This window comes from Antrostomus carolinensis, unplaced genomic scaffold (genome assembly GCF_000700745.2).
Source record: "Antrostomus carolinensis isolate BGI_N321 unplaced genomic scaffold, ASM70074v2 scaffold3959, whole genome shotgun sequence".
Lineage (NCBI taxonomy): Eukaryota > Metazoa > Chordata > Aves > Caprimulgiformes > Caprimulgidae > Antrostomus > Antrostomus carolinensis.
In genome coordinates, this window is record NW_010337707.1 from 1,916 (window position 1) to 70,507 (window position 68,592).

Genomic DNA, 68,592 nt, shown 5'->3' on the forward strand with positions numbered 1-68,592 from the left:
ATATTGGTATGATCAAAAAACATGACTGATTTAAATAAAGTTTAGGAAGCAGCCTGTGCCTGCAGTTTTGTATGCCAATTGATATTTAATATTATGGTTGATTGATAAACTGTGAAAGAATGGATTTTAAATTCTAATATCAAAGATAATACTTTAATTAGAGTCCCACAAATTAAAGTGTACACAAGTTAAACAGAGGAAACTTAACATTTAAAACCACTTCAAAGAAGTGGGCAATAGTCCATATCACAATGCCAGCAGGTGAAAGGCTTTCACCCTGAAGCAAATGCATCTTCTGCGCAACAGGATTATCTCTTGTGTGTCTGATGGGTGTGGAACTTTAACTTGTGCTCTCCACCCAGCCACCCCTACCTGGGGCTAGAGAGTGTGCTGCTGCCATGCAGTCAGGGTGGCATAAAATTGACATGCACAGCACCTATACATTAAGCAAGAGAGCTGCAGTTTCATCCTTAATTCATATTGCCTAAAGCTAGAAGTCTGATTCAATCATACTGCTAATTAAAGGCCAGTACGTCACGAGTTCCAAAAGTCCCAAAATTTTCTTAACTACCATTTCTCCACAAAGATGCAAAAATCTAAGGAACCGCAAATGTTCTCAAGTCTAAAGTGAAAACTATTAAATGATCTGATACATCCTATGAATCGGAGTTAAACGACCAAACAAAATGGTCAGCATATTAAATGACAGCGTCATTTGGGAACCTGAAAAGAAGTTTGCAACCTATAAACAAGACAAGACTTTTTTGTATCTCCATTTTGAAATTTAAACATGAGAAAATTATCCTGCTCTTGTTTAGATTAATACATACAAAAGTACTTCTACTTAATTCAGTTCAGTAAGACCTGTACAAAAATCTGTGTACAAGAAGAGACACTAAGCTGGGAAATTTGAAGTTTTAGACTGAGGAAAAATGTCTGAGAGGCCACCGTTGAAGACCAGAAACTGAAACCAGTATGTATTCTGTGTCTTTTACCTTTTGAACAGACCAATCTGACTATTCAGTGCCCTGCTTACAATTACTTGGGGGAATAAGGATGGGTTTATTATCTCTGTTTCATTTATTATCAGAAACCCTGCTATTGCAAAAGAAAAACGCATCTAAAGTTTTTCATCCTTTCTATCAAAGACAGATGATCACCATAATGTTCACTATACAGGCAGAAACCTCAGCACCAGGGGACCTGCCCCTGTGAAAATCACAGTTTAGGTTGCAGGATCACTCCAAGGGTAAAGTCAGGTAAATTGCTCTTACATAGTGGTTTCACACTATAATTTTATTCACAGGTGAAAACGTCTAAACTGAACTTTGGCATGTATACACAGCTATAGGGAGATGCTATTATTCAGCTTATTATATTCTCTATATATTATATAGACTCTTCCATTCTCAACAGTAGAACTGTTCTTGTGAAATTTCATATCTATGCACTGAAAAGAAACATTAAGAAACAGATCTTGACTAACCTGCTTGTTTTCATTCTGATGAGCCTGAAGGAAGAGCTGCGTAAACACCTGTATTATAGTCATAACTTCTGGAGTTCCATCAGTTTCCAGCAGTGCATTCCTAAGCATTGAAAAGTTAGATTATGAAAGATCAGATAATTAGTCTGCCTGTCACACCACTGTTAATTGATATGAAGGAAAAAAAAAAAAAAGGTACATTCTTTGTATGCTGTAGATTCAAGCAGTGTCTGAGTTCATTATGCCAGTGAGAAAACTGATAGAAATACTAACTTTGGAGGCTTTTTAAATTTTAATTTTACTTAAAAAAAACCCCAAACATCTGCAACTCCTACAAATAAACTAGATCTAGTAAGTATACACAATATACATGCAGACACACATAATTTACCCTACCAATAGGGGAAAAAAGTGTAAAATTTAAAAAGAGACTGCCATAACTTTATTAGGCAAATCTGGCATCTGAACAGTTTTACTGGGTTCAGAGCAACTATTTCCATGCCTAGAGTTACGCATACTTTAGTGCTTTGTGGGACTGCATCCCATAGGCCATCTCAAGTTAGAAAGAAAGTACAATCTAGTACAATCTCCTGGGATATGGTAGCTGGAAAAAGGAAAAAAAAAAAAAAAAAGAAAGAAGAAAAAAGGTCTTTACTTAAACTGATGAATGTAACACTCCTAATGGAGCCAGGGGAACAAAAAGCAAAAGTTGCTGATCAAGTTTAAAAGTTACTTATTAAAAAAACTACACAAGGAGACTGAACTTAAATAATACAGCTGCTGTTCAGTCATTGTGACTCCTTAGTGATCGTTAAGTAATGAATCAGAAGCACAAATAGAAATGAGTATATACCAACGGTGTACTTTAGACCAGTAATTGCTACAGATTTAATTAGGGACCAATGCATTCCAAAGTGTTTTCGATAGTGAAATCATAAAATCCACTCTAGAGGTTCAGGAGGGTGAATTGTTTAACTGGTTTTCCATAGGGCATAATACAACCTTGAGCAAATGGAGCAGAAAAACATGTGGGCAGCAGAGTAATTTTCATTCTCTTATTTGAAAGATATGTAATAGTGAGGAGAAAAAAATGTTCAGAGTAAGCTGCCATTGAGATATGTTTTTTTTAATAGAGAATTTTTTCATTCTTTCTGTAATGATCTAAAAGATACGAACAGCTAACACATTACTGTTAACGGAGAAATTTCACAAAACTACAGCCAAATATAATCACAAGTATAATAGTAAGAAATAGTACACAGGAACTCAAGACAGCCTAGGTGTATGGACTTCCGTATAGCCACACATGGCAACTAAATAAGCTTCTACTTGGGAAATAAAAACACAAGTTAATATCCTGGAGATAAAACAATTTATCACAATCAACCTCAATAAAAAGCACACAAATAACAGGAAAAGTTATTCCTAAAAGAGACACAATGCTTAGATCTATGCTTCTATCAGATTAACCCCTAAAATAAAAGGATTTTTCTGCCAGGTGTAGAAACATAACACAGTTCCCAAGCAATGAAATGTAAGTTCTCTAAATTCTCACGTGTCTAATTTGGGAACAGTATCTTCACATCTTCATGCCACTTGATAATAGTTGGAAGCATGTCAGAGAAATAGCACAAAAATGAACACAAAGCTGCAGAAACCAACTGGTCTGCAAAAGCCAGCTAACAGTACAGTTTCACTTAGTACCAAGAGGAAATATAGTCTTTTAAAGATATATTAAAGGCTTAATACCAACAATGTAGAGGAACAAACATTCTAAGTAGACATAACGGAAAGCAAACAAGGGAGCATAAATGTAGGCTAAGCAACAGGAAAACATGATGAATTTATTTTTATTGGGAAATACTCTGCTGGACAAACTCCTGCATTATCTGAGAAACCGCATCTCATCCATTTCTACTGTCTACCAAATGGAAAGGGTGCAAAAGAGTTACGTACTCTCATGTTATTTTAAGAAAATATTTTATATACCATGATCCTAAGTAAACCAAGAAGCTTTAAGAAACGTTGTCGCCCTATACCATCATGATATACAGCCTCCAGCCTAAAACATGAGTACAGGTCTGTTGAAGTCACATTAATTTTCAAGTGCATTTTGCTTTGGGAAAGTGACTGACAGTTCTCAACTATTCAGAAAATGCTGTCTGTGCTCAGACACTGACCCACAGCAACAGCAAGGACTGCCACAGCAATAGCTGTGTAGTGGTTCCACTCATAAAGTGCAGCAGTCTACAGCTTCTACAGCAAAGACTCTTCTGCTAGTGCCTGCACAAACCTAAACATGCACACAGACACACAAATGGCCCCAAACACGCGCACCTGGGAGCCCTTTTTTCTTAAAAAGGAAAACACTTGATGAACAAAGAATGTTGGTCACTGATTACGCTATTGTATTGAAACTGTAATACTGATAACCCTGGCAGTAGATCTACTTTAAAAAAATGATAAAATAGTAAGGCAAGTGAAATGAAAAAGCTGCTGAAAACTGAGTAAAAAGGATCGGAAGCCCCCCTGTGGAAAACAGTATCTATTGCTTCAGAATAATTGTGCATTCAAAGCCAAACTCAACAGGCAAATCAATAGTTTAATGATACTAAGAGCATATCTTGATACCAATTCTCAAGGCTATTAGCATACTGTAAAAGAGGATACAGTGGTAAGTGCAAATGCTTCAGCTAAATTCCATCTTCATGCTGGCATGGGCCAAACCATTTCAGCATTTATAATTTTCACCTCAAAAATCATACTTCAACCACAAACCTCTACTGAAGTAAAAAATAAATTATAATTTTTCAAGGCTAAAATACAATGTAGTCAACTATATAAATGATTGTTATAATGTAACTTTAATGAAAAGTTCAAAAGGTTTTAACATTTTTCATTATTTGCAGTATATTACACAGAAGGGGACACTAAAGAATACAGCTAAAGAAAAAGACACTCTGAAATTACAATACATCCCAGATTATTATACTGCTTCTTCTCATGGAAAAAACTTCAATGTATAAACTCATCATTTGAAACGCTTCCCACTATAATTTCAAAACTTACTTGAAAATTTCATTAACAATTCTGAAAACAGCAGGATGGCTTGCTGCTTGTGGCTGTTGATAAACAAATGGAAGAAAATCAGTCATTAATAAGAAACAACCCAAACAACTGCCACTGTATAATTTACATCTTAACTCATGGATGCTATTACACTGTAATTATTAAATTGTAAATCTCAGATCAACTGTTACTAACTCCTCAGGTTTTCTCAGGATTAGGTTCTTCAAAATAGCGACACCAAAGTCACGGAAGGAGATCTGCAGCAATGCAAACATCTGGGATCCCAAGCTGTTTATGGCAACGATCACTAAAAATACTAAAGGTGGCAGACAGAAAGAACAGGTTGCTGCATGCAATTGCTAGAGGCAAGAGAGAGGGAGCAAATTTACAAAAAGCTTTTCTCTCCTCTTCACAGACAATCCCTTTTGGATGCGCTTTGAGATTCTTGCTACATCTTCAAAATTAAATTACTGAAATTTATTTTATCAACTTTTTCTTTAATACTACCACACACATACCAAAACATTTTTTCACAGTATTATTCTCTTCTGTGAATTTCAGAGTTGCTGGTACAAACTAAATATCTCAGAGCATCAAAATGTTTGGGTTTTTTAAACTAGTGCAGTTTTTTATCATGCTACCACATAAAACAGTGTTTTGAGAAAAAGTTGTTATATTAAACATACATTAGTAAACACACTACTTTCTAATCCCATATTCTTAAATTCCAAGATTTATTAGGCTTTTATAGTGAACCAGGAATAAATAACGAATTACATATTTCACAAATGCATATTTGTCTAAGTTAAAGAACAAACACACACTTTGTGTTTCTGAAGTTAGCACCTAAAGATTTGATGAGACTATATTTCTTGAACGCTCTAGTGTAATGCATGTTTAATAAAATCCCTTCTATAAACTTCACAATGCATGGAAGGAATAGCATTTATAAATGGCATTTACTGTAACAGCTTTAAGTGCCTGATGTGCAATTCCAAAGAGAATTTTTATCCACTTGCTTAAACGTACCAAGTAGAATAGATTTTTTTTTCTTTTTAATTGCACACAGGCAGAATACGGACTTTATATGATCCCTACATGATAATCTCTGAAAACAGAGAGACAACCTGTAATACAAACTGCCTAGAAAAGCTCTTTGTTTCTCCCAGTTGTCTTTGCCATACTGGAAATACTAGGTGGCACCTCATTCTCCCGTTTTACCACACTTTTTCTTTGTCACATGGCTGTAGGTAGGTTCCCCTATGGAAGGTGTGCCATCTAGTGTTTCAGAGCTTTCACGGCCGGTTGTGTGGACCTGTGAAGAACAGCATGTACCTTGCTGCAAGGCTGGTCTCCAAACTCCCACTGCTAAGAGGGAGAAAAAAACCTGTCTGGATGAGACAAAAAGGAGACACCTTCGTCTCTCTTTTTTAAAAGGAAAACTTTCTCTTTTTTAAAAGAAAAAAAGGCAGCAATCTACAGTACTTGATCCAAGAAACCACAGTTGATGGCTCCTAGCATTTTATCTGCACTAGTGAAATCAATATGAATTTCATTATTGATATGCCAATGGGAAAACAAAACTAACAACTAAACAAACAGAAAACTGCCAGAAAACCACCAACAACAACAAAAAAACCCCCCAAAAAACCCCTACTGTTACCTAATTCCACAAGGTTTTGATCAATGGAAGACACCAAATTGATTTGCATGCCCTCAGAGTAAGAATGCTATCATAGCACAAAAGTCTCCAAGGCAATTTGAAGATGTGCTTGTTGTGTAGCAGGGCTAGAGCAAGCAGCACAGTTCTGCTGTGGTCAGCAGCAGCTCTGGAGTTTGGGAGAGATTATCAATTGCAGAAAGGATTCTCCTAGAGTTTCCATGTTGTTGACATTATCTCCTTATTTTTTCAGAATAAAAAAAGCCTTTTTACATTTTAATAAACTTGTCTGTGAAGTGCAATATTTTTCACAGAAAGCTCAGAAATCCAAACATACTGCCTACCAGGAGCTTGTTCTATCACCTTTAAAACATGCACAGTACATGGGGCACAACACACACTAAACCAAACAGATCCAAACACAGGGAACTGGAGCTGCATGTGTCATACCATGCGAACATATTTTAAGAATGTGTGACTTTTCAGGAAAAAAGCCGCCACAAAACCACTGTGATTTTTCAAATAAATAAAACACAAAAAATATACTGCAACATAAAGTACTACATACACAAGTTCTATAGAACTCCATTATTTTTGTATCTGGATTATCAGAAAGAATCCTAAAGAACTAATTTATAATACAAAGCCACAGCAGAATAAAGAAATAAGAAAAATACATTATTATCTACAGAATAAGTAAACGGCACAAACAGGAACAGACTAATAATCATATACTGCATTTTATTCACATCATAGAATGCTCTGTAACTACTGCAAGTAAGAGTAAACATAGGGAAACAAATTGTGCCCAAGATCACACAGCAACAGATTTGAGGTGGTAACACTGCAAATACCAGTTCTCTTGACTTCCAGACTCACATGTAATTAACTGGACTCAACACTTCTACAGTTAAGCACATCTAGCTCTAAGAAACTACCACACTGCTGCATTTCAAATGTTGTCTGTATTTCCAAATTGTATATTTACCTGTATTCCTGAATTGTATATTTATCCATTAAAAATGAGAAATGTCACTTAATTTTTTTTCTTATACTGAGTGTTGAATGTATTTTTACTTTAAAGCATACACTTATTTTGAAAGCACAAATATATTTTTTCAGAGGTTTAAAAAGCTCATTAATTCATCAGCATTATGAATAGTGTGCACTATTTCAAAAATTTACAATAACAACACAGGTTCTGAAGACAGGCAGCAGTGAGGAACTAATTGTAACTTAGCTGGGCTGTACTAAAACAAGAAAAAAAAGCTTCTCATTTTTTTTATTTCCATCCTTCCTCCTTTCTCCCTCGTTAATGCCTATTTCATTGGCACAGCTCCCAGTGAAAGGTGAGTGTGGATCAGCTAGACTCAAAACTTGGGATAAGGCACAGCAAGAGGGCAATGCAAGGGCATGGGAACGAGAGCAGTCTCCAGCTTGGGATCCTGTCAGGCAATACCAGAGTCACTCTATCACCCACTAAAACTGTATTTGCTGTGCAATGCTGAAGCGAAAACAACAGCAAGGGAGACCCCAGAGCTAGAGCTTTAACTGTAGTGTGCAACATAATTTCAGTTCTGGGCTGGACTTGGGGAAAGTTGACAAGGTGGAAAACAAAATGCAGCAATAACAGATGGTTTATAAAGGAGAAGCTGACAAATGTTAAGCCCTCTCAACCTATTGCACTTTTCTTGCAACATAACTTTGAAAGAAATAAAACTACTTTGCAAAGCTGCTTAAGAACTGAACACAAACTATAACTGACACTAATTCATTCACATCTCTTTTTTAGGCTTTACATGATTCAAAAACCTGTTTATACACATATCTATGCACTTCTGGTAAAGCCTAAAATTCTAGTAAGTGTATTTATTTAAATTTTAGTTGTTAACACATACATACAACCTCAAGGTTACTTCAGAAAGGAAGACATCCATCCACTCCCCAAATCTGAAGAAGCTAAAAGACCATTTGTGATAGTCATTTCATATGTTTTTATTACTTCTGAATAACTACAGAATTTCCAGTATTAATTCCAGTTCAGCCCCAAAACCACAAACCTAACAGCATACCATGTAAGACACAAGTTAGCTGACCATCACACTACAATTACTCTTGGAATTAAAATATGAGTATTGCATATAAAGTTTCTTTCATAACAGAGTATGGTGGTTTACAAATATCTGGGTACCACAGACCTCTGTGAGGGTTATGTACAATTTGGTTGCTGTACCATGAGATTTTGTTTCGATAAATGACTCTGATAATGCAATTATGAAATTTCCTTCTTATCATATACTCTAATCAAATCACTAACATACTTCTCCCTACTTGCACTCTAGAGGTTTTCTTCCAAGCGGAAAAAATGTACAAAACAAGTTTTGTTTCATGATTCCCCTTTGTATTGCCATATCCATAAGGCAAACAGGGGTCACATCCTATAAATACCATAATCCAACTGCCAAAAAATGCATACCCACATTCCTAAATAAATCTTTAAATGTCCTTCAGGCGGCCTACATTAATCATACTGTTGGATTCAGAGTGTTGACTGATCTAATGTCACACAAGTCGTACAAAATATCATCAAGCGTTTTAGAACACAAATCTTGGATCAAATCTTTTCCTTCTATACTGCCTCTCTGAAGCTTCTCATCCTGTTGTTTTTAATTGGTCCATCTCCCATTTATGCACCCTCCCCCTTATCAATGCCTATCAATCAGCAGTATCCATCTTCCAACTGCTCTCTTCTTTATGCCTCCATCCATTCCGTCATTGTCCACAGGATGTCCTCTCTAAACCAACATTCAAAGCTGTTGCACTGGTCTTTCCACCCTGTGAGTATTTTATTTTGAGAGCACAAAGTCTTTGAAGCAGAGGCAAGTAAGGACAACCCAAGTGTGCTAGCACAGTAATGTTCTGTTCTTTTCAGGGATTAGGATGTGAAGACAAGGTAAATATGAACATTCCTAATACACAACAATAAACCAGTAATTTAAAGAAATATTTTACTTCTTTATATATATATAAAACCTAGATATTTTTATTTTTCCTCAGCCACATGTGGTACCATGGTACTGTATTCAACTCACAGTGTATCTAATACAGAAAAATTAGGCACAGGCCTTGTATAATAGCCTTGTCTTCTGGTATACCTAGATCCTCAGATGACATATGAAGTGTTGTTGACGCCAAGCACTTAAGAGATTTGCAAGTATTATAATGGATCTCTAAACAGAAATTTGCAGATTCAATTAAAAGGGAAGAATATTTAAAGGTATCATTCTTCTATCTCAAATACACACTCTGTAAGCAGTTTAATAGGCTACAATAAGACACCATGTGCCATTTTTTAGTTCTATCTATTTTATGAAATACATAATTTCAGTACATAGCACACATGCTATTTCACACTGTAACTAACAAACTTACATTTAGTGTTGCAGACTAGCTCATTATTTTGGAAAAGGTATTATGTCATGTTTTCTCACAGGAAAGATTTTTGGTGCACTGCATAACACAGCATTTGAAAACAAACTTTACTTGCAGTTTAGCAAATGTTTTGTATTAAGAATTTTGTTTAGGTTTGCAAACAAACCAAGTAACTAAGCAGTCCATAATAAAATAATCTATAAAGAATTTAAATTGTTTAAACTGCTAAACTTCCACGGGTGCAGAGACTTAAGTAAAAGCAGATTCAAATCCTTCCTGTTTGTAATTTTTTAAGACAGAGGCAGGTACACGGCACCCCCCACCTTCAGATTCTCATTACTTCATCCATGCTTCATCACTGGATGAAATCTTTTTTCTCTTCTTCAATTAAGTGTAAAAACTAAAAATTTAGTGACTTTTTAAGACTCAAGATTTGCCTTTGCATTAGCACATTACATGCCACATGACAGCCATTTCCCTCAAAGACGCTGATGTATTTGAAAACTCTCTGTCATTTGGAAAGCATGAAAGAGAAGTATCAAATGTACTATGTCTCACATACCAGTAACGAATCTTTTATGACACAAGCCACTTCTTCCAGTGAAATCAACTGAATGGAAACCAGCTGGTCTAAAAGATATAATGTAGCTTTTTCCAGGCTTGGCAAGTGACGAAGCCAGAGGTTGAAGATAGCCGATTCAGGGAGGGAGATCTTCTTCCTGGTTTAGAGAGAAATATAATTGTTTTTTTTTTTTCCTGAGAAACTGTAAGGAAGACAAAAATACTCTGTTCAATATCAAATAATAATGACAAAGAATAACAGGGAATCACCATCATCTACAAATGAAACCTTACCACATGTCTTTAAAACCTAAAAATTTGGTAATGATGGATCCCTGTAAATGGAAACTGAAGGTTTAACTCTGGAGTTCCCTTTCATTCTAGAGAAAGGTCCAGCCCTAGGCTTGCGCTTCTTTCAAACCCAGACTGCTTCCTGCAGACCAGTCTGCTCAGAAACTGTCAGCAGCTGGCAGATAAGCAGGAAGGTTCTGGATAATTTTACTGCTGGCTAAATCAAAGTATTACCTGTTCTTGCAGAGAAATAAGAAAAAACACCCCAAAACGGAAGTAGAGGTAGGTAAGTCTTCAGCCCACCAACACTGACTGAAGCCTTTTAAAAGATAAACGATGCACAGAAAAATAAAGACGGCTCTCAAAATGTCAAGTTAGGAATGTTGATACTTACATGAAAGGCAAATAACATTTCTGTGAAAAGTGATCATATCTTTCAAAAAATTCCTAAAATACATTGAAGACTTTAACCTCCATTTTAGAGAAAAGGTGGGACAAAATTCCAGTATGTTATGCCACAATTTGTACATTAGCATTTTAAAATTCTGCTTTGGGCTACAACCTGAGCTCTGCTATTCAATTGCAAGAGAAGTATTTTACTAGAATGCAGAACATGTACCGTGCATTCAGCATACAAACCCAGAAAAAGACATTTAATTGCATTAATAATCTTTATGAAGAGCATAAAAATCATACAGACCACGCTACTTACCTTAAAAAGGCATCATTCACAGCCTCCAGGAACTCTGAGCTGAGAATTTCTTTTGATGCACCTCCATGGTAAAGAAGGAGAGTTTCCAGCAACGGAGTTAGATCAGGCAAAGTAACAAGAGGGAGACAGAAAAGGGACACAGCATTCACACGACTGGCTGAAACTCTGAGGGAAAAATAAACACCGTTCATATTTCAGAAAAGTCAAAACTTTAATTTCTAAACTGATAAAGTAATTAAATTTTAATTTAAATTCTAAACTGATAAAGTAAAAGAAAATTAAATTAATTACAGAAGGTTAAACCTAAGAGATGCATACCTAACTGCATAAAAATTACTTATTGGAATGACTGTTGACATGTTGTTACATTGTCTGAAGAATCTTAAGGAGAAGTCAGATAAAATTTTGGTATTTTAGAACTCAAGGCAAACCACATGAGGGATATCAATCCAATTCTGAAGTGCAGCCAGTTGTGTTTGCTCAGTAATCACACCCTTCCAGCAGGTAATGTTTTGTCTTTCCCAGGATCAGAGAAGCACAGGTAAGGAGCACTACAGATTCACAGCTCCCATGTAGTTTGCTAAACCCTCACAAGAGACCACCTAGCTGTTCTAAGACCTCCTGTTGATTCCTTAACCTCTCTCCAGTCAGCAAAGACAACTTGTGTGAACCAAATGATAAGAATTCTGCTGTCTTCAGCTGCTCAGTTGCAAAATTTTTATCTTGCAGACCTATAGTGGAAGGAATATGTAACACTTTTGGATCTTAATACATGAAACACTCACTTGACCTGCTCACTAAAACTACATGCTTGGAAATAATTAAAGACAGTTGAATCTGGAACAAAAACAAAACACAGAACCTTTGGAACAAAAACAAAAAAGGAATATGGCACACAATAAAAGATAACATTTGCAAAAGGAAACCACAAGTTTCCTAGAGTATATATAGTTTCTAGCACATGAAACTGCAGAATATACTTTGACAGCAAGATATTTATGAAGACCAAGAACTCTGAAATACTGAATTCTAGCAAATTAAAAAGTGCTAGGTTGTTTGTGAAAGGCTTCCTTGTGTTGCTGCAAGTTTCTCCTGATTCCATTGTCCACTAAAAGGGGTGCATTCTTTCCAAGAACCCAAACCCGTTTTCTTTGGGGAGCCACCAATACAGTCTGTGAAGAGCTAAGACAGGAATTTCATCACAGGCTTCTCTGAATAAGAGCTAACTCCATTGCTCTGCATTTATTTAAGCTACTCCCAAACAGATGTTGCCTAACGGTCACTGGCATATGCTGTGACAGAAGTGCTACGATTTGTGGACATGGGGTACCATTGTGATTTCCACAATGAGAGGAATAAAACATGACACATTTGCAAAGACTCAAATTTCTGAGTAAGTACCTAACCAAATATGTGTTTAAGGTTTCTTACACTGAAATACTTTGAAATGCAGTTTTACAATGAGAGGGGTTTCTGTAGGAATGGTAAGTATTGGGCTGACATTTATTGTGCAGTAGTATTTTTCAGGATACACATGTAAACTTCACAGACCGGAGACTCTTTACATCAGTCCCCTTTAGAAAATTCTGTTCCTAATTCCTTATCCAGGATTAGCAAACTTTAGCAGTTTACTTTGTTCTTACTTAACTTTGGAAGAAAACCTCTGCAAAGGCCATTTTCTTCTTCTTCTGTACAATCTTCAACACATGTTCTTCAAGAACACTGCACAGTACATTCCACTGTATGCAATGAATGTACACAGACATTGTCATCTGTGTTGCTGCAAGCATCACTGAATGGAGAAATGAGACAATGTACTTGTACAATGAGACTAACTGCAAACTACATTTGTCTCTGCAACTTGAATAAACAGCCATATCATAATTTCTACGCTTAAAAATCCACATAAGTTCAAAGTTTTCCTTGTCTCCTGGTACAAATCAGGTACTTCTCTTCCCAACAGTCTCATTAGCTTTTCAGCTGAGTCTGTTTCACCCTACTTTAGAAAATGCAGGTGTTTGTTTTCTATATTGAACGAAACTTTGTGATGCTCCCCATTAACTGTGTCCATGATTTCGGTACTAAAGTCAGCCCTAAATGAATTCAGCTCATTTACTCTTCCTTACACAAACACCTAGGTGCAAGAAGGAAGGTAGAAAAATAGCCAAGCTGTTGGCTCATGATATAAGGAAGAAATTTCAATCAGAGTCCTCTTTCCTGTAACTTCACAGGCTATGTAGTGTTAAACAGCTCAGAAAATTCACTTTATCATATCGGCCACTTGACTCTGAAGAACAATAAAATATGCCCAGGAGAGTCATACACTTAAAACAGAAGATACAATTTGAGTATATAGTCTATATTAAAAATATCTATCCTTATTTTTGCCTTTGTTTTTTAGCTGAGATACACTTAATTTACATACAATCAAAAGGATCTACTGACATATTCAAATATGATCATTTTTAAAACTATGATCTGCATTTCAAGGTCAGTGGAAAGGGAAAAACTGCATAATGAAAAGGCATGATCATGTAAAAAAACATGACAACAGTAGTATTAGGCAAATGTATTCCCTTCTTTATGGTCACAGATTTTGGCTTAATTCACTGTATTTATGTAGTGTGGATGAAGAAGGTGATTATTCTCACTGACTACACCTAGACATGTAGAAGCACTCCACACAATGTTGCAAGGTGGTTATCAGCATCTGGCAATCTGTACTGGAAATCTGGCCAGAGCACATAAAAATTTCTTTCCCACCCACTATCTCAGACTTTCATCACTAGAAAACCAGGCCAAAGAAGCAGTTAAAGGGTAGAAGTACTATGTTCTTGGGTACATTCAAAAGAGTTGTATATGAAACATGTAGTATTGCCACAGTACTGTTTGGTACCAGATCAAGGAACTAATGGAAGGATAATGAGAGGCTCTTTAAATAAGCATGGACAAATTTTACCATTAATAACAAGTGCAAAATCACTACTCTTCTGTCACATTAAACTGTCACTCACACTACCACAGGAAAAAAATTTGGAAAACATTTTTTGCTTTTTCTTACAATAACTGCCAATTAACTTTGGTTATAAGGATGCATATAGCAGCCAACATTCTGATTATAAGGTTCATGAGACTCAACAAGGCCAAGTGCAAGGTCCTGCACCTGGGTCAGGGCAATCAATACAGAAGGCTGGGGGATGAAGGGATTGAGAGCAGCCTTGTGGAGGACTTGAGAGTACTGGTGGATGAAAAGCTGGGCACGAGCTGGCAATGTGTGCTCACAGCCCAGAAAGCCAACCATATCCTGGGATGCATCAAAAGCAGCATGGCCAGCAGGTTGAGGGAGGTCATTCTGTCCCTCTACTCGGCTCTGGCGAGACCCCACCTGGAGTACTGCGTCCAGATCTGGAGTCCTCAGCTCAGGAAAGATATGGACCTGTTGGAGCAGGTACAGAAGAGGGCCACAAAAATGATCAGAGGGCTGGAACACCTCTGCTGTGAGGGCAGGCTGAGAGAGTTGGGGTTGTTCAGCCTGGAAAAGAGAAGGCTCTGGGGAGGTCTTCTTGCCACCTTTCAATATTTAAAGGGGCTTATAAGAAAAATGGGGACATACTTTTTACCAGGGCCTGTAGCGACAGAACAAGGGGTAACAGTTCTAAACTGCAAGAGGGTAGATTTAGGTAAGGTATAAGAAAGAAATTGTTCACTGTGAGGGTGGTCAGACACTGGAACAGGTTGCCCAGAGAAGTTGTGGTTGCGCCCTCCTCGGAAGTGTTTAAGGCCAGGCTGGATGAGGCTTTGAGCAGCCTGATCTAGTGGAAGGTGTCTCTGCCAATGGCAGGGAGGTTGGATTAGATGATAGTTCAAGGTCCCTTCCAACCCAAATTGTTCTATGACTTTTAGGTTAAGTATAAACTCTTATGTGAAGCATAATGTTTTGTCCACACCTGAAATTACCTACATATATATCCAAAACTTTCCAGCTGAAGCCTAAGTTGTTTAAAACTGTAAAAAGGCCCTCACAGAACTGTAATGATCCAAACTAAGACACATAAAAATGAAGTTTAGATAACACCTACCTCTCTTGAATGTTAAGTCCATTGAACTGATTTCCTCTGAGTTCTGTTACTAATGAAAATACCATCTGTTAAAATAAAACAAAATAAAATACATACACTGAAAATAAGCAGACATCAGTTGCATGGTTCTCTGTGTGAAATACTGTGGAGGTTAATAACTTTCTCTGTTCACTCAGTTTGATTTTTTAAATTTTTTAATTATTGGTGCCAAATTGAAGTTATCCAGATCATGGAATAAACTATACTGCAAAACAACTTTGAACACATTTGAAAACTAAGAAGCTACTTATTTTAGCTCTGCTTCCCCAAGAGTTGAGGCAAAACTTTCAGAAGAGCACTACTAGTAATTTTTATATGCTTTATCTAATTTAAGTCAACATATTATGAAATATTATTCCCATTACTTTTATATATTAAATGTAAAAGACACTTTTCCTAAGATTTAGGGCTTATCTACCATTTTAAATGCAGTGCATACAGTCAAAGAAAACATTTCAAAAATTACATTCTAATACACAAATTAATATATATAATTTAAACTTCACAGGGAAAAAATTAATGATAGGGCAGACATTTTTTTGTTATAACACAACAGAATCAGGAAATTTTTTTTCATGAACATCTATTACAGTATAATCTAATAAAAAAATTTTCTCATTTGTCCAGAGATCTCCCACTTCATTTTTTCCCTTAAAAGGCTGTAAAAGTAACTGAGGTAAGAAAAGATAAACAAGGTTCAGTTCATGTTCCTTATAACAATGACAGCTCCATGTATGTGCTTATAAACTGGTGATTTATTATTAACAAAATCTCAATTGCACAAAATACTTACATTTTTAACTAAGTGACAATAATAATCTGCTGACGTGTAGCCAAGAGTTGATATGAATGTACTGGTTTCAGCTTCATTACTTTCCCACTTAGAAGAAGAAAGGAGATGGCACAGCAAATTCTGTGAGAAATCAACAGAAGGGCAACAGAAAAAGGTATTAGACTACAACATGCTGTGTAAAAAGAACTGACTGCTATTGAACTTCAACTATATCTGGGGTAAGATCTTTTGATATGTTATGGCCATTTTACACCATTAACAGAGGAGCAGGCAGTTCACATCAGCCACAAGGAGAAGACTGCAGCTGCTACAATCCAACATGGGTTCACACAACACAAAATTTCAGTAGTTGTGCAATAGCAATGGAGGCCATCTGTGTCAAAATCAGACAGACCTTAGGTAGGTTTTAGTTCTCTGGGAGCCACTTCAGTCTGATATCATCTGGATAGCAGTAGCCATGTTGCTAGACAGCAAAAAACGTGATCAATACCGTGATCAAGAAGAGAAAGCATGGAGTTAACATGTACTTTTCCATATTACTTCTTCAACAGGCCCCAGTATTTTTTATGGGATTCAGGGTCTGGCCTCAGAATTTAATTTGCTTAATTTCCTCATTAGCCTGAAAAGATAGTGATAACATTTTAGTTTGACATTTACTTCTCTACCAATTTCGCTATGGAATGCTTTAAATTTCATTTAATAAAATCTTTTTAATACATCATGTAAAAATCCATACGATCCTTTGATGACAGATTCAGAGTAAAGTCAGATTAACACACTTGATACACCGGTTCTGCAGGCGCATACAGAGGACTCAAGGTAGTAGTCTGGTTGCTCAGTTCTTCAGCACTGTATTACAGCTCTGCTTTCTTTTGGATGGATCTTACACCCCAGCATCTTCTCAACAACTCATTTGTGAAAACTGTTGTGTGAAATCTTGAGCAGGTTTTTGCATCCTGCTGTCATAACTGAGCAGAGGTCATGTTGTGTTGCTTATCAAATGATCTGCTCCAACTTGGTTACAGTTTTCTTTTTTTCCTGTCCTCTGTTGCTACATGCTCATAAAACAACAGCTACATTCCCTTTCCAGAAGTTCATTTCAATTTCAGGGATTTATAGATTGATATGTAGAGTATAAACTAAAGTACACTTAGTATGGCAGTAAGTATAAAACCCCTTGTAAAAAAGGGTCAGGATTAGAAAACACTGAAAAAAACCTTCAGTCTAAAAATATGTAATTAAAAGGAAAGTTCAGATGAAAGCTCTGTGACTTCCATGGTCTTAGAGGGCTTCATCCTACGTTTTCTTTTCAAAGAAGGGATCTGATGAAATATTCAAGATTAAAAAAATAAAAATCAGCTCATTTTCTGCTTTCAGAAATCCAAACCAAATCTTTATGCACGCTTTTGTTGAACATCCCTAAGCAAATGCTTCAGAAGTCCTGGAATTAGATGTATTCCATGTTTGATTAATGTGCGATAGAAGATACAATCAGCAGAAGTACACCAGAGGTCTAAGAAAATTAATTACTACCAAAATAAGTAACAAGCATTTGGGACACCTTTTTTACTGTACTTTTGGTTAGGATTGTTTTACTGCCTTGCAGATTTATGTTAAATCCCTAAATATCCTTGTCTTTCATTGTAAACCTTTTCCTAAATAGCCCTCAACAGGATAAACTGCTGGTTTACCGCCATCTAGTGACTTCCCCAAAATTAAGGAGGAAGGAAAATGCTGTGGCAAAACAGAGTTTCAAAGAAGTAATTTACATGCAACTTTTGCAATCTTAAGAAAAAGGCATAAAAATGTGGATTTTCAAAATGTAGAAGCATCTAAATATGTCGAAAGAGAAGGCTAAAGTCTATTAAACTGCACAATCTTCAACCATCCCTTAATCAATTTATTAATATGGAACTATATATATTTTTATCGTCCTTTGCTACTAATATTAAAGTTAAAATTTGCTTTCAGAACACTAGCAAAGGTTCAGACAGGTAGTTCCTAGAAAACAGGACAGTTTGCCAAGTAGAATAAGGGATCAGACTGCAAGTCGAAAAGAAAACAGAGGAGTTAGCAACAACAAACCAGGGATGCCACTTTTGCTAGCGGTAAGGAGGGGGGCTTGAAAAGTACAAAGTTTGTTGGATTGCAAAAACCTTCACCAGTGAGAAGAACAAACATAAAAAGCTCTGAAAAGGTTTTGACACATTGACATGGCAGCTAATGACACAACTGAATGAGGGAGTAGTTTAAACCCCCATATATTCACCTGTAGCACTACAAAATGTATCATCTAGCAGCCCCCTCTGAAACCAGAATTTTCCTAAGGATAAAACTAATGAAACACTTTTTATGTGAAGGGTAATTTCAAAATCACCTTCCCTCTACCCTTGTATAACAGTCATTGTTAACCAATCAAGAGGTGAAAAGACAAGCCAAAACTATTATGCATCATCAGAATCTGCACACTTTCCTGGGGTTTTTTTGTTCTTGTTCATTTGGTTAGTTGGGTTTTTTCGTTTATTTGGTTAGTTGTTTTTTTGTTTATTTTTCCTTTTCTGAGCTCTATACTACATCCATAACACTTCAGTTATTTTTTTGGAACACACAAAACCTCTGAACAGCTAGAAAGAGGCGAGGGAAACAGGGATAAGGAGATACTGTAGTCAAGATGAAAGGAGGTAACAGGTATATATAAAAGAAAAGTATGTATTAAAGGTGAAAAATATTTAGAATTCAGCTCTATGTCTTATATATTTCATTTTACAGATGTGATTGCCAGTGCAAAGCCTGAGACATGCAAGAAAGGCAAGAAATTTGGTAACAATTATTTAAAGCATTTCTCTTATAAGGTTTAAATGCTTCCTCTAGTCCAAAACATGTCCAGGAAGCTCTCATTCTCTCTAGAAAATGCAGTACATTTTCTGCACATAATTCTGGTTGTGATTTTTTTTTTACTATTTATGTGAAAGAAAAATAAATATTGACAATTGGACTGTTAGATGGATAAGGAATTCTTAGACGGCTGTGTCCAAAGAGTCCAGTCAATAACTCAATTTCTAAGTGGAAACCAGTAAAAAGTTGTATCCCTCAACAGTCCGTACTGGGACCAATACTATTTAATATTGTGGTGCATTGGCTTCACCCTTTTAGTTTGCAGCCAAAACCAGCCTGCTCTATCACCCTCCCCCGCCTCCAGGGAGCAGGGGAGAGGATTGGAAGGAAAAGGGCAAGGAGACCCACAGGTTGAGATAAAAACTATTTACTAATTAAAATAAAATGATAATGATAACAACAGTGATAACAGAATATACAAATGAGTGATGCACAGTGCAATTGCTCACCCCCCGCTGACCAATGCCCGGCCTGTCCCAGCCAGTGATCCCAGAGCAGAGACAGTCCCAAAACTGAAACCCCAGAAGAGCAAGAGCCCAAGTGATCCCTGAGAGAATCCCCCCGTCTTCTGCTCAGCCCTGGTTAATACACTGACATGACGGGATGTGATATGGAATATCTCATTGGCACATCCAAATGCCAGTTGGGGGTTTGCTATTCACTGCGCTTCTCCCTCCCAGTCCTAATGCAGCTGTGAACCAGCCAAACACGGTGGCCTTGAGCTCCAGCAGCAACTAAAAACACCAGCACTTTATCAACATTCTTCTCATAACTAATCCTACACTGAATCTAAAACACAGCTATTCTAGCTACTGAGAAGAAAATTAACTCTATCCCAGAAAAACCAGGACAAATATCTTCATCAATGATACGTGGTTGAGTGTGACAGTGGGACTGAGTGCACCCCCATTGAGTTTGCAGGTGACCAAGCTGTGTGGTGCAGCTGATTCACTTGAGGGAATGGACGCCATCCAGAGGGACCTTCACAGGCTTCAGGAGTGGGCCTGTGCAAAGCTTATGAAGTTCAACAAGGCCAAGTGCAAGGTCCTGCATCTGGGTCATGGCAATCTCCACTATCAGTGCAGACTCAGGGATGAATGGATTGAGAGCAGTCCAGCAGAGAAGGACTTGGGGATATTGGTGGATGAAAAATTGCACACTCAGAGCCCAGAATGCCAGAGACACTGCAGCAGGCTGTCCAGAGAAGTTGTGCATGCCCTGACTTTGGAGTGTTCAAGGTCAGGTTGGATAGGGCTTTAAGCAACTTGATCTAGTGAAAGATGACCCTGCCCATGGTAGGAGGGTAGGACTAGACAATAGTTGAAGGCCTCTTTCAACTCAAACCACTCCATGATTCTATGATTTGTGTAAGGTGAACTGTTTCTTGAAAACAAGATGCTTTCAGCTGTTCTACTGTATAATCCTCTTCTAACAGTACCCTTTGGTGTCAGTACAGAAATGATGTGGAAGGGGTAGTATAATGGCCAGAAATAAAGCTTATACCTAATAATCTCCAACTAATGACAACTATTTTTTCATACAATTTTTCCAGCCACTTAGCAGGTAAGCTGGATAAGACAAACTCAGCTGTAGTGAGAAACCCAATTTTCCAGTTAGAACATGGAAAGATAAAACAAACAAGCCATTCCAAGAGATAATCTCTAAAGAGACAAACTGAGGGAGAAAAAAAAAAGATCATCAGGTAATTATTATACTCTTTCACCCTATACACCATTAACTTGTTTATCAAAAGTACAGTGTAAGCCAGGAATGGCTAATTTTGAACTGGCAGTGAAAACTCTTGTTTTTACATCAAGCTTTGAAGTTCACAATGTTTAAATTCCAGTAATTCTCAGATCTAAAGGGACTGTATCAGTAGGTATTTCACATCATACTGCAGAACTTGGTTAGAACCAGTTGCAAGACTGAGTGTAAAGTAATGTTTTCTTATATATGTTTCTCCTTTCACTTTTCAAATCAACTTTTTCAGAAAATCTGTAGAGAAATCTAGAAGATTTCAGGAGATTTTCTCACAGAGGTTATTATAGAATGATACAGAAATATTCAAAACTAGTAATAGGTTCCATTATTGCATTATGAATGTCCCACAAAATGTTGCAGAAAATAAAAACCAGTAACATTTTCTGTAGCCATAGTGTGGATTCCTGGGGTCAGAGAGACCAGTTATTTGAGACTAATGACTTTTAAGGAATCATTTCAAACCCAGTAGAAGGTATTCAAGAACATAATGGGAACGTTGACAATAGTAAGTACACTTCTGTATTGATGAACTCAGTAACGAATCCTAGCCTACTCCAGCAAAGCAGACCGTTGGAGATCTACATAATTGTCAGTTATTTTTGTCAGTAAATCAATTACCACTCGCTGTCCAGTCCACTAATGCCACATTCTACAAGGCAGAAAAACTGGATAAGTCTGTGGCTAAAGTGCTGCGTTCAGAAAGAAATACAACAAAGTGTCACTATTCTGGAAAATGAACAGCAGTCAGGCATAATGTGATATCAGAACTTATTTCTTTCTTGATTTCCCTCACCATTGATTAAGCAAGAAGGAAACCACCTTGGTTCTAGTTGCAATAGAATGCATCCATGCCCATGGACTTGGATTAAAGTTCTGTGATATAATCTCTTTCAACCTGAAATTGAATAAGTGAATTTTCATAAAGCCCTCACAATGAACAACATTGACAGTGGTTTTATTTTATTGATGCAATTTGTACTGAGTGATATTCTATCTAACTCAATTTAACATCCACTGATGCACAGAGATTTCTAGTATCCTTCTAATAAGCAGATAATCCTAGGAGCACTTGCATGAAGACATAAAATAATTTACCAGTGCAAACATAGTGCTTCATATCTACTAGACTTCATAGTGCAGGAGGCCTGATTTAACATTTACCCCTCTGATTTACAGATTAGCTGTAAGGCTGTCCCTTACCCAGGGAAAGTGAAATGAATGAGAATAGACTTGAAACTAAAGACTTTCCGGAATATAAATGGAGAAAACAAGTCACTATGTTCCCTGGTTACCATTCTTCTGTACCTAAAGAGGACTAAGCAACTGAAAAACATTTCCTACTTTCAATTAAGCTAAGCCAAACCTTTTGATACTCCTCTTTAAGTAATGAAGGCTGATTTCCATGTGTGACAAGGGATTTGTTGAGTTACTCCATGAACTTTTTTATCAGAGACAACCATCTCTTGGAGCACATGTGCCTATGAAAGCCTGGAAATTATTTTCCTGGAGCAGAATTTGTCTCTGCATTGAGATAAGCAGCACTGGGCAGATAGCTACTCAGCTACTGTCCACAACTGCAGAAAGGGGGAGAAGGTGCTTTAGTCTTCTGATGCTGCCTTTCCTAAGCAGGGATCCAAAATTTCTGAAGTCTTTATCCTCTTCTTTCTGTAATAGTAAATATATTCCTGCTCATGTTGATGGGGAAAAGTACAGAAGCCTGAATAAAAGGCACAATTACCTCTGAAATTAGACATCGACACAGAAATAGCATTTGAATTTTATTACAGGAGCACATGAAAAGTTTTATGCTAGTATATGTGTAGCAACTGTCCTGGAATTTATGACACAGTTCCAAAGACATTCCAGGGGAACCAGATAAACCAATCTGCTTCTGGAAACTTCTCAACACACTCTCTCCAAAGTATTTATGATTCTGAATGTCCTCAGAAGCAGATGTGAAAATCAACAGAGGCAATATATTTTGGAGAGAGGAGACAGATGGTTTCACTGGGATGAGCCATTCAAACTTGATACTGATTAGGACTTCCCAGTGACACTATTGGTATCTTTTTTGCCAACTTGGATGAGTTGGTCAAAGTGGCAGATAGAGCAGGATGGAATAGAAGGATCTATCATACACCCTAAAGAACATTACTCTTTAGTATATTCTCCTTGAAAAACAAAGTGCCATTGTTTTTTAAAGAAGATATCATTAATGACATTTTTCTGAAAATTATGATCTATCTGAATATGTTGGAATTCATACAACACAGATACCCAAGGGTAAATTTCTGGAATCTGGTCAAGTAACAGGTTTATTTCTGACCTTTCTGTCTGCTTCAACGGGAATTGGATTTCCTCAGCTCTGCTAAGAAAAAGCAGGTATAATAAGAAAAACTAAATCTTATTCAGAGCAAGGATTAAAAGTAAGTGTTATTTCCGTTTTGCATTTTAGCAGATTTTGGAATGAGTATTTCTTGTATGGAAATGATTTAAAGAGTCTGTAAATCAATTTTGTTCTTAGGTGTTCCCTGTACAGTCGGATGGCCCATTGCCTTCTACACAGGTCTAGAAGACAAGAGATTAAATTATATTTCCAATTTTCTTTTTTAAAAAGTATTTCAAAATTGTGTAATGAATTATAACATTAAAGATAAACTAGATAATATGATTTCCAATCATTATTAAAAAAATAAAAATGTTATACAGTAGGTACTATTTCTTCCTTTAAATAGGTAGGATTCTAACATTTCAAATCACTTCCCATATATTTAAACAGAGTCCTCAGGAAGCAAGGTATACACATTGCTCTGATTTGTTTAAGTGTAAATTAATTTGTTTGTTTGCTAGCCGGTCCAAATCAAATTCCTGCACATATTTTTTAGTAATATTTTCTTAAAAGTCCTGCCTGAAGACTTAAGAGTTTCATTGTGTCCCATACCCTCTAGATCAAATGACTGACATTAAAACACAAACAAGTCTTGTATATTTAGAACTTTTTTACTATGAAATAAACAGTCAGTACTGGAGAATCATAGTGGCTAAGTCTATAAATGACAAGGCAGCATGCTCATTCAGACACTGGCTCAACAAAAACTGGGTCCAGATGGGATGCACCCGCGGGTGTTGAGGGAGCTGGCTGAAGTCATTGCTGGACCACTCTCCATCACCTTTGGTAAGTCGTGGGAAACAGGAGAGGTGCCTGAGGATTGGAGGAAAGCAAATGTCACTCCAATCTTCAAAAAGGGCAAGAACGAAGACCTGGGTAACTACAGACCAGTCAGCCTCACCTCCACCCCTGGGAAGGTGATGGAACGACTTATCCTTGGTGCCATCTCAAGGCATATCAAGGATAAAAGGGTCCTTAGGGGCAGTCAACATGGCTTCACCAAGGGGAAGTCGTGCTTGACCAACCTTGTAGACTTTTATGAAGACATAACCAGGTGGCCAGATGATGGCAAAGCAGTGGATGTGGTCTACCTAGATTTCAGTAAAGTATTTGACACAGTCTCCCACAGCATCCTCGCTGCCAAATTGAGGAAGTGTGGACTGGATGATCAGGTAGTGAGATGGACTGTTAACTGGCTGGTGGGAAGAAGCCAGAGAGTTGTGGTCAGTGGGGCAGAGTCTACGTGGAGGTCTGTATCTAGTGGGGTACCTCAAGGGTCAGTACTGGGACCAGTATTATCCAATATATTCATAAATGACCTGGATGAGGGAACAGAGTGCACTGTCAGCAAGTTTGCTGATGACACAAAGCTGGGAGGAGTGGCTGACACGCCAGAAGGCTGTGCTGCCATCCAGAGAGACCTGGACAGGTTGGAGAGCTGGGCAGAGAAAAATTTAATGAAATATAATAATGGCAAGTGCAGGGTGTTGCATCTGGGCAGGAACAACCCCAGGTTCCAGTACAGGCTGGGGACAGACCTGTTGGAGAGCAGTGTAGGGGAAAGGGATCTGGGAGTCCTGGTGGACAGCAGGATGAGTCTGGCCAATGGCCAACCATTGCCAAAAAGGCCAATGGCATCCTGGGATGTGGTTAGTAGGTCGAGAGAGGTTCTCCTCCCCCTCTACTCTGCCCTGGTGAGGCCACAGCTGGAATAGTGTGTCCAGTTCTGGGCCCCACAGTTCAAGAAGGACAGGGAACTGCTTGAGAGAGTCCAGCGCAGAGCCACCAAGATGACGAAGGGAGTGGAGCATCTCCCTGATGAGGAAAGGCTGAGGGAGCTGGGTCTCTTTAGCTTGGAGAAGAGGAGACTGAGGGGAGACCTCGTTACTGTTTATAAATATGTTAAGGATGAATGTCAGGAGAATGGACCTAGGCTCTCCTCAGTGATGCCCAGTGGTAGGACAAGAGGGAATGGGTGTAAGCTGGAACACAGGAGGTTCTGCTTAAACTTCAGAAGGAACTTCTTTACAGTGAGGGTGACAGAGCACTGGAACAGGCTGCCCAGGGAGGTTGTGGAGTCTCCTTCTCTGGAGACATTCAAAACCCGCCTGTACACCTTCCTGTGTGATCTCATTTAGGTTCCTGCTCCAGCAGGGGGATTGGACTAGATGATCTTTCAATGTCCCTTCCAGTCCCCAACATTCTGTGATTCTGTGATTCTGTGTTTATGAAACCAATTCTGTGAGTAGGATGCTGACATAACACAATTCATATTATTTCCACACACTTATCCAGTAATAACAAAGCCTGTGACTTTTAATTTTGCTTACAAGACCTCTTGCTCATTTGCTCCTTAGTGCCAGGAAAAGACAGAAAATTAAGTTTTCCACAAACCAACACCAAAATATAAAAGAATATAAGCTAGTAAAGCATCACACAGATTTAAACACAATGTACCTTTCAAAGTATTGTTTCACTCTAAACAATTTTTTTTGTCAATATTTTATAAAAATCTCAGTGTATAAATTAGGAGAAATTATATGGCATATATTTGTTAACAACTTTATTATTATCAGTATGTGACAGTGTATTTTATAAGCTAGTAAAATAAATTCTGTAACTACTTACCATCAATAACCTAATCAAAATTTCCAAATTCTGCTTTAAAATTAAAATTGATTAAAACATATTTAAAACAGATTAAATGTTATACTACACACACACACATATATTTCAATGATTAGCTAGTCAACATAATCTGACACTTTACAAAACTGAGTCTATTCCAGTAACCACTCAGAGGTTTTGCACAAAGAAATCACTTCGGTTTCAACTTAGCTTTGAGAAAGCTTAGAATATTCTTCAGTAATTTACTGGATTAAGCCCAAAGTGCCTAAGCATAGGGTAGGGATTGGTTTTCTTTCTACATTTCTTTCTGACATTTACTGTCAGGAAGTTTTTTTGTTTCAGCACAGTTTATGGATACATGCACTTATGGGATGGTTTTCATTAGCTAAATTATATACCAGCACACTAAATAAAATTGTTGGCCACGAGGATTTATTGGAGCTTCTCATTTTTCTCCTTAATCACTTGGAATGACAATCTGACATCTGCCCACATCTAAGTCTCCACTGATAACCATGAAAGACTAGTTGATCATAAACAAATTATTCTGCTAAACAATCCTACAGAGACAAGGGTCTTGCCATTTAAACATGTGATCAAGTTACAGAAAAATCTGTAGATATATGTCTAGACTGAATTAATATTACTTTAGATTTTTTTAAAAAATCCAGGAATAATACTATTCTTCCACAAAATTAATGTTGCCAGGTTCACAAACTTCATTGCTTTTAACATATTCCTAGACAGGAAAACATAGATTCTGTTAAGTTCTCTATACTGTACCAGATGCAACAACACCCTTCTCCCTGTTCTGTCTTTGAAGCATGTAAGCAGACTCACCTTCAGTCAGTGTTTGCAGTAAAAATGCCCAAGTGCCTTACATTAGGCTAGCTCCCTTAACTTTGCTTCAACAACCATAATTGTAATTTGCTTTTTAAAAAAAGTAATAACAACAAAAATATACAAAATGACCATGAAAACCTAATATAAAAACTTAACTGAAAAAACCTCCAAAACCCATTCAGACAGATATGCTTTTTCTTTAGAAATTAATGCATGCTATGAATTGTGTCAATCTTGCTGATACACATAGCTTATTAAAAATACTAGGCTCATGTTCCACCTCTGTTTCTTAAAATGGAAGAAAAAATGTTACATACTTCCACAAAATACAAAATGAACCTGATCCCAATTTCCAAACAATATGCAGGAAAGAAAAATATGGGAAGGGAGGGGAGGGGAAAGCTGCATTGTTCCCTCACCAATTCAAGTTCAGTTAACTTGTGTGAAACTAATATAGGAAAAACATGTTGCATTACTACTGTGGCTAAGACCACACAACTCTTTAATGGATGAGTTCCAAAGCCTAAGCTCCATCTGCAAATCACTAACAAAACCCTTGGAAATCATAAGAAAGAACCTAAAGAATTGTGGGGCTGGCAAGCTTTGAGCCTACTCTTGGCCTCAGACAGGAAAAGCAGTTTCAAATCTCCTTCTCTTTTCTTTCTCTTTAAGAAACACCCACTTAGAAAGTGCTATTACTCTTTGTATTAAAAAGGGGAGACTTTTGCTGCTGAAATAAAACACACATTTACACTAACTTACAAAAGGAAATTCAATAGCTTTACCAGAGTCAACCGTAAATCTTTTTTTTTTTTTTTAAAGCCCTCTGGTTTAACTAGCCAGAGATTTAGAAGTAATTTCCCTCTTCCCTCCACAATTTTCAAAAGCCAAAATGCAAGCTTCCCACAGAAGAATTCCTTAAATCCACAAAAAAAAAGATGTGGAAAAGATGGATTCATAAATTTCAGTTTTGAAAGAGTGGAAGCATCATAGAATTGTTTCACATTTAGTTTAAATCTGTGAGTTCAGTAGTTTCTATGAAAAAAATAATCCCAAACTTAAGATTTTTTCAATAAATGTATGTGCCCAATGTCAGATTTTTATACTTCCTATATGTAAACATCACAAATACCCAAAGTTCACCTAAGCTAGGATGATATTTAGGAGAAATTACTTTTAACCACTTGGGTTTGGACTTCATAAATATCAAGCTGCTAAAAGTTTAAGAGGATAAAAATGGTCACGGCACTTTTTGGCAAAAAAGAGAAAATATGCCTGTAATAGTGATGCAACAACTGCTTGTCAGTAACTGTATTAGGCTGAGCAAATACACCTAATACCAGTAGAGTTTCTTCAAATAGAGACCTCTTTTTGTTTGTCAGTAACAAATCATTACTCTTTACTAGAGCCACCTGGCACTAATAAAGTGCTCTGAGAAACGTCAGCTGGCTAGCAAATTGTGACACTTGCTGTTAAAGCTCAAGCAGCCTTGCAGGAAAGCAGAATCCTTAGTTTCTCTTTTTGTTTTTTGAGATACTTAGCTTTTGTTTATTTTGGTCCAGAAGTAAAAAAAATTATTTATATTCATGTTAGCTTGTTAAAGAATTATCCATTTGAAAAAAAGGAGGTCTCTTTTCCCCCAGACCATTCATATTATCATACTATTTTTAACCAGAAAAGTATGGTAACTCTTGCAAATTTGCAAACACTGCGAATTCTTTTACATCCTATCAATGGAATCATCTATAGGTGATGAGAGAAGGTCCTAATCAGCTTAGAATGCTGATTCACAAAGGGGTTACTGAGAAGGATAACTAGAAATTTAGATGTATAATCATCAATAGGTTAGAAATGACCAAGAATTGGATGGGTTAACTTTCCAAAAAACTGAAAGAACAGCAACAATAACAAAATACAGTCAATGAACTTTTGGACAAGAAGCATCAGAAGTTGATTATGTGCTGGGTATAAAAACCCATTTTAATTCTTAAATGTTCTCTCACTACATTAAAAAGAGCCAGCCCTGATCTCTTCTTGTTCGAATATCTCTTAACATAGTGAATCACTGTCCAGTCCTTTATGAACAAAATTGTTCTAGAACATATTCTATTAGAATTCTTGAATATATACTATCACTGTATTTACTAATCAACTACCTACTCAACTTTGATTCATCAGTCAATTCCAATTTTCACTTCAATCTTCCCCCTCCCACAGAAGCAACCTACTCGAACCATAACCAAGAATCTTGCTTTTTAACCTGCTAGAGGCAGAACCGTGTACTATCCAGTTTAAGAGTCAAGCATGTAAAATCTTAAGAAAGTATTGCTGGGAGAAGTGGGTTTCACTGGGTGTGTACCCAGCACAATCACACACAAGGTAACAGCTGGTGCAATGGTTCTGAAATCACTCCATCTCTGGCCCACATATGTGGTGTAGGCACGGGTCACACACACACACCAAGGACAGGAATAACGAGGCTCCGCAGCTCTGAGGAGCCCCTTTCTCTTTCCAGATTAGTACCCGGGACACAAACAAATCACTCAAAGGACTGAGAAAAGTGCCTTTACCCCTCATTACTCCCTTGGGACACATTACAAAGCAAGCAGACTTGGTTCTAAAAACTGAATTTTAACCAGTAATTTAAAAGTTACAAGGTCCCATATGACATTAGGAGTTCATTAAGTCACTGGGCTCTAATTAATACTGTCAGATCTAAAAGTGTGCATGTATCTCATTTAACTGTCTTTTGCTTTCTGTTTTGATTCAAAGCAAAATTGACTTTGAACTATCAGTTACACAGTAAAAGTTAAGCTGTTTCTTTCAAGCTCATTTACATACTTAGTTCCACATATAGTTAAATACAATGTAAAAACATATCTATCAAGATGTACCCTTTCATGCCCATACATTTATATAATAGAATTATAGTATCCATCCCCAACCACAGCTGATTTACATACTCCAAAAAGACTTGTAAATGCTGTGTGAGTATTTGCATGACAGCAAGTTTAGCTATTTCAATCTGCTTCATTAAACTCAAGACTCCAGATGAGTACATGTCAAACATTAAGGAGATGAAATCTGCTTCCAAAACAGTAAACTGACTGCCAGGTTGGGGGGAAAAAAAAAAAAAAAAGTTTATTCTCGTTTTGGTTGGAAGAAATGTTCTGTGTTAATGGAGAGAGTGACAGTAAAACATTTTAGAGAAACAGTAAAACAACACTGAGCATTGAAGCAAAAAAATTGGGAGAATTAAACCAATGAAGATGAAAGGCTTTTAAAAAAGGATTAAACATTATACTGCATTTACTATAAGTGCATAGGCTAGTTATTATTGACAAAAACCAACAAAACATTCAGGTTTTAAAGCAGCATATATTTTAATTAAAAAAAACAGCAAACAGACAAACAACTTTTTGAAGAGTCTATACATATATTTCATTATACACTATTTACTTCAAGCAGAACTAATTTGGTAGGAAGCATGCCCTGTATGGCTACAGCTGACAGAAGCAAGCAGCCAAAAGGAGAGGCGCAGGGAAGCTATACTTTCTCAAAATTAAAAACCTCTAAAAGTCTGTGGAATGCTGCTTACTTCAGCTCTGTTTTACAACCACTGCTGCACAGAGAAGGGATTGACTGAAACGTCTGCAGCCCGTGGCCACCCACACCATGGGAAGCACTATGATTAAAGAGAGAGCTACAGTCTTATATCTGCCAGCAAAGTCTGCTCCATGCTGTAATTATTATACTTGAAGTCTTCTTATAATCTATTGCATCTGTTGCAGCAAGTCCCCTTACATTGTCCAACCAGAAAACCATTGAACATGAACAGCAAGTTATTTTTAATGTGCACAAATGACTTGAAAACTGGATACTTTAAATACTTCTCTTTTAAGTTTGTGAAAACATTTTGCCTTATAGTATAGCCAGTGTCATAGTGAAAGGAGATCTACCACTGAAACATTCACTTTAACCTACTTACCAAGATATAGGCTGACACACCACCCTTTCCCCCCACATCTTTATAATGAGCTAAGTCATTGCTTTAAATCTTTAAAGCACAAAAACTATGTGAATTGTGGATTAGACATGTGTCTAAGAGAACACTAAAATATTACAATTCCATCTGACACTTTGTTAAGTGATTACACACATTGAACATTTCTGATGACCTGATGATTTAAAGGTATTACTTCTCCCTTTCTCTTTAAGAATGTTTAATATTTCATAGTAATAGTAACTTTGAAAACAATAAAATACACCCTAAATATCAAAATATGTAGCAGTTCTCTTAGTAGAAAATTTTATTTCAAATTCTATTCTCTGCAGTAAGCAGTAAAAAGATTCAAAATTTATATTCCCTGCACTTACCAATATTTTTTGGTGCTCTATCACACAAAATTAAGCAGTACAACACTGTTGTTGGAAGCACAACACACAGCTGTTATTGCACTCTTCCCTACCAAATTTATGAGCCAGCCTGTACCATTTCAATTATTTTGCCAAAAGGTGGCTGCACAGATGCTCCTATGAAAAGCACAGGTTGTCTACTGGCTATAAATACCAAGAGTTACATTAACCAGTGTGCCACCACCTAGTGAAGAAGGATGTACCAAAAGCAAGGTTGAATGAAAAAGTCAAGGACTGGGTAAAAGCCCAGTCCTCTCCACCTACTCTAGAACACTGAGGAAACATCTTTAGAACCTCTTTGATACAAACCTTTGATTAGAGGCAAGGATAAATTCCACAGATAGTGACTGAGGAAAAGTGCTACAAATACTCTGGAAGGACCAGAGAAAAAGACAGAAAAAATAATAGGAAAAGTATATAAGCAAGATACATACTTTAATCAATATCAGATGTCTTTCATCCGAAGGAATACACTGTGGTCTTTGCAGTGATCAACGTTCCTCATGATTATTTGCACAGGTTAAAGGAGGAATGGCAACTCCTCTTTTCCAAACATACCAAAAAAAACGTAAGATCCCTAAAACCACAAGAGTGAGTCTCAGAAAGTGATTAAGTAACTCTGAACTACTTTGGCCTCCAGGAAACTGAACATTTTCCATTTCTCTCTTGGACGCATGCCCCCTGGAACACAGACCTCTCTTCCCACAACTGCTAGGGAAAAAACAGATACCCTGGTCCACACCTCCCCTCCCCCTTAAACTAGTATTATCCTCTAATTATTTTGTCTTTTACCTATGGTAAAATAATATAGTGATACTGTTACAAAGATAAGAAATAGTTCAAAGCAACTAGTTATTTATTTTAGTCTGAATATTACTAAAATTAGTGTTTTCCCCCTAGAAGGGAGAAACAACGAAAATAAAGTTTTAAATATTGCATTTGTAATAAAACCATGGTAAAATCTATGCTCTATGACACAGATTCTTTCTCCTCTAACTTTCTCAATAATAAATAGCAGGCAAAGTTTGTTCATAATTTTAACTCAAATATCTCAGTTCAGTTCTTAATCCCTCTCTTTCAAAACTGTCTAGATAACAAGGAAAAAACGTGTGTATGACATCTAGTAATTCATAACCCTTTTAATAGACACATTACCCATATATGTCATTAACATAGTATTCTTATCTCGGATACATAATTTATTGTAAATCCATCATTATTTTAATATTTTTCTGCATCAAATGATCTTGAGGCTTATTTGCCTCTGTGGAATGATAAATTATTTAGGCTCTTCCCAACTCAGTAAGTAACAGATCTTGAGGTTCAGTACAATTTGTGCACTAAGAATCTTCTTCAGGTTACCTTAAATTCCCATCTCCTAGAAAAATGCGAGCATGTAGATTTGCTTTTGTAAAGATAAGAGGATACTTTAAAAAAGAAAAAGCTTTTTACATTATGTGTAATGTACATTTACATTTACATGATTCTTAACATATCATGTTTTTTCATAACAACATTTTATGATGTGTTCTTGCAAACAATTAGTCCTATAGATCTCCTCTTAAGGTCCACAGGCATTTTTTCAATCTTGGAAGTTTAGATTTGGCCTTAGAGTAACCATCTGACAAAACATGCATATAAGTAAATAGAGTATGTAGTCAGTTTTATTAAAAGACAAGTATATTGGCCACAAAATCCAATCAACACTCTTCCCCTAAGAACAGACTATCATCATTCCAATGTACAATCTACAATTTCATGTATAAATTAACACATCTGTATTAAAGCTGGTAATGTTAGAGAGAGACTTGAAGAGATGGAACATTGTCTCTTTAAATGACAATGATTTATATTAAACTAAGCTTATAAGCAACAGTGGTAAAAACAAGCCAAAAAATGTTCTTTTATGATGGTCACACTCTCCATTTATGTCATTCCTTTTCTTCCAAAAAACATAGAATACAGTGTAGTTGCATTTCTTTGAGATATGCTGGCGTGCAGACATCTATTCCATCAAAAGAGCGTTCAAGGAAAAGGAAATGTTTTGCAAAAAAAGCATATTGTAACCTGCCCTACCTTGTGTTAGATGTGTGACTTCAAAATGGTAGTATACACCCTAATGAATTAAATTCCTACTACAAAGAAGTTGGTAAGGAAGCTAGTAAACATCTAACAGATAAAAGCTCTTCAGGTTGTAAAGAGAAAATACTCTCTCACTTTTGAGTACTTACTTATATACAAATTCACACTGTGGGAAAATTCAGTCTAGCAGAGGATCTTGGAATTGCCTTAGAGAAAGACATTCTGCCAAGGAGACTGTTGTTTCAGGGAACCTCTAAGGTGACCTATCATTTGGTAAAGGTATGAACAGAACTTCCAAGTAATCACCCCACACATACTGGAATGAGGCCCAACTTCTGGTGGAGAGGGCCTAGATCCCTTGAATGCTTTTGCTCTCCTACAGAATATTCTAACATACCTCACCAGCTTTGCGGAAATTTTCTTCATGTAAGCACTATGCCACATTTATTTCAGTAACTAAAATAAAACAAATAGGTAAGAATAACAGAGGTGTTTCTTTTTAAAAAACCCTAAAAATGAGAAATAGTAAACATAAGTTTTGGAGAAGAAAACAGTCAAGTGAATCTAAGCCAAATATACAGACAGGAACTCACAGCTGGGCCCAAAGAGACCAAGATATGCAAACGCTAAACAACCACTGATCCTGGGGAAAAAAGAGGGGCAAGGGGGAGAAGGTATATCAGTCTCTGACCAGTAGATGAGGATGGGAACAGTAAAAAACCAAGACGTGAACAAGTTCTGGACAAATGGATCTCTTCTTCATTACTGAGGCAAAATCGTTCATCTCGGGAAACCCAGATCCTGAGCCTACAGCTCATTATCTTGTAACATAAAGATACCTCCACAAAATCAGTGAGAACTGACAAACAAGTGGGCTTGATGATTCACAGTATGAACTACTGCCCAGCTGAGAGACAATATGTTTTATTGTTCTTTTTAGTTAAAAACAGTACCCACTATCATCTGGTTAGGGTGATCAGCAGACAGGGATTACAAACAGCCTTGAACTCTCAAATGCTGATATGCAAACTTCTCTTGACAGGAGAAAAATGTTAAAACTATTCGCCGACTGTGAAACTGTCTCCCTGCCCAAAACTAGGCTCCTGTAAGAATCATCCAGACCAAAGAGGCAAAAAATGGAACCGGCTCCCTTGACAGACGTTAAAGGACTTGCCATCACAGGAGAAAGGATATTTGTGGATGCAGAAAATCTGACTGAGTGGATTAGATACTGAGAAACCACTGTTCATTTGAAGCTTAAAGCACCCCAGTGTGAAGTCTTGCATAAGAAGTAGAGGCATTTGACTCAAACTTTCAGGTGAGATTTTAGTCTGACAACACAGAGCTAAGTCCTTCCTAGTGGGAAAGTAGTAATGAAAGAACTATGAAGAGACCAAGTCAATCCTGAAGTCCTCTTATTACTTCAACCAAGTGTATCAAAAAAGAACCTATTTTTCATTGTTTACCTGAAGAACCATGATGATCAAAATGTACGACCTGTATGAGACCCTGAGCTGCTGAGGCACTTTTGCACAGTAAGAGGTCTTCAAGGAAGAGAATAAGCCTCCTAAGATACCCACTGATAGAAGGAAGACTCACAAAAACCACCCATGCTAAGGAAAGCCAAACATATGATCACAAGCATGAGCTATTATGAAGTACTGGTACTTACAGCAAGAGAGTGTTCATACGGGAATTTGAGAATAGACTTTGAAATTCTGTCTATGTGGCAGAAAAAAACTGTTCCATTACAAAATACCAACCTATCTCTTACTTTATTGTAGCAGACTGTAATGGCTACAAATTACCCCACTAACCAGATGCATCTAGAGTCCCTGTGTGCACCTCTTAATGACCAATTAGACCAAGTAGAGAATGCATGGATAGAGAATGTTCTCTGGTGTTTCACCTTTGAGAGATTTGGAAAATATCTGGAGAACACTGTCACACACCTTCCATACCACAAGATGCTCCTTTCATCTACCAGAATACTTCCAGTACCACCAAGCTTTTATTAGATCACAACAACTCAGCATCAGTTTTTTCTTGATCTCTAATGAATGCACTCTCTTTGTGTTTCAAACATGAAATCAACAAACTTTGCTCTGGCCACCTGGGAGAAACACACTCTGACCCTTGGGCAGGAAAAATGCACACATAATCACCTGTCCCACTAGAAGTCCTTCCTATCATCATCTCTAGAGCTGTTCTCAGTGCACAGGTGGTTGGGCCAGTGACCTCTCATATGTAAGCAGCAATTGAAAGATACAGGGAAAACTACCTTAGCTGCCTAAGCCTTCCTAGGACTCTTCGTGCAAATTACAAATTGTATTCCTATGTCCTCTAATTAACATCTGCAGAAACCTCACATTGTACCACTTAAAAATAATTCAAGGTACAAGTAAGACTGAAAGAAACCTCAATGAGAAAACAAAGGGGAAAAAATCACTAGCATACCTCAAAAACAGCCTACTTATTGTAGCCTACTACTATGCTACATAGGAGAGTAATTGAAGTGCTATACATACACTGAATAAGCTATAGCTATTAAAAAAAAGCCAATAGGAGAAAAAAACACTTTATTAAATATAGTATCTTATAGGGAGTTTGTCTCTGGAAAGTAGAGCAATAATCAAATTAATTTTATTTTTCTAAAAAGCAAGTAAACCTATACCTATACAGCTTCAGTTGAGCCTCACTTGACAGCCTGTAATTTCAACTTCTGAAATAAGACTTAACAGGTTTCTTTGTATTATGTATCATTAATTTGAGACCAGTCTAAAACATCTCTGTCAAAATCAGGAATTCTTAAATCTGTGAATAAGCTTTATTTTTCTCCTTTAATATATTTTTTCCAGTGTCTTAAAGGAACCACCATGACAAGTCTAAAAGAAACCACCAGAGTATTGCAACACCCTTCCTCTGCCCTCTCAAAATGACAGCAATAGCCAGAACTATGTTGTTGTGACCCTCTGAACCAGTACTCTTAAATTACATTCTTCTACTCTTAAATTACATGCCCTAATGCTACCTCTAACAATTACTACACATGGTATGTCTGAAACAAGACAAGTTTAATTACACAGGAACAGAAATATCATAAAACCAGGTTTTTATCTAGCTAGCATCCTATCTCTGACAACAGTCAAATGAAGAAGCCATAGGAAAAGCTGCACAAGCAGAGTGGGCATCTAGTTATATTTTCCTTATCCTTCCTTCCTAGGGGTTTGGCTGCCTGTGCTCAAGGCCAGCTGTCATACAGTGCTGAGTAAGCAAGAGTTGTAAGAAGCTGGGTCCTTCTGGCTTCACTTGGGATTTAAGCACAGGCAAGGCAAATAAGGCTTTTGTTCCTTGCCTGAGCTATGTTGCAGCAGTGCCTGTGGCTGGTCATGCACCTAGGTGCTCTGGAGCCTGACACATAGCTGTCACTTCTGGCTTGACCTTGGATCTGCCTCATTGCTGTGAACCTGGTCTGGCAGTCACTGGACTCGTGGCTGACCCTGGTGATTGTCATTGGACTTGCTCTGCTCTTGCGCAACCGCGTCGTTTCTGCATAAAGCAATAGTTGCACCCGCCTTCTAGTCACCTGTGGATGCTGACTCCCCTTTCCCGTGGAAGCAGCCCACCCTTCTGGGGTAGGAGCAGCACTCCCTCACACCAAGTGTGTCAGTATCCACTGATCTACACTCAACTTCCTCTGTCATGGACTGGCCCCCTATACTCAACTTCACACAGTGCCACTCACAAGTCTTTTCCATCAGCTCGTGTCTTTAACACTCTAAATATACTTGGCCTATACCCAAGTTTTGCCTCACTGAGGTTTTTCCAAACCCTTACTGGATTTTCCAGTAAGCAGCAATTCTGTCCAAGATCTGAATTTACCTTTGCAAATGCTACATTTAGAGATGAAAAGTGTTTATTTATCCTCAGACATTTTTCCTGAATGGTCACAATTGTTATATTAGCATTGCACTGAAGCTTGACTTCCACCAAAAAAAACCCCAAAACCCCAAACATTTTACGTCCGGAACTGAAGCCAGTGAAAGAGTAGGAGTTCTCACTCTTGCTTTTGTTAGGCTTCGTATATGAATAGCAGCATTTTCCTATTTTAACTGACACGACTGCAATGATACTGATACCTTTTTTTTTTTTTTTTTGCAGAGATGGTCACAAGAATTGAGGATTTTTCTCTTAAACGAATCCCTTCTGTTTCTCTTTTCACAAACTGCACAGAATGCTTATTAAATAGTTTTGCGCAATGCTACACTTGTAAGGATGGTTCAGGCAGCTTGATGAAGTGCATAAACTCCATACTGAAGACTTTATAGAGTCCATCGACGTACACGATACTCTTCCTTGGGCCAAGCATACTGAAGACTTTATCGACGTACACGATACTCTTCCTTGGGCCAATCTGTCTTGCTATGCACTACTCCACAGGTATGTCACATCTATGCAAAGGTATTTTTGCTTGTTTCAGGTACCTTATTAAGAAACTCAGATCTGTTTCTTTCAAGAACGGCTTGGAGCTTCTGAACATAGTCTTTTTTTGTTGGATTTGGGTATTATTATTATTTTCTTCCAGATTCATAGAACTTCTTGATTTTTAAAAACACGTTGCTGTATTCTGGTGAGAGAAATGGACTGCTGTATCCAACCCAAATGACAGCCAAGGAAACAAAAGGAATTTTCCCTATGGAGAGGGGGACTATGAACTTCAAAAGGCTTGCTGTGTTTTTCTAAGAGCAACTACTAAATCACAATAGCCAGCAAGCTTAATATCTGTCACCAATCAGAAATAACTCTCCTTGTGTGTCATTATCAGATATTATCTTCTAAAATATTTAATTCAGTAATCCTTCAATGGTTTTGGTTTGGTTTTGTATACAGCCAACAAATGAACCACTCTGGTCTTCTTCAGAACAGAGAGCCTTCAGGAAAGAGTCACAGAATACTTAAGCCTCTTCAGCTTTATTCTGCACTTTGAGTATTACTCTTCTGAATGGGAAGATTTTTATTTTTTTCTTTTCCACTGCTGCAGTTCTTGATAAAAATTATGAAGCTCCACCAAGTATTTTTAGATCTGTATGCCCTTTCAGCTCATCTTTTTTTTTTTTTAACCCCGACAGATTGGATTTGCTAATTGGCTCTCACAAAAGGAGCATTCCATCTCCCCATGCTTTAGCTTTGACTGACACAAGCTTGTTTGTTTTTGACAAAATTCTGATTGACAAATTTCTGCTTAACAAATGCAAGGCATCAGAAGTCAGGTCTACACCTGCTAAGATGCGTCCTACCATTTGTTCCAAATCCTGATCACACTGTGATCTCTCACCTGTGAGTCAGCCGTTACATCTGTAAGACTGGGGTTTTTTTAGTCTTTTTACAAACTGTTTTACGGAATTTATTGTTTTCATTTTCCTTATGTATTCTCTAAAACATTTCATGTTTATTTTTTATTTTACACAGTATATGTGTGCATAGCTTTTGCATACATGGCTGAAATAACAATTCACTCAGCTTCCACTGGTTAAATTAACTGAAAATTCCTTTAAAACATCAACTAATTTATCTCCGATAATTACAAAAAGGAAAGCTGTCTTTTGACTTTTCTGGGCTTGAATACCATTGCCTTTGACAAAATGGCACACTTGAATATTTTGTATGCCCTTTCAGCTATACAGGGGGTGGAGTGTTGGCATTTAACCTGTTCTACCTACAGTAAGAATATTTTTTTTTACTTTTGCTACTATACGTAACTGAAAACCACTCTAGAATAAAGTGTCCTTCAGACACCTGTTTCATTCTGCTCCTGAGATTTAGTCTAAGAGTGTGCATATGCACTGTGTATCAGGAGAGGAGGACTAGGTGGATAAAACATAATTTTATAGTCACTGCCATTATTACGTATTTAAACTTCCTTGTGTAATACGGTGGACTGAGAACTACCCTGAAGCTAGGGTGGAGCAAATGCTTCTGATCCTTTATTGCTTAAAAAAAAAAAAAAGGAAAAAATGTCAGTTTAACTGTTGCGGAAATTACATTCACTCAGGTACGTTTGCTGTTCTTCAGTCAGTTTCATTATTAAATCGATAGATCAAGTTTAAAACAAAAAACCCCTGTATATTTAGTTTCACACATAAAAAAATAAAACTATGTAAACAAAATTTTGAACGTATAATTGAGAAGCAGTATCTTTTATGTTCTCCCTTTCTATCCAGGAAACATTTTAAAATTAGCTTTTCCTATTCAGAAAGCTAATATGCTTCCTCATTATTAATTGGCTCACAAGTCAAATACAACATTCAGGTTTCTTGGATGTAACTTTGATGGCTTGCCAACTTACAAATGCCATCAAAATCTGCATTTCCCATGCTGTCCACAGGATACAAACCTATGTAGGATTTAAAATTTCTAAAACTACATTGAGTTCCAAGAGCTTCAATGCTCTGACCAATCATGCATTGTAAGAATAATCTAAAAATCTCCAGTCATAAACAAAACAATATCATAAAAGGGATCACTTGCCTGTAATTGTCCAGAATCTCTTGTGTTTCCACAAAAGCCTCCAGAACGGGCAACCATTAGCAGCAAGATACCTGGTAGACTGGTCCTGTTTGTTTCCATTTTTATGAGACATATTTATTTAATAATTGCTTAGTTTTAACTAAGAATGGAAAATTTGTAACATAGAACAGTTTAAGTGAAATTCCCAGTTTTTACTTCTTGTTTCCAACTCCAGTGAATATCCTATTCATGCTTACTCTGTAACAGCATTATTTTATACCCATTAATTTGGTTGCAGAAGTCAAGTTCAATTTGGTCTTTCCTTAGAGGAAGCACTCATCTTTATTCATCATCCTCACGACAAGTTTGACAAATTAAAGACAAACTACCACATAATACTGGCTTTCTAATAAAACACAACCAGACGGAACCAAAGAAAGGCCACAATGTTACTACCATTAGTTTAATCCCTAAATACAACTAAATTACTCTGCTCTTTAAAAACAGTTGTGCGGGAGCACGTGTTTCTGTGCACATGCATGTTTGCGTGATGTACATACGGGCAACCGCTTCATACGGAGAGTGCCATCTCCTGGGATTTCCTGGTATAATTTTTCGCAGCTTGCTACACTCTGCAACTTTTATTAGAGTTGCTGTGCTAGTTCACTGCAAAAGGCTTACTCTAAACAAGTTACCTGAAAGAAAAGAATGGATGCCTTGCTGTACTAGATATTATGGGGAGAGCCTCATGCCTACAGAAAATAAACTTATGAAACTGGCAGCTGTGAAAAAAGTGACAGAATAAATTAAAACATGGGAGCAGCAAACCAAGTAATTTGACAACAGACACACTAAAAAAATTCTGGGATAGGTAGATGACTTGTCCCTAAAAATACAGTGTATGACAATACATAAATGGGTCACGATGAAACTGCATGTGTTGGATTTCTGGAGGCGGGGAAGAAGTTGAACCTGAGGGCAAGTGTGACTGAAATTGAGACCCCACAGTTGCTTGATGCCAGAGCGGGGGTGGACCCCCAGAGTGGGGGGTGAGTCTGCAGCCTGTCAATGTCCCCATGCTGGAACCAGGAGCTGAGCCCAAAGAGGTCTGTGACTCCATGGGAAGCTTTGGAACATCTTGTTCCTGGACTTTCATGCCGGGAAGAGCAGCAGAGGTGAACTGACTGAACCCCCATTCCCTGTCCCCTGTGCTGCTGTGGGGTGGAAGGTAGAGAAATCGGGAGCAAAATGATTGGAGCCCAGGAAGAAGGGAGGGGTGGGGGAAGGTATTGTAAGATGTGGTTGTTATGTCTACTTAGATGAATGGCAATGAATTAAATTGATTTTTCTTATAAATTTGAGTTTGTTTTGCCCGTGACCATAACTGGTGAGTGAGCCATCCCTGTCCTTCATTCCTAATCCCGTGCCCCCTTTGTTGTGTCTCCCATCCCATCTCACCAGGTTGGGGGAGTGAATGCAGGACCACATGGTCCCTCTGTGGGTCAAGCCACCACATCACATAATAAAGTTTGCCTGGGGGAAAACAGAGGAGGAGAAATAGAAAAAACCTGCACTGTGTAGAATACTATTTGTAATTTTATAACAGTGAGGAAGGCAGAAGCTGGAAGAAAGGAACGGCTCTTTCATTTTGATTCTTTTTTCTAAATCTATTTGCATGATGAGTCTTTAATTGTAACCACTTCAGAACCAAGAACGTTTTCTAAACTGTTTGTGTATAGTGTTTAATACAACAGATCCTCAGATACAAAGCCCTTAAGTACTAAAAAATATATAAATATGAAGAATTAGTCATCACCATAACAAGAAGTGGAAACATGGGTAGAATTCTTCCACATCTCTGGAATAATTACAGGCAAGAAAAGACAAAAGTCAGTTCAACTGCATGCACTGTGCACATAGAAAATAGGAAGATCATTAAATTAATTTTCACATTAGTGAGTACCTGAACTGTTGCCAAAAATTTCATTAATTTCAACACAGACCTCTCACTAGTGCAAGCAGCATTAGACAGTTAAAACTCAAAACAATGCTGTACAACCTGGGCAGTAATGAAGCTGGCTTCTAATCAGGAGAGTATTTTTAAAAAATAACGTTCTTCTTCCCCTAGAAGAGTATGTAATAAAATGCTGTGAAATGGAAAGCTGTGTACATATTAATATAAACCAAACATATGTTTACCTGTATAAAATATGAAGAATGTAATCTACAGCTATGTAAGAATATACATCACTGTTCATAATTTAGTAAAGAGCTATCTTAATAAGCAGTAAGTTGTCATTACTATGTGCCATGAACAACTATGCCCAGTTCCAAACTCTTCCTCACACACTTGGCATTACTGCATTTTAACATAATAGCCATATATCCTGCAAAATAAGCTTCTTCCCATAAAACAGGCATGGGAAGAAAATGTATAATATTTTACATAAATGATACATATTTTATATGACATATATTATACACATATATGATAAGGAAAAATATCCCTTTTTCATCTTCCATTTAACATAAAAGCTAATTTGGGCACTTTATAAAGATTTTATAAGAATCCCTGCATTTGTCAAAGATAATCTAGTCCCCCTTAGTTCCTTAATGTTTTATGAGATGCCTTACTATTCTTGTGATACAAATATTGAAAATGCTTTGGTAACTCATTCCAAATAGAAGCCAAAATACATGAAAGCATGCAAACACACAGGTTTCACAATCCCTGAGCTTTTCTTGACGTGTCTTCTTTCCAGTTTTTTCCATCTATGTCTACTCTCTAACTTTTCTCTTGTAATCCTTCTATTACAGTTTGTATGAGACTTCCTCAGAAGTCACTAAATAATCTTGAAAAGTCCCCGTAAATCAATGAGCAACTCTTCCCTGAGAGACAAAACAGCAAGTCCACTTAAATCCTAAAATTTTAAGAAATTTCATTTTGCTGAATTCCTGGTCTTATAACAGTGTTGCTTTCCTTCTACTCCTGAATACTGTTGCCTAACCAAAATATATGTTAATAAATTAAACTATTAAGAATGACAATTATGGTAACATCTGATCAGACAGCTGGATGAACCAAAATATGGGCAAAGAAGCACTTGGCATCCAACTCTTACAAAGAACACCTATTACTTTTTCAGCCATTAATATAAAGTGGCCTTGCATGTAGTATAGATACTCATATTTCCAGAAATGAAAATTTGGCCAAGCCCAAAAACCATGTCTAAAAACTCAAGCTAAGGCTGATAAGCTTTCCACTCCTATGTTTAAGCTATTACGTATACACAGTCTTGTTCCTTTGCATTCCACTGAGGGAAAGCAGAGCACTGAAAAAATGTATCTAATATTTAAAAAACAAAACAAAACAAAACGAGGGATATTAACTGTTCCTGTTTTACCCAGTTTGAAAAGGGGGCTGTAACACTCTCACAAGTATGTGTGGCCTTCCAAAACAGTGCAACAAAAACAGTATCTGAAGCAAATTCCAAAGCCATAAACTATTCATAAACATGGTTTATAAACTGAGAGCAGAGAAGGAGGTGTGACCAAGTTAATAAAATGGAAATGTACTTCAGAAAAGCTATTTGCTGCAATGTGCTTGCAAGAGTAATCTGCAGTGAAAGGAAGCTGTTCTAGCCCCACCAGACAGAAGCCAATGTCAGAACCACACTTACTGCACAGCTTCAAAATTCTGCTCAGAGAAGGCCAGCTGGAGAAACTAAATCACTTTCTTTCTTAGAGACTAATGTCACCAGGTCATAATTGATTTCATCAGTAGAAATCTGTGTCAGCATGTATCTTGGCTTCATACACTGCATCTGGCTGTACAGAAGACCTATGGAACCTAGGTTCCAGCACCAAAATTCAGAATCATTATTAAAAAAAAAAAAATTCTACCATTTTAAACAGCACCTGATTCTAATAACACGGCAGTCTACATTGCCCATTTTAATTAACTTCCAAGTAATTTCTTTGCTCATTTTCTTCTTCCAGAGGATTTACAGACCTGCACGGTCTTGGTTTCTGAAACTTAGTAATAATAATGCAGCTCAAGTGAGTAGTTACCCTTCTTGTCATTAAAAACAACATGACAATGTTCTATGACAATGGTAGGAAAGTTAACAATTACACAAGCATCAAATACATTTTTTGCTACTTTGAAAATGAAATTTAGTAGCTGAAAACAAAAGACCTGAGATCAGCCTTCCTGTCAATGACCTTAGCCAAAGACACACTGAAAGGCCACAAAGTACTCTTTAGGAACCTGCACTTGCCATGACAAAAAGCAAGGTATAATTTAATAGTCAGTGTACCTAGCTATAAAAACAAAGGAAAGAATAATATTGACCACTAACTTGCCTGAATAATATAATTTTCTAATCAGATATAGCTTTGCATTTTGGGAGGAAAATTTTCACGTAAGCCACATTTAAAACCCATAAAACCAGGAAGCAACCTTAAAAAGGAGGGCTTTGTTATTGTTGTTAAAATCAAACAGTTAATAGCAAGCAAGTAAAGTTGTCTGTCCCATTACACACTTCTCACTTTTTAGTTGTTTGGGTGGGGGGTTTTGGTTGGTTGGTTGGTTTGGTTTGCCTTTATACATTTTCTATTTTCTACTGTCAACTAAATGTACACCCAAAGATCCCAATTTATTTGATGCATGCTGACTTACACAGTGAACTACTTTACCTTTTTAAAACTGAGTATTCCTCCACAGTGTATGCCAAAATATTAAGTCAAGGAGATAAAATTAACTACCAGCTGCAGGGCCAAAGGACAAGGTTACTGTGAATGTTACTCCTACAGAAGCTGAACAGCAGGTCCTATATGTAAACCCCGTTTCCATGGCTCCTGTGTCAGTGTGCATGAACCCGACACAGAGCCCCATTCTGTGTGGTCATGGATGGCTTTCCATCCGCTTCATCTATGGAGAGCTTAAATACCTTAGATAATCTATCATCTCATTCCAAGTACAGGCAAGTTTTCCATAATTCTAAAAACGTTTTAAGTAGCATTCAAATTTCAAAGCTGTATTTAGAATTAATTTCTGGATTTCAATTCCCTTTACATCATGTAGCCACAAAACTACCTTCCTCCCCACTCCTAAGAATTTGTTTCAACTATATATTTTAGAGTTTTGACTATTTTTTCCATAGTGTACCACAGTATATTTGGCATCTTAGTACCAGAGAGTGAATATGACTGCTGTAAAGAGCTCCCACCATGTTACAAACAAGGCTGAGGTTAGATAAAACCTCTGCAGAGGCTGGTCGTCCAGTCAATATGAAGACAGCTGATGCAAACCTCAAATTACAGCTCTCATAGCTAATGTGTCTTGATTCCTTTCTGAGACAATGTTTTGAGACACATCTAATAGGAAAAATAAAGGCATTCAGAAAGAAGCCATTTAAGTACATTCTAGGTGGGTCAACAGACTTACTGTACATTGAGGTTTCTTTGAAAATAGAAATCATTATCATGCATGGAAAAAAAAACCCCCTTCAAGAGTGGCAAAATACTTAACTTAGGTTCTGTAAAAGAAGCATGACAGTCTTTATTATATCACAGTTGCTGGTGACAAGAATTACAATGCCAATTAGGAAAAGGAGATAAAACCACTTTCTTCAAAAAGCTCTGTGATGATGCAGACTTGACAGTAAGAAACAGAGAAGAAATTCTAATGACTATAGAAAAGAATTTAATAATACCTTTCCTTTTAATCTCAACTTTTGTATCCTTATTCTATATCCCTCACCTATCCTTTTTTTTTCTAATTAGCTGTTTCTTTCCCTTCAATCAAAATATGAATGTATTACATTTCAGATTATATTATGCTACACCCACTTTAGGCAACTAGGGAAGTGCTGAATGATAAAAATAGCCAGTCAGATATGTTTGTGCTTTGAAATTCTCTGTGTCCTCTTCCCTATCACTTTTAGGTTAACTCTTGACTCGTCGAGTCACAATGACTATTAAAGTTGATTCAAACACACAGAATGGGTGGGAAAATTCCTCCAGACTACAGTGAGGTTTGAATCAAATGCTTACATGTTAGTCCCCATCTAAGACAGCTTCAGGTAGCAGTGCTGCCAAAAGCAGCAATCCCACCTTCATTCATCCCCGGCTGTTCTTGTTTACTTGATACTTTTTCTTATATTAGCAACACCATCAGTTTTGTTACATCAATCAGGTAAGGCAACTGATCTAGATTAACAACTGCTTTTTTCCCCTCACAGAAATCAAAGCTATCCGTAGAAGACTGGCTGGGTACAACTCTTCCTCATGACCTAACAGCCTTAATTCATATGCCAAATTTTGCTCTGTTTGATAAGTAAGTGCATGCTATTGTGCACCTCCTATGTCATTATGAAGAATATATCCAACAAGAAAGACTAAATTAGAAAAGGCAGAAATTTTTTTTGCATCACTTTACTTTGGCATTCAAGCATTGCTGCACTGTGAATTCCAAGTATACTGACCTTAGGAAAAGCCTTTTGAAAAAGGTTAAAGGCAGGAAGAAAATAAGGGTGATTTTACTTAGCATTAAGTTGCTCAGAATTTCATGGTGTGTGGTACAGCCCACCAAATAGGTACATACAAGCACCCAAGGGCATCTGCAAGTTTGTGAGAACTAGCTGCTGAGAATTACTGCACCTAAATCAACAATACTACACAGTTAAATACACCTTTTTACCAACATAAACATCTGCAATGTCATTACCTATTTTAAAATAATTTGTGCATCCTAGCATTACATGCATATCTAGATAAACTGTCATGTACAAAGTCAACTTGTAAGTATGAAACAAACTACTCAGAGAAGCTTTAGTGACTTGTATATAAATAATGACCAGGCTGCTACATTCTCACCAGTTGAGAGGACTATCAGATATAAAAAAATACATTAACAACTCCATTAGTATTTTTTAACCATATTTTGATACGGACCCATGGAGAATGCAAGGACATAAAATCAACAACACTGCACCCTCAAATTGTTATTCAGCAACGTAAAGCATTAAGCATTAATGTGCTGCAAGTTATTGACATGCTGATGTGCTTTGCTAGTTTAGTGTGGAAATATATAAAACATGAACAGATGTGCCATGCAAAACCCTAAGCTTGGGATTAAAGTTAGGGATCCACTATTCCTTAAGTCACTAAACATAAATTCACACACAAGCACTATTCCTCCCCTCTCTGATGGCCTTTGAAGAATGTTTGGATACAATTAAATTCTTCATAGGCAGGAGATTAAACAAAAGCAAAAAAGAATAAAATTAAAGAGCAAATATAAGCTGTTTTCAAAACAAACTATGGCATTTCTCCAGATTATTTATTTTATCCTCATTGAAAGGTTTTTTTTTTTTTAAATAACATTTGCTTCTCTTTTGATTTATAGTTTTTCCTCACTATTCACAGTTACTTGATTTGGTGCACCTACTAGTTTAAAAGCTATAAAAAATACTCACTTTAAAACGCCATACCTTTTCAATATTTAAAATGACAGACTAGCACTAAATGTGTTATAATTAGAGAGATATATACTTCAACACAATATGTATGCAAATCATGTTTGGAGCAGTTTCTTGAACGACAGTGTCTCTATGCTATAGATGTAGCACCTTTAAATAATCAATTTAATTCAAAGCAGTTCTGGGAAAGATTCATTCACTTACCCGTATCCAGCTGTTGGCCTTCAATTCCACGGGGCTCTGTGGTTCACTGCTGTATAGACAACATAAGCACCACATCAGAGTCTTCTGGCTTTCATCTGCAGAAAAAAAAGCAAATGAGAGAAAAAAAAAAAAAAAAGAAGAAAAATCAAAACACAGACAGAATTACACACAACAATCCCTACCCATCCACAAAACTAAAGCCCTAAATATCAATCTAAACTCATAATGCTTCTATTCTACCATATTCACACCACACATGTAATATTATTCATGTAGTTCTTGTGTAATTCTTTCCTTCAACAGCAATTTAAAAGGTATCAGAGTTCAAAATCTATACAATATTTAGATGGTCTTAAGAAACATGCATGACCTAGTGATTAATTTACATCAATAATACTTGAAGGAACAATACATCAAGGAACTTTCAATTCAGTATCTAAATAATATCATTAATAATAAACAATAATCAACAGTAGTAAAATAATTATATTTTGTCCAAAGCTTGCACAACTAAAGAATATTCACTTGTGAAAAACTTGTTTGTGAAGTATGAAATCATCCATAACATGAATGTAAAACATCAAGTTTTCTGTAATAATAAAGATTCTCCACGTTTCAGGAAAATTACGCTTCTGCAGACAACAGAATAGCTAAATGCTGATGGAAAAAAAAATCCTACTGTGATTTTCTATTGAAGATCAGATCAGGTTTTTAATTCTAACCCACTGTTGGAAATTAGTTGCCTTCTCTAAAAACCTACTATACTGAGCAATACTGTCACTGCTCAGATGCACTGATATTATTGTAGAGGAGCTGATATTTTGGAATAAGCAGTAGAAGAGACATTTAACTCCTGATTATTTCCCACAATTTTGTTTTCAATAGGCTTTTCTTTTTATAATGTTCTTTGGTAGATACCAAATGCCTCTACACTGAATTTCATCACAGAATAAAACTGCATGATCATAATAAAAGTTATGAAAACTGTATGCAGTATTGTAGTTCTAATATAAAATTCACTTAGTAAGCGATATTATCCTTGTTAAAAATAACACAAATGAGTAATGCCACATGAGTTTTAGAAATTATATTAGAAGACAATTTGCTTATCAAGCTCAACAAGTGAATTCTTTTGTTGTCTGTGTATTTGTTATCCAGGATGTAATAAACAGTATTATTTAGAAGTGCTTTGTTGGCAAAGCCTGAAGAAAAAATAAAAGCTCCATTAAGTAATGTCTGTATTTTCACCAGGTGATCAGGGATGTTAATATTGATGTAAGTGAGTATTCCTCCATAAATGTCTAACGAGCCTGTAGGCCATTACTGGCCTCCTACTGACTAGTATCTCTGCACAGAAATGATTTCTCAAACATACACATTTAACTGACTACATTTTGGGGTATTTTGCCATTGTGTGTTTGGGGATTTTTTTTTAATACAGATTTTTACAAGGCTAATTATTTCTTAGGTTGTTTAAGATTGACATTAAAGGTGTCATCATGCATACTCCTTTTTCAGAAATTCAAAGTATCCTTACACTTTGATTGTAACTATATCCAACTAGTATTCAGACATCAGCACTAACAGGCAAATCTAACTCCTTAAAAAACCATTTCACCTAAACTCTGATATGAAATTATATGGGAGGAAAAATAAAACAAATACTGTTTTATTTGTTTAAATGACTAAATGATAGTCATTCGCTTCTTGGAAAATGAAGATTTTAAACATTGCTAATTACTAGTACTAAAATACTGTCTCTTTATGACATCTGTCTTTTGAGATCATTTTCTATCATATGAATTATGTTTAAAAAAAAAAAAGTCAAACTATACCAACAGAGATGGGGGAAGGCAGGGGAGGAGGTGTAGAGTCAAATGGCCTATACCAAACAAAGTATACTTAGTTCTGGTGTTCCTTCTTTTAACTCATTCTGTTTATACTGTATATCTACAGTACGCCATTAAGTCATTTTATTTAAGTTATCGTTTTCTTCTGACCAGAAAAAGTAAAGGAAAGAGGTGAAAAAAAAGGCAGGTAATTGCTTAATTAGACTTCTGTATGAGAAGACTTTTTGCTACACATGATGACTTGCTGCATACTATAAAGAAAATTGCATATATTGTTGCCTGGCAGAAATGTAAATCAGTACAATGAAAGCTCAAACAATGAAAACAAAGCTTAGATAACTGACACACTGGCACACTTTGCCAGCATAGTGGGTTTACACAGATTTAGCTAGATACATTCAAGCAACAGCCTAAGTGAAACTAACTTTTATTTGTGTCATAGCTATGCCAACAGTTCCCAGAAAGTAAGAGACTTGTACAGCAAATTACTTTTCAGCTACAACCAAAACAGAAGCAGCTTTCCATAGATCTGTGAAAAGCAGGAAAAGGGACCGTGCCATCCTCTTACTGAAGTACCCAATGACACTCTGAGGGGCACTCTCAGGTTCACTGTTTTCTTTTCACAAGTGCTTTGGAACTGGGGATGAAAGATGGGAAGATTAAAAATAAGGGGAGATAGATCTTAAAATAATTATGGCTGCTGCAAAAGAAAATCACATCAAAATACCAAACACAGAGAGGCACAGAAAACTTAGTGGTGGGCTTTTTCCTCCTGTTTTTCTAGTAATTGTGATCCCCATGGAAAACACACCATCATGGTATGCACTGAAAACCATTATCAGGATATGAACAAAGGCATTTGTTCTTATTATGGCATGAAAGAATGCTCACAACCCAAAAAAATACCCAATTAAGACATCCAGCAGAACAAAATCACTAACTCAAAAGGTGGAAATTATATCCCCAAAAATGTCACCAACTATCTACTGGACTTCTAGAGCAGATTAATGTTGTAACTCCAACTAAAGGAATGAAAATTATCTGTAGGAAATTTAAGACAACTTGGAAGCAGTTTTGTAAAAAATAAAAAAATAACAACAAAAATCAAACAGACAAACAAAAGCCCAACCCTTTATGATGAATTAGACTGTATTTCTTCCCTGCCAGTCTCGCATCAAAAATTATAATTTTTTTTAAAAAAAGAAAAAGAAAAAATAAGGCAATATTTTTCTCATAACACAGTGTGGTCTCAATCATTCCATGATACAGGCAGTTTATAAATACCCTGTCATGATGGGGCCAGATGCAAGGAACTAGTAAGAAAAACCTAATCTTACAGCCAGAAATAATCCTTTTACAGATGATGTAAAATTTTATTTAAATATATCAGAAAATGTTGATTAGTTAAAACAGAATTTTCTGTGGAAATTAATGCATACATAAGCATGCATGCTTACACACATACACTAACATATAGAGCCACCAGGAAATTCCCCAGCATTTATAGTATTAGTTTGGGATTCAAGACATTTGGGCTCAAACCTCAGACCAGGAGGGTCCTACTGAGAAGATAATCCCCCAGCCCACAGAAAAAAACATTGAAATTCCTTACCAAGACTGAATTCCTCATGTATCCCTTGTGGTTTAGGACCACAGGTATAGCCATGAGATTTTCTTCGGCCGTGCTTCCTTCACATTAGCGTTCTAAATAAGGCTAACTTGGTCACCTCCTGCTCAGGAGTGTTTATGAGGAGATTATTTTCCCTTGGAGACCACACTTCCTGCACTGAGTGGTCAGCCAGGTCAGCTTCCAGCACCAACAGACATTCATCTAAGGTGATAGGTATTGTGGTTTGGACATGAAGCAGAAGTATAATGTTTTTCCTCCTCCATTTATTAGTATGAAAGACTGAACTGAATAAAATTAATTCCATCTACTGCAAGGGTGGCCTGGTCTCAGACACATGCCTGAATGAACTATTTATCCAAATGAGAAACTGCATAAAACCCACTTGAGAGTCAGCATCTGCTATAGCCAGCACTATCTTAAACAATATCTTCAGAAGTAGTGCCAAACAAAATGAAAATCTGCTGAATCTAAAATGCCAGCAGTCGAAAGAGCTCTAAAAAAAGGAAGTGGTGGGAATGTACAAGCAGACATCTTCAGGTCTACTGATGTCAGAAAATCTCTTTGACTCATCTTTAAGCATTAAAGTGAAGGATTCCATTTTGAGCAAGTGAAGTTCTCTGAACTGGTCTGCTTAAAACTTTGAGACCAAAAAAAAAAAACCTATAGCAGAACTCTATTCTCTTGCAATCTTCAGAGGTAACTATAAAGTTGCAGAAAAAGTGTGTTCCTTGCTTTAGAAAATGCTGAGGGATACCAAAGAAGGGGAAAGAAGAAGAGGAAACCAAGAACATATTGCTGAGATTGTTGTGAAAAGGAGTCAAAAGCAGATATGGATGGCTTTCAACTCTAATGAAAAATACAGATGAAGCTACTTTCTATACCACAATATATTGTCAGCTCAGAAAAACTGATGGTCTGAAGATTTGTATATTCCAAACAAAAACTGAGATTAAAAGCATATGTGTAACTGTAAACATCAACATTCATCAACATTTGCAAAAACTGGAACTATGATTCAAAAGGAAACCATTGTAAAAATAAGTCTATAAAGTATGAAAAGGCTTTTCTCAACAGGTGACACAAAAGTGCACATTTGCTGCTCTGCAAAAATGATCTATGTTTCAATCTATGGTTCCTTCCTAAATTTTCCTTTCAGAGGGGGTCTGGTGGTTTCAGCTTCAGTTAAGACCACACAGTCCTTCACTCACCCCCCTCAACCTGGTAACATGGAGACAGAAACACAACAAAGGGTTCAAAGCATTGAGATAATGACAGACCTGACCAGAGTGTGTTGAAACAAATTTGTTATACACATTTAATATAGTAGTTAAATAGTAACTGGTCACAATGCTGTTTTATTTGTTCACATGGTTGTGCTATGTAAATCCTTACATGCAATATATATTCTCTGTGGTGCCGTTTATGAATGCTGAGAGAGGGATCAGGGTTATGATTTTGCAGTACTGTATAGTGTCGGCTTATGATATGGTCACATCACTGGCCACATTGTTGGGTTGGTTTTTGTTCATGGCATTGAGCACCTGTTTGGGCACCAAAACCTGGTGGTTTCAGCCTCAGTTAAGACCATGTGGTCCTTCACTCACTCTCCCTGCTACCCAGTGAGAAGGGAGAGAAACACAACAAAGGGGCTCGTGGGCTGAAATGAGGACAGGGAGGGAGGGGTGGCTCACTCACTAGTTATGGTCACGGGCAAAACAGACTCAATTTGGGGAAGAAAAATCAATTTAATCTGTTAACAATCAATCTGAATAGGATGGTGAGACATGATAACCACATCCTAAGACACTTTCCCCCCACCCCTCCCTTCTTCCTGGGCTCAAATTACTTTCTTTCTATTTTCTCTACCTTCTCTCCCCTAGCAGCATAGAAGACAGGGAATAGGGGTTGCAGTCAGTTCACCTCTCGCGCTCTTCCCGGCATGAGGTCCCTCCCATGGGCTAAAAGAGTCCAGGAACAAAGTGTTCTCATAGACTCACAGACCTCTAAGGGCACAGCTCCTGGCTCTGGCATGGGGACCTCCAAGGGCTGCAGATGGTTTTCCACTCTGGCACACTTCCTCATCCCCCAGTTTTGATACGAGCATCTCTGGGGTCTTCTTGCTCATCACAAGCTCTCAATGTCATCACAACTGCCCTCAGGTATAGCTTCCTGCTTTGGCGTGGAGTCCTCCATGGCCTACACGTGGGTATCTGCTCTGCCATTGAACCAGGGGACTCCATTTGCCTCTCCTACTCTTCTTCTTGCTGATCTGGGTGTCTGCAGTTCTCTGTCTCCTCCCCTCCTCCTCTTTGCTCATGTCATTGATGGTCTTTTTTGCTCCAAGTCAATGGTCTCCTGATGGCTTTCTCCCTCCTTGCCAAACTGGTTCTTCCCCTCATAAATATGGATTCAAAGAGGCATTTCCCTATTGCTGATTGGCTCAGCCTGGGCTGGAGGTAGGTATGCCTTGGAGCCAGGGGAGCTTCATGAAGCTTCTCACAGGGGCCATCACTATAGCCATTTATCAACATATTAACATCTCAGTTTCTGAAAAATGTACTGGAGCTGCTGGTGAGGCAGCATAAGTAGTGTCTTTTCCTTCCCAACCGTTCTTCTGTCCCCAATGTCTTTTCTTTATTTTCACCTACACACATAAACACTACCAGTATGAGGCTTCAAGTTTTCAGAAGTTTTTTTCCTATGTTACCATTTAACTGTTCTGCTTTTGATTCTATGTACATTTTCACTAGTTTGCAAGATTGGGAAAACACACATTCAGAATAAACTCAACAAAACCAAACATAATAATAACTTAATACAGCATTACACTAATAAAAATTACTTTTTCTATATTAGCATATGTAATAGAATATTCTGACGTATAACTGGAGGAAACTTCTGTTGAAAGTAATCTGAAACAGTAGATTTTGTACATTTGGAAAACTTAACAAAAATGTAATAATACAACAAGAAAATATGGAAAACTGAAATCATAACACACATAAACACTCACGGGATTTAAAACCTACTGCTCCCAAGTCAAGTTTATGTAACTAATCCATGAAATTAATTAACTCCTAAAGTAAATTTAAGATTTCTCAATGCCACATATTTTAAAATAACTTGGCTAACCTTTTAATCTCAAAATTTTACTTAAGTCAAAAAGAATGCTGTGTTTTATGGAAAAAAAATCAAAATATATAACAAGTTGTATTTTCCTAATTCCTATAGAAGAAAGTTTATGGAACTGCTGCAGAAATATCATTACACATTCTTACCGTATCCTATAACAAAAGGATTCCAACAAAGCCTTCCTAGAAGTTGGCCAATTAAAGGGAACTGCTGGATTGCTACAATTGAATCCTGTTAAAACATAAAAACAAACAAAAAGATAATAAACACACAGCACACAAAGAGTAGGTTAGAAGAACTGTTAATGATACAGATTGTTGTAAATTATAATCCCAATGGTTTTGCTGTGAAATGCTCTGGAAGCAAAACACCTGAAAGTATGTAATAAAAGCTGAACTTCCTGATATTTGCTATAACATCATAATACAAATAAGTTACAAGGTTAAGCAAGTAATTTCGTCACTTAATACTTAATTACATTAGAAAATTTGTTAATTTGCCTCACACCCAGTAATCAGAAAACAATATTAGTAACCAAGATTTCATAATACTAAAAGCACAATCAAACTAATTTTTGTTGATCCTGATTGCTTTAATAAACTTCTACAGAGTTTCCGATTAAATTAATACCTACTATAGCACAAAGCTAAGCAACTTCCTGTTACTTTTGCTTGCTTCCTTTAAATTAACTTACATGGCTAGCCAGTAACAAACTGCAATTCACTTTTAAGCAAATAGAAAGCAGCTTCACTACAAAAGTAGCAGACAATGAAGTTTATATACAATCCTATGTGATCAATCTTATTTTTCCATTTTTGTAGCTTTACTATCTCATAAATGAAGGCTTTTAAAAATGGTGCTGTGCTGAGATAACATGCAAGTAGCAGGAACGATAACCATCTCCTGCTGCTGCAATAAATTCCTTACATTTGTCTCACGTTTGGGGCTAGCCCTAGACTTTCTGGGGCCATATTCACAAGGTCCATTTCAGGCCAAGCCTCAGATTACTTGAAATAGCAACATTAAAAATAGATTATTTTTTTTCTTTCCCTCTTAAGACATACATAAATACAGAAAGAAACAGAACTCCCCAGAAATCTTAAAATAAAAGTTAAATTCAGTTCAGAAAAAAACCCCAAACAATTCTGTAGTCTTCAGACAAGAAAAATATTTTAAAATAAATTATACCAAATACACATACTGAAAAAGGCATGTTCACATACACAAGTAAACATACGAGCAACTACACTTACTCTCAAAAAAAAGCATTCTAATGAGTGGAGACATTAAATTACTAAACAGAACAGCCAGCAGCACATGCCAGCAATCTGACCATGCTGCTAGAATTCACTACGTGTGCCACAACACTGGGGTTAACGTGTCAACAGACTCTCCAAGATTTAAAGGATCAGTTACAGTTTTGCATGTTAAGGCCTTTAAATAATCCAATTTATGACCTGACAACTAGAATCAAATTCTTGTTTGTTTTAAAGAGGCTGGAGCATTGGCTGGGAAATCTCACGTGACAACAACCAATCAAGAAGAAAAAGCTCCTTTCACAATAAATCAGGGAAACAGGAAGCACGTTCCTGTTTGCATTACCTCTGAGTGTTTCCCCAATTTGCCTCTCTGATCCAGCAATACATTAGGTCAATAACACAAACGTCTTTGCTACTGTTAGCTTCTGGTTTTGTCAAAACATGGTGCAGATTGTTTCGGAGGGCATCTTCAAAACAGGTCTCTCTTCCTTTCAAAGTCACTTACCAGATGTTTTAAAGTTTCATAAATCTGATGCAGAAACTCCTGGAGCTGGGGCAAGTGAAGGCACACATCCTTCTGGGATTCCAATGTGGTCGCTTGACCCCACTGAATAGCTTTATCCAACCAATATTCAAAGTTCAGATGGGGAACTGCAGTGTCCTGGGCCATTCCGCAATCCTGAAAAGAAGGATTATAACTCCTCATCAGGTAGCGCTGAACACTGGCTTCAAACCAAGAATGAAAATGGGAAGAAGGATTTCTGCTAACTTTTTTTGTGTTCACACGTGAATGGGGGCACGGGACTGCCTTTGTATTTGCATCTCATAAGGTACCAACTTTATATTAGTTAAAGGGTTAAATAATAACCTTATTGTGGCAAAGTAGCAAAGGGGGCACAGTACTCAATAAATTACCTTAGAATGTACCACCTACATGCATCTCAGGCTTCGATTATCTGAATTTGTTGTCACCAATATTACACCCAAAGAATATTAGAATAATGTGAGTGTGCATTTATTTAGAATGCTTTACCTGATGAAAAACTGAAAATGCCTGTTTTGAGAGAAATTAAAGCATTAAAATAAGGCTCCATTAAAACAAAAGGGGCAAGGGGGCCTTTGCTTGTTGTAAGTTCTACATTTGTAACTGATCATTAGAACAACTGCAAAAAGAGTATTCTTCTTAAAGGAAACTAATACATTTAGTATTTCAGCTCTGTTTTTCCTTTTATTATTATAGAAAGGAGAGGGAAAAAACATGACCACATGCAGCTTTACATATAACTCAGTTCTGAATAAAAGCTGTACCATTTATAATCTACATCCAATGGCTTACTTTGCTGTAAAAACTGGGTCTTTGAGAGATGTGCATTACTGCCAAGGCAGAATGTTAAAATCTAACTAAATTGTCCCAATAAAAGTCACAAAAAACCCCCACATTTTTTTCTGCTTTCTGCTGCATTTTTTGTTGGCAGAAGGACAGAGAATAGCACAGCAAGCACTACACCAACCTTTAAATCTCTCTGAAAAAACCACCTCAGAGGCTGAAAGAGCGAACAAGCTCCTGCAGCCATTCAATCATTGTTCTTCCTGTCGAGACTGTAAAGACAACTGTCAATTAACACAAATGTGGTGGCAGTTTTCAGAAATGAACTTTTTCCCACTTGGAGACAAATTCAGACACTCATAGAAGCAACACAAATGAGTGAATATTTACCTTTGTAAGCTATAGACATAGAGCTACAGACCAAAAAAATAAACCTGAACCTGAGCAGTAGCCCTAAAAATCAAGCTTGTTTTATACAGTCAACCCTTAGAATCACACCACTTACACAGCATGCTAATCTGAGCCAAATAAAAATCTGTGGATCATTAATAACATCAGTAATAAATAAATAAATACCTCACAGTGAGTGACAACTATTATTTGACCTCAGATCCTGTTCAGCAAAAAAAGAAAGGTAAAGCTGTTGGCTTGACAGAGTTCAATGCCTATTTGCCTTAAATGTGGTCAAAGTAACCTAAGCAAAGCCAATGCTTTTGTGTCCTGTATTACACTCCCATTTCTACTTGCAACTGTTGCTGTCAGCAGAACTCTTCAGGGACTGTGTGGCGCCAAGATCTTACTCATCTTCTATGAGTATCAAAAACAGGCTATGAGACTTCATCACCACAGTGACATAGGTCAAACGTCCAGCTGCAATTAGCTACCACACACTTTACCATCACAGGGACGTAATAAAGACTTCAAGAACAAATTAAAGCCAGGAACTGAATCTGAGTAAATTAATGAGCCTTTTTGATGTTCCCAGGTAAGATTAATTATCCTGAATAACACAAAACAAAAACAAAACAAAAAAAGAGAACATCAGCACAAATCATAAGAGAAAGGAAATCTTAAAAGTATATCTATTCTATATGCTGCTAACTGCAAGTGTGCATTTTTTACAGTTTCTGATAGTTAATTCCCTTAATATATCTGTCCTGAGTATCTTGGATATGAGCAAAGTATTGTCCCATTAAGAAACTTGTACTAGTCACATAAATAAACCTGTCTTTCCTTCACCAAGAAAACGAAGTACTACTGTGTTCAGTGCTCTTCAAAATCCCCACCTGAAATGCAGTATATTTTCCACAGTTGTCTTGTTGTATGAAAGCATAAGCAAAGGACTTGCACCAAGAAAACTCGCTATACATTCTAGAGTTCAGAGCCTATCTTCAGAAAGATCCCTCCTGAATTTGCTCCTTTTGCATCATTTTCTGATGAAAGAAACAGAGTTCTGATTCTAAAACAAAGGTCGGAAATTTTAGCTGCAGTCTAATGCTCATTCATGGACAAGTTTATGGACAAAAATGGAGGAGTCAGTTTTCCATCCCACTTCTGAAGTGGATTAAGGGACAAATAAATGTATTTTTCTGTGCAATGAATTTTCTGAAACTGCTCAAAATATATAATGTCAGAAATAAGTAGCAAGTGATCTATATGACTAAGAGAACAGGCAATCCACAGTGTGTATCTGTAATAAACTGTGGTATATACATGAAAAAAATGGGAAATAAACCATTAAGACTGACACGAATAACAATCTTCGTTTGCACTCCTTTTTGGAGGAGAAGGCAAGGTTGCATACTTCTGTAAAGCTTTGTACAACAACCACTCTCGCAAATTCAACGGTAGCAGAATCCCTTACAGCAACTGTCAGGAACCAAAGGTAAATTTTCAAAATTTATCATCATAAAAATTCTCTAACTGCTAAAAATATTGTTATTACCTGTTTTGGCATACAATCATTAAACATTCTTATGAAAATTACCCTGAGATCTACAGAAGAGTATAATAAAGTAACATTTACAAGAATTGCTGCATTGGTCATATAGGCCATTGGCCCTTGTTTAGCATTTAATATGTGCTCCAATTCATCCTTTATCAAGAACATGCTTAATTTAATATGCACTAATATTCTGCTGCATCACCACACTAAAAGAAAACCAGAAAAAAAAAACCCCTATCCCAAGCACCTGTTCTATTTGCAACAGTATGATTTTTAAGCTGTACTTATGTGTTCACTTTCTTTAGAAGCCTCCAATGAAATAGTTATTTTACTGATTGTTTATTTTATTTATAGTATCTATTCCTGAAAAGAGCAATGTTATTAATATAGCTCACTCTCATCTTCACCTTAACATTACTGGAAAGCATACAGTAAAATTACTGAATGTATAAACAACACAATTAAACAGAAAACATAACATACCACACCTGACACATAGATTTCTTCTCAAAAACTCTCACAGGATATAGAGTTTATCAACTAGAAAACTATTAGTTAATTAAATGTCATTTAAATATACAGATCCCTGTAAGATACAGAACATACTAAAAGACCTATAGATACTGCAGATAATAAAGGCTTGATTAATAATTTGACTTGTCATACTGCCAAGTATATTCCTAAAGTCTCTTTCAGTTTCATTTCCACTCTCTTCAGTCAGTCAGGACTTCTTCTATTTCAGCTGCCAAAAATCAGAAACTGCTTCTTATAAGTTTAGGACTATTTACTCCACAATATGAGAAATTCAGAAGCCGGAATTACTGTGAATCACCTTAAAATACACTTTACTTCTAGAAAGAAGGGGGAGAAATAGTCTTTAGTCCTCTGCTCTCAGAACCCCCAGTCAAACCCTCCTGGTCTTGTACTTTCAAGCACATGGAACCCTGTGGAGCTCAGGCCTGAGGGTAACTTGTTACATCTTTCAGCAGCCGAAGGCAACATTTCTAACAAGGAATGGATTAGCTTTATCCTGTCAAGTGAGCTATCTGGATTACTGTCTGAAACGTAACACTTCAGTCAGTAACTTTTGTTACCAGATCTTGAGGCAAAGCCCTACAGTACAGCAGGGCTACAGCCTCCAGAACACACCACACCGTCAGTGTCTCCCACGTTAAAACAGACCCGAATACTGCTCACCTGTGGACTATTTGCAACGGTAGAAGAGACACCAACAAAGTTTTCAGAAAACTTCTCACAACTATGTCCCTATGTATAGCCTGCAAACGAAATATCTGTGCATTCAGCATGTAACGCAGGAAAAGAATTAAGATACTGTCCTCTAGAACTGTAGAAATAAAATCATTTTAAGTAAAAAAACATAAAAAGAGAAAATCAAGTGAAAGCAAAGTAACTTCTTTACTATTACAAATTCTGAAACTCAGGACCCAGCTATTACAATTTATTACAATAGGCAGTTGCTAAAACATTACAGCTCCTCAGAAAGAACTTTTGTCCATCATAGAAAATTCAGTAATAATCTTTCACAGCTTTCAACATCTCCAAATCTGGCTTTAATAGATTGCCAAAAATTACCACTAAACTCTTACTAATTGGTCTTTAATCTTGTCAATTCAGCTGTTATTTTTAAATAAATAAAAGCACTTCAAGTTGAAGGGTATTTGAGATACCATTAAGGTACAATATTGCCTTATGTCACAGCATTCCAAAAAAAAAGTGACAAAAATTTGCATTCCAGGTATAAAGCTCTCATTTGTGTACTTTTCCTTAAAGCAGTGATAAGTAGCTCCACACTCCAAATGTCGAGCTCTACTTCACTCTACATTACTCCATCTCCTCTCTTAAATCTTGCCCATCAGTAACCTCAGTTCACGAGGAAAAAAAAAACCAAAAGAAAACAGTTAAAATACTTACATGACAACATGGTCCAAAGGCTGCAAGCAGAACAGGTCACCCTTGAGCTAATAGAACACATAAACATACATTACAAATTCCAAATTATTTTTAGAGTTGTTAACGGCAGTAGAACAGTGCTTTTGTGCATGTTTATTACTCTAACAGATATTAGGAGACTAACAGGAGGAATTAGGAGACTAGATATTAGGTAAGCACTTCAGTATATTATGTAATCAAAAGATGGCATGATTTTGACTCCTTAGTTAATCAACCTTACTTCATTTCTAATACAGCACGGTTGATACACTATCAAAGCAGAAGACCATTAACTTGCTGTTGCCTTGTTTCCAAGATGATGACAATAGTCATGTCACAAATTTACTATCTAACGGATGATATTTTGAGGTTATGCCAAAAGAAAAAAAAAAGGTAGCCGTTATCCAGAACACAGATGCTATTTTCTCATTTATTATTTCTGTACATAGAATGTCTATTAGGTTCTTTCACCTTGTTCCCACAAGTATATTTTTCATCTTCACCTTGACAATTCTCCTTTTACTTGCCAAGGACAAAAAAGAAAACATAATACATACTTAGGCAGTAAGATCAAACATGATTTATTTCTTACCTTAAAGAAAACTTATTACTAGCTCCTAAAAATAAATTCAGAAAAAGTTTATAAGGAAAAAAAAAACCAAAACAACAAGAAATTTTTTTGAAACTTCAGAAAGGCCCAAGAGTAGTAAAGCCTGTGTGAAAATTAAAAATCTATATTATTTATTCCCATCGTCTTATTTTTCAGTGTCCCTTGTTGAGAAACTAGGTTCACAGGCTGGTTTATAGGTTGGTAGTAAGTCTAATCTACACTTACTGGCAGTTCAGCAGTCGAGAACAAGATAGAGAACAATTTCCATCTTGATTCTGGACAGAGTGCTTATATCCAGTGTTGATTACTGTTGATTTTTTAATAACTTTTTTGATAAGAGCAAGTTTGCCTATCCCTCTTTGTGCCTACATCCACAGCTATTTTACAGCAAGAACAAACCACCTTTATAGAAAACTGCCTGTCTATATACAGCCTTCTCGAAGTAAAACAAATTGCATGCAAGTATGCCTCCCTCTGGAAATTAAACCAAAGAACAGAGTTTTAAAAAATAAAGGAACCAACATTGGCTAAGCAGTGTGCAAAATCGGTTAAACTAAGTAGCAGTCAAGCAGATGGGTGGCACTATCACTCGACATTTAGACTAACAATTCTCCTAGAGAAAGTAATTCACTCCACTATTTTGCTCCTCTGTATTTGTTTCCTCTCTTTACTCCAATAATCAGTACCTTCATAGTTGTCAGATCTGTGTTCTGGATTACGTTATCAGGTCCCACTGAAAAAAAGAGTCAAATTTTCAACTCTAAGAGACTGTGGCCACTAATGGGACTCCTTTCATGAGCAGCACAGAGGTTTAATGTGCGTAACATTGCAAACAGCAAAATGAAGTTCCCAGTTGCATTCTGTTGCCCTGCAGGACTGGTTGCTCTGAGGAAGCATGCCTTGCTGGATTCACACAAGATCTCCCTTTCTAGAACACTCGGAAAACATTACATCTCCCTCTCCACACAAAAGGACTATACAGTCATAATAAAGCCCTCTCCTTCCCATTCTTCAGGCTGTAAGTTTCACAACCAAAAAAATATTCACACAAAAATTAATTTTAAAACTTTAAGGTTCTAATGGTAGGCTTGTCTTCCAGCAGCAGATCTTCCTTCTGACCTATCCCATTTCAAGAGGCTAAGAACAAAATCTTCTTTAATGAGGAAGGCAGAAACAATATTTAAGCACATCCACCTAATTCTTATCTTTTGCCCAAGGGAACAGTGAAAGATGTGAAAGCCATTTAGGAGTGATATAACTGAATTTTACAGACATTATTTGCTACCTTTTCATAATGAATCTTAACAGGACAAGGAGGCAATTATTTACCATTTCCATACACAAAAGATGCAACTATTAGCCCACAGAATGGATTATTATGTTTTTATGCACAAATTGAATACAAAGTCTGATGACAAGCAACTGGAAGTCACTCCTGCAAGAAATGCACCAACTAAGTTATTAAGACTCCAACACCACATGTATTTCTTCTTTTTTTTAAAGTTAAATTTAAGAGGAGAAAGCAGATAATGAGGTAAAGTACGTATCTCTGGCACTTTAGGCAATTGTCCAGGTTTTTAGCTGGGACAGAGCTGGGTTTCTTTTTAGCAGCTAGAATAGTGCTGTGTTTTGCTTCCAGCCTGGGACTGACTGCGAGAGAGAAAGCGAGAACACACCAGTGTTTGCATTTTCGTCACTGGAAGTGAAGGACTTTGTGTTCTGTCAGTCTGCAAGCACCAGATTTAAGGAGGTGAGGAACAGTTAAATTAATGAGCTAAATTGGTGTTTGGGTATGCCAGCGGGATATTCCTATCATGTCATGTCACATTCAGTATATCAGTGAGGGTCTCTTCCTCTTTTCTCTCTCTCTGGCTTTCGCTCAGGCTCTGGCTCTTCCAGGACTGAGGTTTCGGTTCGGGATTGTCGCTCCTCCGGGATCGTTATCTGGGAACAGGCCGGGCTCGGTCAGCGGATGGTGAGAAATTGCACTGAGTATCACTCATCTGCATATTTTGTTACTGTTATCATTATCACTACTATTTTATTATTACTGTTATTTTAATTTTATTTTATTTCTATTATTAAATTGTTCTTATCTCAACCTACAAGTCTCCTTGTCCTTGTCCTCCAATCCTCTTCCCTGTCACCTGGGGATGGGGGGGAAGTGGGTGAACAGCTGTATTGGCTGCTGGCCAAGGGCTGGCCCAGGGAAACCATCACAGCAATCCATCTAAGTACCAAAGCATACAATGTCCCAATTTAAAAGAATTTCAATGTCAGGACCAGCCAGATCAAAATCCATCAAGGCCCACATAAAGCTGTCTGTACCACTAGGCAGGGAATCAGATCCATGCACAAAATGGAAATTTGTTTCAAGGCAATAAAGCAAATCCGAGATTTGACCAGTGCACACTGATATTAAGCAGACCAACAAGGCTTTCCAAAACAAAAGCCATACTTGAAAGAAACAGGGGGCTCTAGCTCACCCTTTAACTCCTTGCATGTTCCTCCATATCTGAATTGCTTATCTCTCATCAGTACACAGTGATCTACCACAGAAGAGTAACAACAATGTGACAAAATACAGCAGAAGCTAGAAATGACATACTGGGCATGGCGAACAGAAGCACAAACAAGTACACACCTTCATAATCTTCTAGAAATTTGGGCAGTGAAGCACATCTCTTTCAATACATTTCCTCAGTAAGGCAAAAACTTACATATTTTGTCTTGCACAATCTAAGTAGGAAACCTCCCAAGATTATTTTGGTAACACTCAGGTCACTGTAATGTGGCAATCACTGCTAGTACTTGAGGGATAAAGATTTTTTGGGATAGCTCGAATGAAGATGAATGCTAAAATGGATTTAGCTTGCTGGAGAGAGTCTTTTCACTCAGCCCAGTTCATTTTCAGCTGACTTCTGTGACAACAGCTGCAATAAAGCTCATGCAAAGAAAAATGCAACTAAGATGATAACACAAAGAATAAATGCAACTCTGGAAAAGAGGCATCATGTCTGATTCAGCCTCTGAACTACAGAAGGCAGAACTGCTTCTGTAGAATATCTGGTAACATAAAAATAAAAGTAGCATCTTTCTACACCACCTCACAAAAAGTCCAATCGTTGCCAACACCAGTTAAGCTTCACTACAGCTAGTAATATCACACACGATGCCCTAATATCAGCAGTCTAAACACTGCATAAATTAGACCTTCTTTTGCAGGTTACAGGAAAAGGAACAAAATTCTGATTCTGCTTACATCAGCAGCAAAGTTTCTGCTAGTCTCAACGGAGCCTAAATTTCACATGGTGCATTCAAGACACTGAGAAGCTTCTCCACTTAAGAGTTCACCAAGTCACCACACCAGAAAAGTGAGACCTATTAGAAATAATGGCAAATTCCTGTTAGATCTAATTTATTGTTTGTACCCCTTCAGTATCTTGTGGGCTATCTGACACAAAATTTGACTATAAAGTTTCATTACGCTCTTCTGGCAAATGACAGAAAAAAAAAATCATATTCTTCAGAAGAATAAAAATAACTTCATTACATCCACATCAACACTTACACCTTTTTGTTGTACATTATTTTACCACACTCCCACAGAGACTTGTCCCTGGAGTTCATTGACAGGGTTTCATGCTATTCAGAGGCATTAAAACACGCTATTCATTCTCTGCATACAAGAAGAGGTAAGTTGCCTCAAAAAAGTCTAGAGCAAAGATGTTCAGTGATTCATTCGGTCAAACTCATACTGCAGCAAGAATTAGCTGTGTGGACATTTAGACTGGAGACGGGGCACTCGCATTCAAAGCAATGAGGCACTGATTTGGGGAATTCTCAGTCAGTTATTCCTGTATATTCTATGTGCATGTACTTTTTATTGTACTAATAATGGATACTGTGACTTGCCAGTAAGATATTTGTCACATTTGTTAATTAAAAACTCACCATTTAGCAATGCAACCCTTGTCGTGAAATTAAAGCTATATAGTTTTGGTATTCTATGTGAAGGGAGTTCCTTATGAATTTGGGAGAGTTGATGATAGATGGGAACTTTCAACGTACAATACAGGAAAATAGTATTAGCTAGTGGTATGTCTCTTGGCCTCTCCTCCTTGGACACTCATATATGTCAATTTAGTTGTACATGATGATACTTTATTACAGTCACTGTTTAGAATATTTCAATACTGTCACATAGTTAATCAAGATTTATAAAATAAACATGTCTAGTGAATCTACTAGTAAGGAGGAAGGACAGCCGTGCAGTTTGGCTCCAGGAGTCAGAAGACAAAGATTCTGATTCTCGCTTCTGACACATCTCAAAGAAGTCATTCAAGTTTCCAAGACCTGTTCTACTTCACCTTTACAGTAGCCTGATTAATACTGCTCGAATTTTAAAGTTTAATAGTACAGTGTACTTTTTTAAACTTTTTTTTAAAAAACAAACTAAAATACATGTCTAATAACATCAGGTTTGCTCCATTTCCAAATAAAAATAATTTATTCCTCACAAAGATTTACAAAGTCCCTCACGCTGCAGTAGCCTCATGGACTTTATTTTGCCAGATTACCGTAACTGGTACTGTGCAGATCACATTTGAGCAATTCATCTGTCTTTAGATCATGTCCAATAAAATCTGTACAATTAATGACTAATGGAGCTTATGAAAATATAACTTGTGGCATTGCTTACCTACAGAATTTCTATTAAAATTAAAAATGCATGCAGAAATTCTACATCAGAACCCTGCAATCACGTGCAAGGCTGACAGTTAAAAAAATAACAGAAATATCTTGTACATAGCGTAAGTTTGACACGAGTCCATCTTTTACCATTACATAGTTGGAGTAAAAACACTCTTGAAAAGATGTTAAAGAAGTTGTAACTAAAAATTTCCAAATTCAGATTTAAATTATAATTGTAAAATTAATATGGATTTCTATTTATGATTTATTTGTTATTAATTTACATTTGTACTTAATTAGTTCATTATTAATATTATACTAACAAAGACTATTTTTGTATTAGGGATACAGTGTTCAACTTCAAATCATCATACACCATGTGTCATAGCCATCTAAAAATCAATATTATTTCTACAGTAAAATGCATATCTAAGTCACTGATTTTGAAATACTTTTGTGATACCTACAAAGTTATTGGCCCTCACCAAAGATAAAATATTTAACACATTCTACATTCCTATAATTTATGACACAGACTAACTATCTGGTCCTAAAGCAGTGTCAGAACATGTGCCACCAAATTTCAGGGCACAAAGTATTTTTAATCCCAAAGCTACAGGAAAGAAAATAGAGATTTTTAAGAAACATTACCACTGTCTTCATTTTAGCAACATTAATAATAATGACAGTCATTTATCATAACACTAACCAGAAAATTTAGTCTAAGAATACTCCTCTTGGTGAAAGTTAAATGGTTTAATTCAAGATTTGACTTGATTTTTGAGAGCTGTTCTACTGTTTATACATGCAAGAAAATCTTTACATCCTAGCATACTTCTGTGCATTTTTTAGATCAGGTTGGCACAAAATACGTTGTATTAAAAAAAATTAAAATCTGATAAATTAAAATCTCAAAGACTGGAGATTTTTATTTGGGATTAATCTCGTGCAATATATGCATCTTCCTATAAATGTGAAAAATAAAACTCCACGTATATCAAAGGAGTAACATTTTCTGAATTATTGTTTCAGGAAAAATTGTTTCACCTTCACACTTCACAAGATCCTTCACCCATCTTTTGAGAGACATCTTTGTCAAAATCAGCACCTTACAACTGTAAGTAGTATATTGAAACACATGGCTTAGGGAAAAAAGAAGAAAGTAAATCACAGTTTAAAATACAGGGTGTGCACAAGGCTGCCCCAAGAACAGGGAAACAATCTGTCTAGTACCTTCAAGTGGGTATCCTTTGTTGCTTTAACTCTCCATAACGTCACCCTTAAAACCCCAACTCCCGCTGGTGTCCCTTATGCGTTTTTCACCCGTGGTGTCCTATGGTTAACGTCATGCACATACCATCCAGCTGGCCTACGTGTACACGCTGACTAGATGGAGGACCACTGCCAAACAAAATGTGCAACAGCCTCTCTCTTTGACCCTGCCCTAAATTTTTTAGAAAACATATAGGAATAGAACTGTTTTCAGAACTTTATCCTACAGTCAAACTTGGTTAAAACTGACTAACTAACATGTTCAGTTCTAGGTAGCCAAAGACATGAAGATGTGGGATTACACAGAACTCATTTCCCAAGGAAATGAACATAAAAAGCACAGAAGTTACTATCAAAACTTGATCCATGCCTATAGGTTAAAAGATAATCTTCAGGATATGTTTCCGACGCATACTTTCCCACTGTCATGTTCTCTAAAGACAATGCCTCCACTGAAGGGCAAGTATAACAGTGTTTATATTCTCTTTACAAACCAACCACTGGAGGACAGCCATCATAAACGTTCACCAGGCCTGTTTCTATCCAAGAGATGGCAGTAGTGAACAAACATCCAAACACAGAGGAGGACAGACTGCAACAGGGAGGGGAAAAAACATGAATAAGATGCTTTCCAGCAATGACAAAATTTAGCAGACAGAAGGTTTTCATAGATCTGTCACTGGCTCACAATATACTTTCATAAATATCTCAATTTCTGCTTCAAATATCATATGACAATGAATTCTTACAACTCAATTTTTGAACCTTGAGCAAAGAAGGGAAGATGAACATAAAAACAAGTAACGCGGCAAATAATCCACCTAACTCAGAAACTACACGGAATGTTAGTTCATGTAATGGTTGCAGACAAGAATGCCTTCCTTTTACAAAAACAGATTCATCAAGTTTGCACTGACAGGGGGGGAGCTTCAGATCCTTGTAATGACATATTAGAAAAAACTTCCAAATGCTTAAGACTCTCCTGGTTTTCAAAGGCCCGTCACCAGAATGTTATGTCCCACAAATTCTACCTAAAGGATTTTTCACTGTGACATAAAGCAGTAATCATTATTCCATTTTAGTTATTCTTCCACATTAAAAAAATGGTCATTTGGAAAAATTTTCAGAAGGAGTGGAAGATAGCGGTTTAATTAACTACATTTGTGAACCAAAACCAAAAATAAAAATGGCAGCTTCTCCCAGTGCTTACGAGGCATTCATCTTCCCTAACCTTCAGCTTCAGTGAAAGGCCAGCTACACTGTCTGAGGGCATTGGGTGACAGCTCAGCGTACCGGAGCCCCTCCGCTGCCGCAGATGTCTGCGAGGGTCAGGCTGCACAGTACAAAAGTTGGCACATCTGCCAAATCAGAAATGAAGCCATAAGCGTTTTGCTCCCTCTCTCTGTAAACCATGAAGGAATGTATCTGTGCATCAGAGTGGTGCTGACCTCCTGCACGTACCACAAGAGGACATTTTATCGCTCAGTTTACAAGGTTCCTAGAACGAAGGGGAACAGCAAGATGCAGACAGCGCAGATGGGGAAGTCTCTCTTTTCAGTTTGTTTCAATGTTTCGTACCAGACGATACGATACC

General features: G+C 36.9%; 1 protein-coding gene across 1 annotated transcript; it reads right to left on the reverse strand.

The window, feature by feature from the left end:
* Window positions 1–1,486: 1,486 nt before the first annotated feature.
* On the reverse strand, window positions 1,487–60,277 carry FANCC (FA complementation group C; the record flags this gene model as incomplete). The annotated part of the gene is made up of 10 exons (XM_010175254.2): window positions 60,251–60,277; window positions 55,705–55,878; window positions 54,087–54,171; window positions 47,329–47,423; window positions 16,120–16,239; window positions 15,288–15,352; window positions 11,209–11,373; window positions 10,207–10,363; window positions 4,553–4,605; window positions 1,487–1,586 (listed from the first exon to the last, which is right to left on the reverse strand). Coding segments are annotated over exons 2-10 (1,005 nt in total), but the record flags the coding sequence as incomplete, so codon positions are not given.
* Between the last annotated feature and the right edge of the window lie 8,315 nt (window positions 60,278–68,592).